The sequence below is a fragment of the Lolium rigidum genome, chromosome 2 (genome assembly GCF_022539505.1).
Source record: "Lolium rigidum isolate FL_2022 chromosome 2, APGP_CSIRO_Lrig_0.1, whole genome shotgun sequence".
NCBI lineage: Eukaryota > Viridiplantae > Streptophyta > Magnoliopsida > Poales > Poaceae > Lolium > Lolium rigidum.
The window spans coordinates 246,124,709-246,196,797 of NC_061509.1; the positions used below are offsets into that span (position 1 = coordinate 246,124,709).

Here is a 72,089-nt window from a genome sequence, read left to right on the forward strand (position 1 = left end):
TTTCATCTTTATTTTAAACTTTAGTTGTGTTTTAATTAGTAGAATGAATCGGAGGAGATGGTATGAAGCCATTATTGGTAGTAGGCATGGACCACCGATGACCGCTTGGTGACTGATTTCTTCATCAGGGAAGGTGTTGCCGGCGCCGGCGTAGCGCTTCCGATCGCTGATCTTGGCACAACGAACAGGTTCCACGCGAGCGAGGCGCTAGGGTTCGTCGTTGCCACCGTGGGAGAAGCTACGGCCAGCGGACCGGAGTTCGCGGCAGCGAAAGCCGGCGGGACAGGGAGCGGAGCAGCCTGCCATTGCTGGTGAATCGCGCGCACGGGAACGAGAGAAGGGTGAAATCAGGAGCGCGAAAGGGGAAGGGTCGAGCGGTTGCATTTCGCGCGCTTGCCTTTTTCTTTACCGCGCGCGGTGTCACGTGTGCCAAATATGCAGCGCCTTGGGCTGCAATTTTGTGCGCACTGGAAAAAAATAGCGCGCGGCACGTCTGCTGGAGCGACATTTTTTCGCACCGGCGGCTTTTATCATCGCGCAGCCGCATTTCAGCGTGTCTGTTAGAGATGCTCTTAGCGGCGACATCTTAAGGCGATAAGCCAAGATCACTATCTAACAAAGCGTGCTTATCATTCTACCTTTTACACAGAATCGATAGACTAATTAAGTGGGGCAGAAATCTTACACCAGTGGCAGCATCTGGAAACTCTGGCACTCGCCGTTGGATATTCCTGGCGTGCTCCTGATTTTTGTTCCGATCACATAGCATCGATCGGTCGTGTATCCATAGTCCAACAGCCACTTGTTGCAACCTTGCTTATAGATGATGGGTGAGTGAGATCGATGCTCTTACAATGTGAAATGTTTGGAGATGGCAATTTCACTTCTGCTACATATGGTGATCGGGTGATGTGGCATTCCTGTGGACGGATTGGTTGGGTTGTTCACTGTTCTTTTGCACGGCCTCATTCTGCCACGCAAATGTGCAGGTCACAATTTGACACACCAGCCACCCGTACATCGGTATACTTGCACTTGAATCATGAAAATTGCTCAGCTGAAAGCTCCATGCTAAAGCATCCGCCGGATCTGCTGGACAGGTGGTGGAGGATTTATTTGGTCCCAGAAGAAAAGGTGCAGTCAAACCGTCAAAGAAAAGAAGAAGAAGAAGAAGAATAAAAGAGAGAGCAAGAAAGCAAATAGCAAACACACACATGACTCGTCTCAAATTGCTTTGTAGTGGCGCAATCAGTACATACACTTGGGGTCTCTTTTCGGAAGCCGGCGAAGATGGCTTCAAGAAAAGAACTACACCTATGCGTGGCTGCTCGATCTAGAAACAGCTGCAATCTTGATGAGGGATCATCAGAATGAAGTATATATACCTCCTTGAGTGTTGGTTGGCCAATCAATAAAGCGCTCTTCTTTGTTTAGGGAAAGAAAACATCATTCGGTGGTCAGTGCAAAGGTTGCAAAGATATCTTCTTAGAAGCTGTTTGTATCCAGGAAGATCTCATGAAATAAAGTCACAAGGGAAGGGAGGATGCCCCTAGAAAGAACAAGAATGGAGCTGCAAAAACATGACTACCATGATAGTCTCCACTAGCCTACCCAAAAATGAGGCTACTACTACCAGTTTATTGTTAAAACAGATAAACATAACATAAACCACAGAGAATCTTGACATGGTGCAATTCACATATGGAAGTGGAGAAACAGGCACAAAATGAACCCGGATAGGATTTGCCGCGGTTTGCTCGTCAGAGGTGGTGCCTCTGAGACGCTTCCAGCGGGGCCATCTGCTGGAGACATTCTTGGGAGTGTGAAGGACCCTCCTTGCACCGACGAACTCGGCGGGGGTTCCGGCATGTCACCCCCTGCTTCTGCGGGTGCTGGTGCAGATAGCGGAGGGATAGACGTCGAGTACTCATGGTTTACGGTCGTCGGTGGGTCTGTGAGTAGAGGAACTTGGTGTGGTCCTGCGTGGAACGAGCTGTCAGAAAGAACACTTGCTAGGATGATCAAATGAGCTGAGCTATAGTCATAAGTAATCATAAAACATCAATGAATGTCCATTTTTTCATGTGTTTCGGTTTAAAGATCTTGTCAGGAGTGGTGTTGACTAATCTGAACATTGTTCGGAGTTGTGAGTTTTACTGATATTCAGTCAGAAAGTGTGATGTCGGTTGCTACAACAATGCATCTGCATGTAATCACAGTGAATGCGGTAGAAATTGTGAGCGTATGCTGATGCAACAGATATATTAAGGTGGTGCAGTTTGCGCATCGCAGTGCATGCCTGCATGCTTTCAGAGTTTTGTGTCAAATGCATGGGGTGTTCTGGTTCAGAGTGAAAAATGCCTAGTTTGTGGTGCAGAGTCTACAAGGACGGAACGGAATGCTGTCACAGCCCTGGGTCTGAACCTACAGAGGGAATATTACATCAACAGCAGTTACCTGGGCATTTCGGTTGAAGGCCAGTGTTTAGCCTGCAAAGGAAAAGTAAGATTTTAAAATCGTGATGCTAGAAAACTGGGATACACTGAAAAGCATTGGGAACATGGTGCTTACAAAGTTTTAATGGTTCCATTTACAAAACCTCCATAGCTGCAAGAAGAAACGTTGCAGCCTGCACTCGTGGCGTGGGTGCTCGCATTGCCAAGCAACACATTGCTGTTACTACACTGCGTGCTTGGGCATGATCCTGACAATGAAGCTGGTGCGCAATACAAGCTGGTGCAGAACAGAAGAGAGGAATTATGGTCCATAATATATTTTGAGCGGTAATGCTGCTTTGTGTAGCAGAGAAGGTATAAGCTGAATTTACTTGAGATTTCCTGGCCCACAACTACACTGCACACAGTTGCCAGCAGTAAGCGCATAGGTCCCATTTGCCACAAGCAATCCATGGTCTGAAGCAGACTTTGGAAATGAGGATGCACATGCTAGAAACAAAAATATACAGCAACCATCATCAGAAATATATTAGGCAAATGCTCATGTTCAGAAAAGAGCAAGCAGGTTTCAAATCTGCTATGGAGGCGGAGAATTAGCAATCAACAAAAGTAAAGCAGACAAAAACAGAGATCCACCATGATTAATTGAGTACTCTGCATGATAATTTGGTCTCAAAAGATGATTGGTAAGGAATAGGTGAACTCAGGGTGTTCAAATAATTGAGTACTCTGCATGATAATTTGTTACTACACTACATTTCACTCCAACACCAAGTACAAACATTCACATTTATGCCCCGTAGATCAGGCAATAGAGCATGGCAATCCAGTAACCAAGATCAGTAACGCCGTGACTCTTACTGTCTACGGACCATCCTTATAAAATGTGGCTAACAGATAGAAGAAAAGATCAGCAATTCGATAATACTTACCTGGCAATGGGATGGCGAGGATGTCTCCCGGCGCGGCTACGGGGCTGCCCATGGCGTTGACGTTCATGACATCCGTGACGGTGGTCTCGTAGCCTGCTGCGATGGCGGGCACGGTGTCCCCGACCTGCACGACGTAGGAGAGGTACACCGCGGGCAGGTTACTATCGGAGGAGTTGAAGCAGACGCATGGGAGCGGGACGACGAGCGGCTGGCCCGCGTCGAGCGGCGCGTCCGGGTCGGCGTCGGCGAGGCCATTGGCGCCGCGGATCTGGTCGGCGGAGGCGAGGCCCGCGAAGACGACGTCGGCGAGCGTGGCGAGCGTGTCGGCGGGGCGGGCCGCGTAGCGGACGGCGACGGACTTGCGGACGCCGTCGGCGCAGGCGCAGCGGGCGGGCACGCGGAGGAGGAGGCCCGCGGGCAGGATGCGGTGCGCGGCGCCCGGGGCGGCGAAGTCGAGCGCGTTGGCGGCGAGGAGGGACGGGGCGTCGGTGGCGAAGAGCGCGGCCACCTCGGAGACCTTCATGTCGGCGTAGAGCGTGTAGCCCAGGAGCGCCGGGCAGGAGTCGGAGCCCGAGCAGGGCTCGATCGTCGTCTTCGCGCCCGACGGCGACGGCGTCACGATCGCGGCGAGCATCACGGCCGCTGCTGCCACGAAGCCGGACAGCTCCATCGTTCCCGAGATGCTAGCTTGGTGCTTCGCCAGGCCGTGGAGGTCGAGAGTGAAGTGAAGTGTGCAGCGCGTAGTATGTGTAAGCTGTGAGCTGCGCAGGAGGGTGGAGTAATCGATGGGGGCAGGCCTAGTTGTCAGTGGGCGAAACGGGGCGCTGATGCGTCGGTGCTTGGGTCGGTAATGGCGGGAGAGCTTGTTTGCTTTTGGCAGCTCGTCATCGGAATCTGTGCCAAAACCATGGAGGAGGTAAAGGTCCCAGAGAGACGGCCGGAAGGGCTTTCCCGTGGCCACCACTCGGTTGCTTTGCGGTTTGGGTAAATGACCGGTGGGACTAGAATGTGTATCGGACCCACGTGTCGGTGACAGCCGACAGCTTTGGTTCCGTTCCTTCTTCTTTTCAAAAAGAGTAACGGGTAGAGACGACGGTGGCCTGCCGGCGGCAATAGTGCCATAGTTTATCGGCTATGGGCCTTCATTTCTGAGAAACGTAGTGTGCGACTGTGCCATGGGGACATCCAGTTCTCTCAAGAAAGGCCCCAACGGTGGTAATAATTGGCTAGTCTGACCTCACCAAAAGGCCTCTCTAACTCAAGTATGAGATGATTCTAAAAAAAACGCAAGTATGAGAAAGGCCCCATCATTTTCTTGTGTTTGATGTGGTTAGCTAATCGATGGTCAAGTCCTTTTGCCAGGTTATACTTGTGTTTTAGGTTTATTCAAAATTAAACTTTGTAAAGTTTAATCATGTATATATGAAAATATTAGTATCTATAGTATCAAGTGAATATAAATATGAAAATATACGTTGTGACGATTGTAATAATATTTTTAATATTAGAGATATGAATGTTTTTGTATGTATCTGATCAAACTTTAAAAAGTTTAACTGTCACTAAACTCAAAGCCAAGGTTAAGGAAGTACAGTATATTCAAGTGGAGACATAGACTATTCCAGAATTGATGATCAAAACACGTTCAGGCTTCTTTTATAATGGCACTAGCCACCCGTGACTAGTCAACACTTTTTCGACAGTCCCCAAACAATAACAAGGCAAGATTGTATTGCACAAAATACAGAACAGCAGGCTTGCTTATGTGACGAGTTGGTCATGGACTTCATGACCGGGAGGCAATTAGGGCTATCAAAAAAGTTCGGGCTCGACAAACTGTTTGAGTTCGGCTTGTTAAAATCTTGATTCGAGCTCGGCTCGATGTCTTACAAGCCAAACTCAAGCCTAATGTGTAGTTCGTGAGCCATTCGAGCTCGAGCTCGAATAGTTCGGCAATGCTCGGTTAAACACGTGCATGAAATCTGCCCATCCCTAAATTATGTTTTTGTTTTTATGAGCTGGGTCGTGCAGCTTATCTTTGGTGACTTTCCAAAGAAATAGGTCCATGTACTCAAGTAGTACAACTACAATTAAATAGCCCAGCTCATGAGAAGAAATAAAAAAAATGCTAAAAACGAATGTCTAGATCACAATTTGCCTCCTGCGGCTAGACTAAATGGCCCGTGAAACTATTTTGCGAGGCTAGTATGGCCCATCTGTATTACCTATGCAAAGAACACGCGCAATTATAAAAAGGGGACCGGTGAGTAGCTGGGTTGGGCCAGCGTGTGCAGTGGGAAGCGACGTGGGCCTTGAAGGAAAAAAATTGACGATTTTACTATGTTCGACAGGCTCGTGAGCCCTTGTCGAGCCGAGCCCAGGCCAAGCTATAGGCTCGCGAGCCGAGCTTTTGAGCTTCGAAACATAAAACGAGCTCCAGCCGAGCCAACCTGTATTCGCTCGAGCTAGGCTCATTGACAGCCCTAGAGGCAATGCACAGTCCTCCAAACAGTACGAACAACACTATTTTCCGTCACCGCTCATTCCCAATATTTTGCTCTAAACTAGCACATCTAGAATGTTGCTTTTGTTGCTTCTCTCGCTTTGGAAATTAACCAGAGAAACCCTTGCCCAGGTGTGATTTTCTAACCATATGTGAGATTGCAATGTGCATCTTACCAAGCTGTATCTACCCTTTTGAGGTTGTCATAGTTATATATAGGAGAAAAATAACCAAAAGAATAAAACATATGTTTTGAAGGGGGGGTAGGTGAGCATAATTGCATAATCTTCTCACAACAATAAATACGTGATTTCATGAGACACCCATGGTGTTAATCGAAGAAAAAGATGTTCTTTAATACTTTCATGGTACTATCATTATGTTATCAACTAGCATAGTGGCCCTCGCAAATGCGAGGGCGTTGCGTTCCAAGTGCTCGAGAAATATAAAATCAGGTTTCAAAGGTACTCATATGACATGATTGCAATTAATTATGTTTGATATGCACCAAATACATAAGTAAAATATTACTTGTCCTGTCAGTAAAAAGTTATCTCGTCCTCGATGCATTTATACTTACAAAGACCTGTGTGTTAAGTTCTGTTAAGGTACGGCTATGCGGGTTTTTGTATTGCGAAATATAACATTTGAATTTATAAAGATTTGTTTGTTTTATTAGTATGACACTACAAAACTTATTCTCCCATAAAAATAAGAAATTTTCACTCGAGCGGATCACTTTGATTGACAATATTATTGATTTTACGTTTTGCATTCTACTTTAGAGATATAGTTGTATTTTGAATTATAGAGTCTAGTGTTGATTAAAATTTGGCTTGTAGGAAAAACCGTCTGCAGTTTCTAGTTATTGAGATGAAAGATGAAACAACTTCTATGAAATAGGCTATGAGTGTGTTTCTCAAAAGGAACATAAGGATGCATGGAGAATAATGTATGTAAATAATTGAAAATATATACCACATGATTAATTGCATATGCACACATCATGCATTCTATACTCCCTAGTTGCAGACTACGGTCTACAGGTAGCACGCATGCACATATGTAAATACTAAATCAGAACTCTAGAAACCATCCAATTTCCATACTTATCCAAACGTCTAGACTGGATGCATCTAAAAATTAGATGCATTTTCAACAAAGAACTACGCAAAACACGACGTAAAAATTAGATGCATCTAAGAATATTTTTATTACAATATTATATTTTAAAAATAAGAGAAAAGAGAAAAAAATTAAAAGAAGAGGAAGATGGCCCAATCTCACCACATACATAGCTAGCACTCACGGATCGGTGCTGCTAAAAATACAATCGTTGATCGTTTTCCTTTATAGCCGAAGATTCCACTTTGCATCAGCTGGCGTGGAGATTTGCCTGCACCGCTGAAAACTACCGAACCGGGCGTTCCTCCAGGGCCTGGCCCGATACTGCTTTGAGAAGCGGTTCCTGCAACAACGCGGCTCGCCCAGGCAACCAAACGGGCCGAAAATTGTTGGCCCGATTCGAACCAAGGGGATGCGAGCAATCAAACACGCCCATTGTGTTGAGCGGAAAGCGACCTTGCGCTAGTTGTAGTGATGCAAGTTAGGCCAACTTACACAACCAAACACGCGTAAAGAACTATAATTTGGTTTAGTGCCTAGAAGACGGAAGAGGAGTGTCATGATGAATAGTTTTGTTGTGAAGCATGTTTATGATGTATGTGGCGGTAAGAAAGACTTCGTCCCAGAATTTTAAGGGGATCAGGTAGATGCACTACTTTGATACATCCCGTGTCCCTATCGTGTTGTATTTATAGATGGAAGATACAATCACGTGTACAACGTGTATTCCTAGTTCTATACATATAAGAGACATAACTGAATACTACGGTTAACAGCCAAAGTGTTATCGGAAGAAAGTTCAGAAAAAAGTTCAAACAGAAGATGCAAATAGGAGTATTACGGTATAGTTATACACTAATAAGAAATTGATATCTTATGTACAAAATGACTACGTTGCGAAAGGACACATCAAGATATGCAATGATTCACCATCAAAAAGATTTTCCTCAATAGGCACCAGATACGTCTCGCAAGTAGTAGAAGTTAGGCATGGACTACAAGAGGCCAAAAACATTAACTTAGTAGATATCTGTCAGAGAGACCAGTTCCTGATACCGCTCATTGGCTCATGTATTTCAAATCATCCTACATTGTTGGAAAGTTTATCTTCATTGGCTCTGAAAAATATTGGATTGGAAATTCTCCCACAATTATCTCTTTACATCCAAGTATGTATCGAGTTCGCACAAAGGAGGACATATTTATATTTGTGGGAAATAATGATCTACACATATGAGGTGTTATATTTGTAGCTGTACAAAAAGTACCTATGTTTGTTTTTAGCATGATCAACAATGTAGTAGTTGTGCTCTAATGTGATCTCATGATACAAGCAAGTAGGTGGGACATTACATCTTGTCCCTCAGATTTGACAGTAATAAAAAAAAAGCATTGGTTTCAAACCCGTTGAGAGGTTTTCTCCTAGGGTATTCAAGAAGGGTTGATTTTATATTTGCTCGAGACAAAGGACGTGGTTTCTTCACATCCCGGCGCTCTTATTCAATCTTGACATCCGCAAAGTTATTGACTCTGTTAGATGGGACACTACTAGGAAAACAACTAGCCGTAATATTGGAAGCAGTGACGCACCATGTTAGCAGTGGCGCATCACTATCACGTGCGCTACCGCTAGCCCATTACCAGTGGGGAACCTAGTGATGTAGTTCGCCACTACTATGTGTGACCAAGGTTTGACTCATCCCCCACACTTACCAATGGTGCACCACCTATAGGTACGCCAATGTTAGTTGAGGTAGCAGTGGCGCACTTATACGTGGTGAGTCATTGATAAGTGTGGAGCTGGGTTATAGATAGGGTCTAGGGTTACTAGTGGCGCACCACATATAAGTGCGCCACTGCTACACTTCTACCTCGAATAGCAGTGGCGCACCTATACGTGGTGCGTCACTGGTAAATGGTACCCCAAACCCATCCCCTCGGACATCCTTTCCAGCGTTAAACAAATTATATAAATTTCAAAAACTAAAACCACTGAGATGGCCATGTGTATTGTGTTTTACTTGTTAGGAAAATTACTGAACATGAATTTCGACTTTTTTTGCAAAATGGCACCATCTTTCGGTAAAACGATTTTTCTAGTTGCATATGACCTCCAATGAAAAAGTTTTTATATGAAATTGTATCTACCGAAAATTTTACATCTGATTTCGACAATCTTCTTTCGTTACCGATTTTTTAGATTCCTCAAAATAAAAAAAAAATAGGAATATTTGGAAGTGGCGCACGAGACGATCTACTTCTGTTTACCGATTTGTTAGATTCCTGTAAAAATCAGAAAGAATATACGAGTTTTTCAGCTTTTAGAAAAGAAGTCCGGAAAAGGGAAAAGTTAGCAGTGGTGCACCATGTCTTGGTAAATTATAAAAGTGTTGAAAGCAATGCTCGAACTCAAGATCTTTAGGTACACTTTGTAGTCACCTAACCATTTAGCTAGCATGACGCAACATCTTGCTAAATCTCTTAAAGAAAATCTTATCAGCACTATATTGAATGCCTCAAAATTTTGTAAAATACCTTTACAGAATCTAAATAATGTGACAAACTGTGTCTCTAGCTATAATGTAAGGTCACAAACTGCAAGCCTCTTGTCGCGAAGAAAAAGGCAATTCTTCTGACCTGATGGCACCAGGATTGTTTTAACAAAAATCGCCCATTTTGGATATATACCATCGGCTAGATAATAGCTTTTGTATATCGATGGCCATTGATCTCATAGTTGCATGGTGGAGCATGATCTTCCACTAGTGTGCTGAACACCGGAAACCGCTGCGACACGTTGATATCAGTGTATGATCCCGCCATGCCAAAGAAAGAATGCAAAATCCATAGGTCATAACCTGCCACAGCTTCAAGCACCACAGTGCAATATCTATGACGCCCTTTGTATATACCTTGCCAAGGAAACGGGCAGTTCTTCCATGACCAGTGCATACAATCGATGCTTCCAAGCATCCCAGGGAATCCTCTCACTGCATTTTAGGCCATGATCCTTGCAGTCTCTTCTTCATTTGGCCCTCTCAAATAGTATTTTTCAAACTTTCCCACCATAGCTCGGCAAAAATTGTACATGCACCCAATGGAAGTAGACTCACTCATTCGAAGGTAGTCGTCCTGTGTATCGGCAGGTGCTCCGTATGCAAGCATCATCCTATCGGCAGTGCACTTCTAAATCGACGAGAACCCGACAATGGCAACAACGTCGTGCTTCGGGTTGAAGTAGGGTTCGAACTCTCGAACGCCGTGGAGGATATTCAGGAACAAACCCTTGCTCATCATATACCGGCGCCGAAAATTGTCGGCATGTGTTGCTTCATCTACGAAGTAGTCGTTGCTTCGACTTCTTTCTTCCCGCCATTGAACCTCCACGGCGCGACCTCTTCCTCTTCTCCACGTCGGCATCAAGCATGTTTTGGAGGGACGCGATGATCGACAAATGCTCTCGAATGTCGTCGTCGAAGGCTTGCTCTTCCTCCATCATATGGATGATCATCTCGTCGTCGCTATCCTTGTCTGAAGCAAAATAAATGGTTAAAATTCATCCACGGCAGAGAAGGCAACGAACAGCGACCTGTCGCGCCTACTAGACAAGCCGCCGAACACCTTCTGTGCGCGGAGGAGAGGCGGACACATTGGCGAAGCGGCGGCAGCGGAAAGGGTGGCGAGGGAGCCAACCGTGAGGACGGTGTCTGACTCATGAGAGATTGTCCGTCAAGACGGCCGGCAAATCGAGCGGCGGCAGAGGGGTGGAAGGCGCGACGATAAATAAAAGGCGGAAACCAATCGTTCTAGATTTTGTCGCCGACTGATGGGCGTCCGCCTCGCTTCTCGCTCTGTCTGGTGCGCGGAGCGTCCCCTGTGGAGTGGGGACGGGCTTGAGGCGCCGGACACCGTATTAGGCTGCGCCAAATAGAATGAGGCTTTGGGACACGCGACTGAGGTCGAAAAAATGTCTGCCGTGCCCTATTTTTTTTTTAGAAAACGTTTTGGGGAACACGATTGAAGATGCACTTACCCTTCTTTAAAAATCTCGGGGTAAAGGAGTGTAAAATAGTCGTCTTCAACTACTCATGCTGCAAGGTGGTCGGCGGATGCCATGAGCACCCAGAGGCCAGAGTGCAGTAGGAAGATCGTTGAGGTGGACGAGTAGTGACCTGTTTTAATTGCCCAGAGGACGTTTCGGCGTCGCCATGCACCAGGGCTTGCACCCGGGAACGCAAAAAAGGCTTGAGACAACCATCACGCCCTCGCTGCACTTGAACAGGCTGGTCGTGATACTCGCACGGTCACGCTCCCAGATGTTTGACCCGTAGGCTAGCTTTTGGGGTGCATCGCATGGGTGCAGGCCTGCTAGAGCACGCATCCTCAGCGCCGATCCTACGGTTAAACCAGGTACGTACCGCGAGATGGCACAACCGCAGAGGGTATCCCAGATGCCTGGGCAACCAGTAGCTGTGGCGACAAGACTAGACGCGAGGTAGCGGCCGGGTCGCAGGGATTCGAGGACGTGACCTGAAATTATAACATTTTCTTGATAGACGCGTATTCAATTCACTATGGCAGCCGTACGTGCGGTGAGGATGACACGCCAACAAGGGTACGTAGTTGACTTGAGGTTGTCCGTACGTTGAAGGGATGCTCCACAGACCACATGCATGACATGGCCTTTGCTCGTACGCACGGCATGTTGATGTTCAGTCTCTCTGCATGCACCCGATGGAGACTAAATTACTCGAGTTGTGGAAGTGGAAACTATGTACTGTAACAAAGCTACTTCTATAGTTCCATGCACGTTTTTGGTTCGAGCCGTTAAATTAGATCAGGATGAAATAAGCCCAAATACGGTACCGCCGTTGATGGTTATAATGGCAGTGGTACTCCCAGCTCAATACAGATCAAACTTTAGATCTGGCACACTATTGTTTTGGAGAGGCGAAATATTTTTTTTAGTGGGAGGCGACATTTATGTCGATAGCGAGGCACTTGCGGTGATATTTTATTAATCTGAAGACTCGCTGTATCAATTTCTTGGATTCGGTCTTTCGGAGATGCCGGAGGTGCTCATAGAGGCACGATGTGATGCGTCCAGACGGTTAAGTATATGTACGTGTTTGTGAACGTTTATGTCTGTTTGTGTTTTGAAAAAAAAAATACCTACGTGGAGTGTTTTTTCTAGTGTTTCTAGCATGAGGGTATCACATCTCCCCTTGGCCACCGTCACCATCGCCACTGGTTCTTCTACCTGCTGTCGGCCACTACGGCAGCACGAAAGTAGTGGAACCACGGATTGGGTGTCCAGTCTCGTAGGGTCTACGAGTTTTTCGTCTCCGTTGAAGGGACATCAACGGCGATGAGAATAAAGGCATTTCTGCTCGCCCAAGATCGATGTTCAATCCGAGAGGAGCATCGACGCTCTGTAGTTTGGAATTGATCGACATACATTAGATCTAGCGTTATAAGTATTTATCTACGACGGCGATGTTCTATCCAGCTTCAGCGGGTAACTTGACAGTTTTATGCCCCATCTCTATCTGGCTGTTGGGATTATGTCCCGACCCACCTTGGTATTAGCTTCTGCAAGACGGTAGTCTCCCGAGATCGCGGTCTTTGACATCTTTTTGCCCCCGTCGATGAGTTGCCCGCCATTTTTCTAAAAACTACTAGTTTTTTCAATGCTTTCCCTGACACAAGTTTCTCTACGCCAGAGGCCGAGAGGCGGCATCGAGTCGAGGGATGCAGGGAGAAACAAGGTGCTGAACTTTTTAAACACTTGTGTCTTTTTTCCTTGTAAATATGTTTTTATAAGTGTTGGTATATGTGGCCATAGGCATTTATTTTTCCGCGAAAATAATTAGGCCCGGCTGACATGTTGGAAGGTCCTAGAAAGGCAAACAAATCTGCTGCCAGCTTAATGTCTTCTGCAAGGAAATGTCTCTGATCGTTTAAGCTGTTCAGTAATGGAAATTGTCGAACATCCTAGTTGAGAAAGTGCTTGATCAAAGCAACCTGTCGCTTCCTCCAATTGACAACACACTGCTGAACTGTTATTAAAAAAAAAGGCACACTGCTGCATTTTGTTTTGTTATTTCTTCTTCAGATTTGAACGGCGGTGTTGGAGGTTTGGACAGGCCGGGGGGACAAGCTAGGTATGGGGTGGCACGGGTGCATGCGCAGCTAGCGCTGCCTGCATGAGACGCGGGCGTGCGTCGCGTCGGAGCGGCAGAATGCCCATCAGATCATGCCGATTGACCCGACTCGTCTGCGTGCGTGCATGCAACGCGGGCGGGGCTAGGCCACTGTTCCGTGATGTGCATGCTACGAGTACGTTGTTTGGATGCCGGCCTCTTTGCTCGTGACTACTCCCATCCATACAGATATAAAGTATCCATCCTCCCAGCACTATAGTAGTCAGTGTACTGCACGCACAACCTCGAGACACCGAGCCTCAACCCCTGGATGCACCGGTCGGTGAAATATAACTGGCCATAGTAGCCGTGGAATATGCAACTATGCATAGCGGAAGAGACCGGTGTCGTCCATTTGCTTCAAACAAAAATAAACCTTCCAACTTATTTTTTTTTTCGAAACGGAGGCAAAAGCTTTGCCTCATTCTATTAATTAAGAAGAAAGTGCCCAATTTTTAGGAGAAAATCGGGCGAAAACCAACAACACACACTTAGCACCCCGGCCAACCTGGCTACCCACACAAAGCACAGACGCCATCGAGGAGAAAGACCATCGTTGAGGATGTCATCGAGCGTCATCGTCGTCACTCCTCCACGAGACAGCGATTCCGACTTCACCTTAGACAGCCGCCACCGAGACCCTCGCCGCAAACGACATCGGAACCCAAGTGAGCCTATGCCAAAAAGTCGACCCCCAAGCACGTCGAGGAGGAGGCAGCTCCGACTTCAACCGTGACCATCATAGGAGAAGTTGCATGCCTTGCACCGACGCAAGCACCAATCAAGTGGCATCGTTGCCACAAGTCGCCTCGCAGCTCCGACTTCACCATCACGGCAGGGGTGACAAAGGACATGCCGCAACTCCGATCCGCTCACCATTGTCATCGTCGCCACGCAACCCATGACGCCAACACCATCCAACTTCCACGGGTCCCTCCGACCTAAGCAACTCCAAATCGATGCCCTCAAGAGGGAAGACGACACAAGAGTGCCGCCATCGACCGATCACGGTGGATATAGGGATTTCCCCGGAGCATACCCAGACAGGAAGCCATAACGTCACCTCGGCGATGCCTTCAAGAAGGGAGCGGCGCCCAAAGCCGCCGCCATCGCCGGCCTTGGCCTGCTGCCGGCCGGCCAACAACCGAGACAAGACGTTAGCCCGGGACTTGTTGCGCCATCCTGCTTCGTGCCCAAGACCGGACCACCTTGCCCACCAACACCTCGCCGCTGCCCGGGGCCGCCGCCCCCGGAACTCCACCAGCACCAAGCCACTGCACCATTGCAGCACCACCACGGCCAGGCCTCCCGCGCCAGCCAGCCGCGACGCCCAGGCCACACACGCCCGGATCCGGCCCGCAGGGCCCAGATCGGGCCCGTCGGCGCCCCACCACCCCCAGCGCCGCCACCCCCGCACGGCCTCGCGCCACCACCTTCCCCAGCACCGGCCGCCAGCAGCCACGCAGCGCCCGCAACGTCCACTGCCCGACCGGCCCAGGCCAAGCCCAGATCGGGCCCGCCGAGCCGCCGCCAGCAGTCACGCACCAGGCCGCAGCAGACTCCCTCCGCAGCGACCATCAGCTCCTCCGGCCGGTGCGCCGCAACCTCCCGCCGCCAAGCCCCAAGCTGCATCCGGCCACCGCGGCTTCCCCAAACCGCGAGCGAGCCCCTCCGCCGGCCGGAGAAAACAGGTCCTGCCGCCTTCAAGCAATCTGAATCTTAAAACTTCACACTTCATGCAAGCCGAAAATCCTAGTGTTTTTATCGACACGTGGGTAGCTAAGTTTTTTTTTTATAAAATCCGTCCTCACATCGCAAGCCATCTTCCACCCCACCCCGCTTACCGTACCTCCCGGTTGTCTTCACAACATGAACAAGATGGAGCATTCTTTCTTGTGGGATGGCACTAGCAAGGTTATTGGAGACAAATGTAAGATAACTTGGTAGTCGGTTTCCAGCCTACCAACCTTGAGGGTCTTGGAACTCTTCACCTTGAGAAGTTTGGCGGCACAATAGGATTGAGTTGGCCTTAGTTCCAGTGGACATAACAAAAAATGCTTTGGATGGGGATGGGCAACCCTTGTGATGAGGTTGACATGTCGCTCCTTTATGCTTCCACTAGCATCACCCTTGGAAATGGCAATATTGTGCCTTTATGGACATCACCGTCCCTAAACGGGAGAATGCCCAAGGACATGCATAGCGCCGCTCATTTTCGAGGCTTGTACAAAAAAACAATGGAGCCTTTCCTGGGCCATTAGAGAGAATGCTTGGATCTCAAGATTAAGGTGGACGGAGACTTTAACTATCCCGCGTATCCATCGATACGTCTCGTTGCGAAACGATATAAGCAATGTGCATCTTCATGAGGATGAGGAAGACACAATAGTATGGAACCTAACATAAAACGGGGAATGCTCTCCATCCTCGTCGTACAAAACAAAATTATTTGGGTCAACTCTCACAAGCATGAACGAGTCGGTTTGCAAGCCTTTGGGCACATCCTAAAATAAAGTGGATTCGCTCACCTTTTTGTTCATTGCCGTTATTCCAAGAGAGCATGGGGGATGGTGAAGGAGTAAATTGGGCTCCCATTCATAGAGATGTCCAATTGGGCACCTCAGCTTTCCATCAAGGATTGGTTGATGGTTATGTCCAAAAGAACCATGCCCAAGCTTGAAGCCATATGCATTCTATCACCATGCTTATTTGTTAGATAATTTGAAACTAAGTGTAAAGCGAGAGTCTTCCGCAACAAATTCGTGCCGTTGACCATCCTTCTTTCATCTTTGAAGAGAGAAGCAAATCTTTGGATCACTGCGGGTGCTAAAAAAATGAGTGTTATAATTTTGGGAGAGTAATATCTTTTGTTGAACCTTTTATTTGTAGGTTTTGCTAATTCACATCGACTCAGACACCATTGGTTTCGCGCTAGCTGAGTTGCAACGCATGTTGCAATTAAGATTTTTTTTCGGCTGCACAAGAGGTTGCAACTGATATTTTACTACCTACACTATGGTTTGAAAGTGAGAAAAATAAATGAGATCGTTAAATTGCTTTAATATTCATGTAAGTTTGGAGTTGCAACAAGTTACAACTAAAATTTGAAGAACTAAATTAGTTCTCGGTCGACTTAGAATTAGTCAATTTCTTTATTTATCATGTAAAATAACTCTCTTCTCCTTATTTAATGAAACGAGGCCAATATTTTGCCCACCCTTCTAAAAAAAATCCTAGTGCTACATGTACCACCGGTGCAGTACAACTGAACGAGCTAGGTAGACCATGAGTGGTATGTAGCTGCCACTGCCATAGAATTAGTGAATTTAGCTAACGTACGTAGGAAGGCGCATTGCATTCAGCAATACGAGCATAGGCATTGCACAGCGTGTACTTGATCCAAAGTGCCCTTACGTACCATGCATCAGGGTTATCTCCAACGAAGCGACGTAAATAGACGCTGAGCGACCGTTTGTGTCCGCGCGTGTCGAAAATGCGCCTGGTACCGCTTCGGTGGTACGACGCATAATGACTGGGCCGTCCGCAGCGATGCAAAAAAGCGGCCAAAAACTGCGGCAGGTTTGCGTCTCTGCGGACACAGCGGTCGGCCGCCCGGTCCTCGCACGGGCCCGCATGGCGGAGGAACATATGCTTCGTCTTCCGCAACATAACTTACGGTCAGATTTTCAGGGCCGCGTTAATGGCTCCTCGGTTTCCGCGAGTGTACGCTGTGGAAGGATATTGAAGGCGAGATGACGTCTGAGCCTCTTAAAGTTTCGCTGTCGGCCCCCATTTCCCCGACCACACCATTGTCAGAGTCCACCCTATCCACCCGACCGACGCCATGGGGAAAAAATGTTGGCCGTTCTACAAGACCAAGAACGACCACGAGGCTAGCGGCTCGCGGTCCGGCAAGAAGCCGCGGGTCGAGCGGTACGTCCGCATCGAGTTCGCCGCCGCCTCTCGGAGGAAAACCGACCGGTGCCATGGCAGGACGCAAACCTGCCTAGAGGATGCTGGTACCTCAACTCCAGGCGTGCGCCAGCCCCCCCGTGCCACGCGAGGGCCGAGAGCGTCGTGACGAGGTGTGCCGCCGGAGCGATCTTGTCGGTCGATCTCCGACAAGATCTTTGTACGCGCTGAACTCCTACAACTGGATCTCGTTTGGGACGTGGGATTTCGACGCGCGCCGCCGAGCTGGATAACTCGGTGACCTCGACTACTTCGACCGCGAGATCGCCGCGGAAGAAGAGGAGAACGACGACGAGGACGAGGATGAGCACGAGGAGGTGGAGTGCACAGACAACGACCACGACGCCGGCGGGGCGGCGTGGGATCCCGTGACCCAGCCGCCAGACATTAGCGAGGACGAGGCCATTGCCATGGCACTGGCCAATAGCGAGCTCGATGAGCTCAATGAGCTCGCTATGTGGGACGGGCTCGCAATCCAACTCCGCGAGTCGGCGCTCGCGCAGGGGAGGCCGACGACTCCTCCGGCCACGCCGACGCGTACCAACGATCGCGCGGTGGCTGCTGCTCCGGCCTGGAATCCGTGGCCACCTTCACCACAGCTTCATGTGCCACCGACGGCCTGGCCGCAGATGCCGCAGCCTGCCCTTCCTCCTCCATCGCCGGCGTACTAGCTTCCATGGCCGATGCCGGAGTTCATCGACCTCGTCACCGACGAGGAGCAGTAGCCGTTAGCTAGGTTTTACGAGGCCTTTTTAAAGTCTTTTTATGTTTTTTTATTAATGTAAATTTATGGCTTTTATTAAAAGAGAAAAAAATAGGCATCGTGTCGCTGGAGCCACCTCCGACGCAAACGAACGCGCGTTCAATTTCGACTATTTCGGCGCCGTCCAAAATGTGTCGCCCCGCTAGAGATGACTTAGGGGAAGAAGGAAGTCGTACGGGTATTGAAATCAGTGACGCGAAGCACGGCCCATTGTACGTAGTACCTGCGGTAGTACTCAGAGACCTCGAAGGGAAACTTAGCACAAAGCTACCTAGCTAGCAATAATGTCCGTAATGTTGAAATATATAGCCTAGCTATTTTCATTTGTTAAATTTTATTTTCACTTGAGTTGGCTAGCGTATCCGTTTAATATGGTATGGACCTACTAGTAAGTTTCTAAATGTGGTCAAGATCTAGGTCAAGAATGTGTGTTTGGTGTCAACTCAAATAAAAATTTGAACTATTAAAAACGGTTAGGTTGTATATATATTTCAACAGCCCCCCTCACTTTGAGGATGGTAATACGATAGATCGTAGACGTGGGATTGATGAAACGCCACAAGCATTTTATATTAAATAGTGTGTTACGTGGTCGTGAACTTGAGACCAGGTAGTACAGTTGAAATTAACCAAGAGAGATGTATCTACAAGGTCCGAGACATAGCATGCTTGAACACGCAGTCAAACACAGGCACCCGTACTGGTGTCTGGTGTGAAACGCACCGACACACGTAACAGTGTCGCATTTTGTGGATCCCGTTCTTTCAGCCGGTCAAGCCGTCACACCACCAACACCAAGGTAAAACGTACAAGCAAATGTTTACTCCCGGCCATTCCGGAGATACTGCGAGATCCATATACAGTGAGTAATGTACTGCACCTAGCAGATGTACGTTAGTAATTGGCATGTGTACAGAACACCGTAGTACAGTACACGTACGTACGTACATCAATCGGTCAATGCATTGAAAGCAAGCGGAAATCAAGCAACATTACAGCAAAGACGATTTTGCCGTAACATATTGTTTTTCCCCCGAAGGGCCGAACGGAAAGATAGGAGGCGGAAAGGGGCGTCCGCGGGGAGCGATTCAAATTTTGAATCCTCCTCGCCGGAGCGCCCGGTGGTGAGGCCGGCGGCGAGCCCGACAAGGAGGATGGTCGCGACAAGGAGGCGGGCGACCGCGGCGGCGGTGACGGAGGCACCGGTGGGGGAAGCCCCTAGCAGGGCTGTCGCGTCGCCGGTGCGGCCCTTGGGGAAGGGTCCGGGGTCGGGATCTGGCGATTCCGATGGCGTCTCGCGGGCGTCCGCGGTGGAGGCTTCTGCGGCACAGGATGGGGAAGTCCGTCGTGGTGCAGAAGCGTGGCCGGTGCCGCCCCTAGGGAAGGGGTCGCGCCAGGAAGGGGTGTGGGACGTTGGTGCGCTTGACGCCGGCAACTTTGAGTCGGAGGACAGCGACGATTGGGAAACGGTGTCGGCTTCCTCGAGCGGAAAGGGCGAGGTGGTTTGCCAGGCGCGGCGGCCATCCTCGTCGGTAACCCTGGGAGGGTTTATTGCTCGGGCGGAGGAGCTGGGGGGCTCCCTTCGCCATCGTCGGCGTGCGGCTATTGCCCCTGGGGAAAAAGGTGCTGGCTTCAGTCGCGCCGTGCCTCGTTTCACTCGCCTGGGCGACGCGGGCTGGCAGGCTGCTAGCTCTACAAGGCAGAAGCGCGCTGGGAGTGCTCCGTCGGGGTGGGGGTGCTCGTCTTTCTCGACGCCGGTGGTGCAGACGGCGGCGTCGCAGGTCGCGCGGGAGGTGGCCGCTGGGGAAGACGGCAGCAACCCTAGGGAGACCCCGGGGAGGGGCGGCCTGGGCCTGGGGTGGGCCGCGTCGCCTGCTCTTGGGCCCCTGGTGAGTTTTCCGTCGGGTCTGGAGGGCCCGCCGCTTTGTCCAGATCTGGCTAGTGAGGGGACTCTTATCACTCCCGGGCCTGGCCCATGTAAGCGCTGGAGGTTTAGGTGGCTTTGGATGCCAGCCGGGTGCTCATCCCCATCTTTAGGGTTCCCTGCTCGTCACAGTGAGGTGAGACAGCGGTTGTGCGATCCCTCCGCGCCGCCACACAAGCTCCTCCGTCCAGTCCGAACCCCGCCACCGCTCGACCGCTCCTTTGCGGAGGTGCTCTTGGCCGGTGGGGATGATGGGCGGAAGTACCGCTTCGTTGCGGGAGGGCGCAAGGACGGGGGCTCCGGTGGCCGCTGGCAGGTGGGTGGCGACCGCCGGGAGGGTGCGGGCGCCTCCAACTGGCCGTCGAGGGGAAAGGGCTTCCACCTCCAGAAGATGGGCCATGCCATCACAGGTGGTGGGTTCTACAACATCGATGTCGAGCCGCTCAAGGGAGGTAAGCGGGCGGGGGAAGTGTTTGCTGCTGTCATCAAGTTCCTGTCTGCACCGCTCTCGGAGGAACAACTCGCTGCTGAGCTAAAGCACCTGGTTGATGACATGTGGGATTGGCAGGTGCGGAGGCTGTCGGAGTCAGAGTTCTCCGTCATCTTCCCCACACGTCAGACTCTTCGCTTGAGCACGGGGAGTGGCAAGCTTTTCTTACCTCTCAACAAGATAGATACGGAGATTAGGGAGGCTTTCAACGCTCCAAAGCCATACCTTGTTCTACCGTCGACTTGGGTTCGTCTTACCGGCGTCCCAGAGGACCTGATGGAACGGGAGAGACTTATGGTGGCCTTTGGGATGGTGGGCAGGGCAATTGACGTTGACGATCTATCTATCTTGAAGAGAGGGACTGAGCCGATTCGGATACGATTCCAGTGCCGGTACCCTGAGCGCATCAAGGGCTCGGTCCAAGTCTTTGTCAATGGTGAAGGCTTCACTGTTGGCGTGCAGGCGGAACGTGGCCCGTGGGATGGGATTGGGGGAGGGGCAGGGGACCCGCCACCACCACCAGCCCGCGATGACAACCAATATGGCTCCAATCTCGGAGTGGACATGGGGCCCCTCCCGATGATACTTGACAAGGCCGAACAAGGCAAGATGAAGGAGTTGGAGCTGCTCTCACTCAAAGCAGGGGCGATGGTGCCGGAGCTGAGGGCGGGAGCGCCGTCGGGGTCTGTGGACCCTATCTCGCAGGTCACTGACCCTCTACCCTCATGGGTGACTGACAGCCAAGTCGTGGACTTGCCACCGGCGTCGCTCGCCAATTCTGGTGTGTAGGAGGGGCAGTCGAGCGAGCTTGGGCTTATGGAGGACGAGTCTATCTCGGTGGACATCACCGTGGTGCAGCCAAGGGAGGACCTGCAGAAGGCGCTGAAGGAGACATCTCCGGTGGCCCAGGGCCGCCGCACAAAGACCATCGAGTACGCCAGGAGGAAGAAGAAGGCTGCGTCTATGATGCCAACCCGCAAGAGCGCAAGGTTCACCGGTGTGCAGGCAAGCACACCGATTCTGGAGAGGGCCATGAGGCGGGCGGAGGAGAAGGACATGGACGGCGTCTCCACCAGGAACGACGATGCGGTGACCCAGCATACCACTGCATGTTGTAGTATACAAGTCGTTGATATGATCTTTGCGAAGGGACTTCTTCACAATTTGCCATATCCCTCAGAGTGGTACAACAGAAACATTGCAGGTCATAACACTCCATACTTTATTACAAACATTGTCTTAACAAGTTGGTACTCTCATAGGTCCTATGAGAACACCCTAAGATACTACTTAAGTATGATTACAACTCATAACAATATAAAAGAGAGCTCAACAACTTATTTAGGTAAGTTCTACGTTGCTCGGCTCTATGATACTAAGGTATGTCACTACTCCTCCACCTCCGTGTCATCGGAGTCCGTAGACTATCCCATAGTCTACACCTTCCACTCCGCCGGTAAGATCGGAGTTCTTCGTATACCAGCTCGTAGCTTCCCTCCGGTGCTCCATCGTTGATGGCATCCACTTCCGGATCACGAGTCTAGCAAGGGTGTCGAAAGAAAGTGAGTACGGAGGTACTCAGCAAGTTCTAAAAGAATAAAAAGGTGTTTGATGCACTAGCTACGACCATTGATCGGAAATCGCAGGTCAATGCATGTTTTGAAAACATTTCTTCAAAAGGTTGCTTTTATTATGAAAACTATGCCCGTCGGTCTTCACGGAGTTGACCGAACTTCGTGGAGTTCCTTTCCTGCCGCGTTCGCAGTTCCCTTCCCGGAACAAGGAGTGACGACCACAATTTGATACACTCTGCAGAGGTGCGTTACTTTTCCCACAAGAGATCTTACCCTTTTTGCCATCCGCGAGGACTTGCCCCCGTTCACACTTCCTTTGGTGTGAGGCCGGGTATAAGGATCCAAGCCCACACCACCTTCTCCACGACCTCGCAGACCCACCCTTTTGTAAGTTTGTCCTCTCCTATATCTATGGGTAGACCGACACGGGCTCTGGTTCTCACCTTTACCAATAAGGTAGACCGTTCCGAACAATTATGATGCCCTGCCCTATACACCATAGATAGACCGATCCGGACAACCCTTACAATCCTTCATAGACCAATAATAAGTCTACCCTCTCCCGTATCTAATGGTAGACCGTGCGGGACCACATGTCCCCACCTTTACCAAAGATAGACCGATACGGGCAACCCCTATTACCAGGTCCGTTGGCATGCGAGAGGGAAAAGATATAGCTGGCTTCCCCAGAGCCATTATAGATCTTATGGTCAACGCGATATGTACGGCGCTAGAATCATCTGGACGGCATTGGTAATTTAATCCTAGGGTGATATAACCCATTGCAATGGAACCTCCACCATATCAACACATACCATGGTTCCATTGCCGGCCACATAGTCATATTCATAGTTGGAAAATAACATTTCATTTGCAATGCAGGAATGATAAGTATATAGCTTTGCATCAAAGTAGTAGAAAATAATCAAGTTGACATGAGCAAGGGTGAACTTGCCTGTGGACTGCGAGATAGTGCAGTTCAATGCAGTTGATGGAACCTGGACCTCGGGTTCTGTAAGAAGCATCATTGTCCGGTAAGGACAATGTTATAAAAATCCGAATAATGCAATCATGGATGTATTATTTTATGTTGAATCCCTTTACCCCATTGAATTATTACAATTTAGGGTTGTATTTAAGATTTATGTCTTTGACGGTAATTTACAATTGATTTAAAAGTATTAATCATTGTAATTCACACAAAGTACAACAATTCAAAGTAACATGAGTTTGCTTGGTAATTACCTTAGTCATTCCAAAATAATTTGAAATTATAGAGTTACCTCTATAGTTTTTGGAATAAAAGGGAATATAGTAGTTTTTCTGGAAAAATTCTCTGGTTCAAAAGAGATGACTTGGAATAATAGAATCTCATTTTGAAATGTTTGAAAATAAGTTTTTGAACTTATTTGAGATTTTTCCTTGAATTTTAAATACAAGGAAATAATAATTGAAAATTCTAATTGATTATTTAAATTCCGAAAATTCATGATTTTGAATTTGTTTCATAAATTCCATTTCATATTTTATTCTGGTTAAGATTTATTTTTCATTCATAAATCCAATTTTTATTGGATTTTTAGAGTTGTTTATGATTTATTAAAATTTGGTAAAGTTTTGATCTTTTATTAATTAGGAAAAGACCAAAATACCCCTTGGACTCATATTGGGCCCAGCCCAATAGACTAACCCAGGGACGGCCCAATAAGGCTGGCCCCCTTTTGGGTTCGGTGGCGCCGAAGCGGCCCACCTCACTCACTCTCACTCGGCCCTCTCACTCGCTCGTCTAACCCTAAGCTGTACGGCGACTCCCGTGGCGATGGCGTCGCCGCCATGGCCGCCGCCCTGCTCCGGCCATCGCCGGCCTTCTCCGCCGTAGCCACCACCCGATCCACGAACCGCCGTGAGCGGATCTATCGATCTGTCCGAGCGGTTTCTCCCTTCTCGTCCTCTTCGGCGAATCGCCTCCGATGCGGATCTCGTGGAGAATCGCCTCGACGAACTCCGGCGAGATCTCGCCCTCGCCGACGATGAGTACGTGCACGGGGTTGACTCGGCGCGGGTGCTGCTTGCGTATTCGTGCCGTCGCCTCGAGTGCTGCTACGGTGGTGCTTGGTTCGTGTCCGGGTTCGCCGGCGTAACGTCGGCGCCTACCCTGGATTTGCGGCTGTTAGGGCCGCGCGAGCACCTGCCTCGCCATGCCCTAGCCTCTGCTTCCGGGCGCAAGTAAGTGTTGTCTCACCTCTACCTCTTACGTGCGCCTCCCATGCTTCCGTTCTCCTTCCTCCTCCTGTTCTGCTGCCCTCCGGTGATCTCGTGATCACACGAGCCATGCTATTCCTATGCAATTTGCACTGTGCTTCGTTAGTTGTAAGTTCATGGCCCAATTACCATTTCTTGAGTACTTGGCACATGCTTGCTTTGCTTGCTTGTTCATGCTTGTGCTTGCTTCTCTGCTGTTCCTAGCATGTTCTACACTTGCTATACTCTACTGTGCTTGCTCAAGAGCTAACTATGCCATGCTATGCTTGTCTAGGTGTACTTGTGTTGCATACGTGACACTTGTGTGTGTGCTAGTGGTGTACGTGATATGCTTCGGTGCTACCTTTGCAAGCCAATGATCCATTGGATCATTCCTTGCTTGTTGGCTAACCTCCCTGTGTAACTTGGCTTGCTATAATTGCTCCATTCGATCAATTGGTCGACGGTGATTGTTTCTTGGCTAATACTGTGGCTCTACGAATCACTTGGTTGGTGATGTCGATGCTCAAGCATCACTGTGTCTGTTGCTTACTTGTCTTGTTGCTCATCTTAGCTATCTAGACTTGCTCTAGTGGCTATAAATTAAATTGTGTTGCTTAACGGTATGCTACTTGTCATGCTTAGCATGAATGCGTGATAAATTCATGCTTGAATTACTTAAATTCGATGAAGCTGCTTATGCGGTGATGATTTAAATGACTTGCTTGTATATGAATTTGTTGTTCATGATTCTTTTACAAGCAATTAGAGTCCGAATCCATTTACGGATAGTGATGTGATCTATTTGACTTGCTCTTATTTGGTGCTAAGTGTGATGTGACCTCGGTAGCCTTGCTGCGGCGGTTGCTCACCTGGTTGGTTGGATCTTGTTGGCTACTCAACTTTGCTTGCATATTAGGGGATCATAGTAAGTATGAATGCCAATATGCTTGCACTGTGAAGAAATCTAGGGTTTACGATGGTTATGTGCCTAGGATTTTACGTGTAGTCTATACTAGTTGCTATTCATTGCAATACATCTACTGGTGCTATACGTGCATCGGATCTTGCTTACGTGCACAAGATGCGTATCTGGATGGTTTCTATTTTGGTAGCTTTTTAGACTAGCGGTGATCCTTGGTGAAAACCAAGTGATGATCTACCCATATGAGCATCTGCTCATTCCCCGCTTATTTCATGCATATATGATGGATCAAATCCATTGGATACTGTCCGGGAACTTGGTATACCTTGTTCCGGCTCCTAGTATGAAATATTTGGTTGATGTAGACTTGGGGTTTACGTTCACGGCCCTTCACCTCCAGTTACGGTTGATCTTCTCGGGTCACCATGATTCCTGGTGGCTAAGTTGGTTGTGTTGGTTTCTGTTCTTGGTTATGAACTGGATGAACTGTGCTTGTTCTTGCTTCACCCTTACCTGGTGATCTTATCTGATCGACTGTGCACTGGTTCTAGGGTTTGTGTGCTATTTATATGGTCTCTACTTCTTCCCTGGCCATGACACACAAGGCCTGGTTACTTTGTGACTCATCCCTTGCATTGCCTTGCTGTTGCTTGGTTAGCAGCAGCCTTCATATGTGGAAACTTGAGCCCCTTGTGGCACTGCTCGGTGTTGAGTACTGCCTATTCCTATCTTGTCGCTGTCCGGGCTTTGGACAAGCACAAGTGTCTTGTATGACAGTTTCATCGTCCAAAGCTGAACTTTGTGATATTTACGCTAGCTTGTCTAAGCTGAATCTTGCTAACACTTGTATTCTTGCTAGTACCTGTTATTTGATTTGCAGGTTTGAAGGTGAATATGACCGAGAAGATCATCCTCAAGATACTTAGTTTAGGTTTAGTTTAGAATTAAACTTGTAATTTTCCTTTTCTTTTATTACGTTCATTATATCTCAATTCTTGTATCAAGAATATTGTAAAGACTTTGTAATTGTGTTGTACATCAATAAAGCTCAAGTTTTTGGTTTATGAGCTTTTGTATTATGTAATGTGTATATTCTTGATTAAATATTGTATTTGATATTTACTTTGAAATTCAAAATGATTTGAATTTGTATCTTGTGTTTGAATTTTAAATTCATTGTTTATATTGTGTGATGTTTATATTTAAATGTTTAACACTTAGCAAATGCAAACATTCCCCAAAGTAACTAGTTACAAAAGAGATCATGTCGAAATTTCCCTAACTCACATTGCCTAACCCTAGATGCAAAATGAGAGAGAACCTCGATCCCTCTTAGGTTTAGTTGCAATAAGGCGCGAAAATTTCCCCGTTTTGCGATGAAATGCACATCCCATTTCTAAATCTACCCTTCGTTGTTCCTATGTTCGGGTTATTACAGCCTCTCCCCTTAACGAAACTTCGTCCCGAAGTTAAGATTGAGTACTCGAACATCTCGGGGTAAGACTTCCGAGTTCTTCTTCTGTCTCCCAAGTAGCTTCTCGCTCGGGATGATGTTGCCATTGCACTTTACAGTATTTGATTGCCCTTGTTTCTTAACTTCTTCCATTGAACTTCTAAGATCTTTTCGAGGCCTTTCCACATAAGTTAGGTCAGATTGCAATTCTATTTCTTCATATGTGATAGGATCATCCGGTGCCTTCAAACATTTTCTGAGTTGGGATACATGAAATACGTTATGAACTTGACTTAATTGTGCCGGTAACTCCAACTCAAATGCTGTTCCTCGATTCTGACTGAGTATCTTAAATGGTCCTATATATCGAGGGCTTAACTTTCCTTTCACTCCGAACCTCTTAAGTCCTTTCATTGGGCTAACCTTCAGATAAACCATGTCTCCCACTTTCGGTTCCCAATCTCTTCTCTTTAAGTCGGCGTAACTCTTCGACGACTACGAGCTATTTTGAGTCTATCCCCGATTACCTCGATGACGTCTTGTCTCTCCTTGATGTAATCCGGTGTAAACTCCTTGTTTTCTCCGGTTTCAAACCAACAAATTGGTGATCTACACTTCCTTCCGTACAATGCCTCGTACGGTGCCATCTGAATACTACTCTGATAACTATTGTTATATGAGAACTCCGCTAAAGGTAAATGATCCTCCCACGAACCTCCAAAGTTCAGAGCACAAGCTCTAAGCATGTCCTCAAGTATCTGATTGGTTCTTTCGGTTTGTCCTCCGGTTTGTGGATGATATGCTGTCTCGAAATCCAGCTTGGATCCCAAAGATTCTTGTAGTTGTTTCCAGAATGCTGATGTGAAAATTGAACCTCTATCTGAGACTATCTTCTTTGGTACTCCATGCTTACTCACAATCTCCTTTACATATATATCCACAAGCTTTTCTGCAGTATCCTTTGTGTTTACGGCTATGAAGTGAGCGCTCTTGGTAAGTCTATCCACTATTACCCATATCATATCCTTCCTCTTATTAGTCATTGGTAAACCAGTGACAAAATCCATTCCGATTTCATCCCATTTCCATTCCGGTATCTCTAGTGGTTTGAGTAATCCCGCAGGACTCCGATGTTCTGCCTTCACTGCGTTGACATGTATGACATTCCGAGACATATTGTGCTATTTCTCTTTTCATGTTGTTCCACCAGAACATCTCCTTCAAATCCATATACATCTTGGTACTTCCTGGATGTATTGAATAAGGGGTTTCATGTGCTTCCTTTAATATGATTGATTTCACTTCTGGATCATCTGGTACACAGATCCTTTTCTGGAAATATAATGAATCAAACTCCCCTAGATGGAATTCCGATGGTTTTCCTTCGCCAATCCTCTTGATTTCCTCTTGAATGAACAAATCATCCGCTTGCTTTCGGATAATCTCATATTTCAAGTCTGAGTACATCTCATCCATAATCCTCATGGTTGCTATACTTCCTTTGATATCACCTTGAATAAACAAGATCGGAGCATCTTCTAACTCCTTCCGAAGTTCCTTTGGAATCTCCCATTCCGTAGGTTGATTCTCCGTACTTTTCCTACTTAGGGCATCTGCTACTACATTAGCCTTGCACGGTGTATAGTTGATCTTAAGGTCGTAATCCTTAATCAACTCCAACCATCTCTTCTGTCTCATGTTTAATTCTTTACGGGTGAAGAAATACTTCAAACTTTTGTGATCAGTGTATAACTCACACTTGGATCCATATAGAAATTGTCTCCAACTCTTCAAAGCATACACAACTGCCGCTAACTCGAGATCATGTCCTGGGTAGTTGTGTTCATGTGGTTTCAACTGTCTTGATCCATAAGCTATTACCTTCCGATCTTGCATAAGAACACATTCAAGTCCATTCTTGGAAGCATCACAATACACCGTGTAATCCTTTCCAGGTTCAGGAACTGCTAACACCGGTGCTGTGGTTAACTTATCTTTGAGTGTTTGGAAGCCGGCTTCACACTCATCTGTCCACACAAATGGAGTATTTTTCTTGAGTAACTTGGTCATTGGTCCTGCAATCTTCGAAAATCCCTCTATGAATCTCCGATAGTAGCCTGCCATACCAAGAAATCCTCGTATCTCCTTAGCATTTTTAGGTGATTTCCATTCCAATACGGACTGAACCTTGCTTGGATTCACCGCTATGCCTTCTTTGGTTATGACATGTCCAAGAAATTCAACACTATCTAACCAAAATTTGCACTTGCTTGAACTTTGCATATAGCTGATGTTCCCTCAAAGTTTGCGGAACTATCTTCAAATGCTTGGCATGTTCTTCTTTATCTTTGGAATAGATTAAAATATCATCTATGAACACTATCACAAACTTGTCCAAGTACTTCATGAATATCTTGTTCATCAAATTCATGAAAATTGCTGGTGCATTTGTTAGTCCAAATGGTACAACCAAATATTCATGGTGTCCGTACCTTGATACGAATGCTTGTTTTTGGTACATCCTCCTTCTTGATCTTGATTTGATGGTATCCTCGACCTTAAATCTATCTTCGAGAAGACTCCTGCTCCTTGAACTTGATCAAAAAGGTCTTGGATTCTAGGTAAAGGATACTTGTTCTTGATAGTTACATTGTTCAAATTTACGTAATCTCCACACATTCTCTTTCCTCCATCTCTTTTATCCACAAAAATAACTGGTGTACCCCAAGGTGACACACTTTCTTGAATGAATCCCTTCTGTTCCAGTTCATCTATCTGAGCTTTCAGTTCCACTAACTCCTTTGGCCCCATCTTATATGGTGGTTGTGCTATTGGTGCTGGTGCCTGGAATCGGATCGATTGTGAATTCTATCTCTCTATCGGGTGGCATCCCCGGTAGTTCCTTAGGAAATACATCCTTAAACTCATTCACTACGAGAATATCTTCAATTCTCACCTCCTTCAGACTATTGAGTTCCAATCCAATCTCTAACTCACTGTACTTATCTCCTTGGAACACTATTCGACCTCCGATGGAGTTGCGAAGTGATACTGTTTTGTCTCCACAGTTAATCACCGCTCCATTTTCTGTCAACCAATCCATCCCTAGGATGACAGATATGTCCTTCATGGGTATGATGAATAGGTCCGCGAAATACACACAGTCACATATGGTTAGGACTTGTGCTTCTTTCACGTGGGTTACTAAGATCGTTCCCCCCGCGGATAGAACAGTTATAGGGGTTTCTAACTTAGAACATCTAAGCCCGAATTTTTCCACAAATTCCAATGCAAGAAATGATGTGGTTGCTCCGGTATCAAATAGTACTTTGCCGGGATGAGTAAGAATGCTTAGCGTACCTAAGACTGTTTGATCCGACTCTTCCGCTTGCTCCAAAGTTGTGCAATTCAGCTTTCCATATGGCTTGCCCCTCTTGTTGTTGTTGTTGTTGTAGTTGCGGTTGTTGTTGTTATCTTTGCCACCTCCTCCTCGTCCTTCGGAGTTTTGTCCACCCCATGAAGCCTTATTAGGACAATCAGGCTTCATGTGTCCATCCTGTCCACAACCATAACAGATGATCCTGGGTTTCCGACATTCCCTTCGGATGTGTCCCCTCTGCCCACAGTTGCTACAGATGATCTGTGACTTGGGGTTCTGATTCTGACCTCCCCGGTTGTACTGATTACCAGTAGGTCGGAATCGGGGTTTGAAACTTCGATCTGGGGTTGGTTTACTGACTGGGTACTTCCTTGGCTCGATACGAGCCCTCTTCCTTCTATCCTCTTGGACCTGCCTGTAATCATCCTCGAAAGTGATTGCCGAATCAATCAGTTCCTGGAATTCTGCAGTCCGTGCCAACCTCAGTTGCATCTTCATGTATGGATTCATGCCTTTCATGAACCGCTTCTTCCGCTTCTCCTCTGTATCCACATCCTCAGGTGCATATCTGGATAACCTATTGAAATCCCGAACATACTGCATGATTGGTGCAGTATTCTGTCTCAGTTCTTCAAACTCCCTCTTCTTCAGCTCCACCACGCTGTCCGGAACATGAGCATCTCGAAACTTCTTCTTGAACTCCTCCCATGTAAATACCTTATCTGGAGGGTGTACTGCTACAAGGTTCTCCCACCATGATGCTGCTGGTCCTGACAACAGATAAGTGGTATATCTAATCTTCTCCTCATCGTTGCAACCAACGGTCTTCAACTTCCGCTCCGTATCCATGAGCCAATCTTCAGCGTCCATTGGTTCCGGAGCTGATGTAAATGGTAGTGGTCTTGCATTTTGGAAGTCCGATAGGGTTACTCCCTTGCCTTCATTACCCCTATCATTGATGACATGGGTAAAGAAATCTTGCATGTTCTTGTTCTGGCTTTCCTGGTAACGCCTCCTATCTTCCTCCATTGACCTCATATACTGTTGGAAGTCTGGGTGCAACATTGGGTGTGGTGGTGGTGGTGCGTTCTCTGCTCTAGCTGCTGCATCTGCCTCCTCTTTCTCTCTTTCTTCCCGCTCTCTGCGAGCCTCTTCGGTTTCTACTAACGCCATTTCCCCCTAGTCCTGTAACAAAGAGCGATTACTCATAATTACACCATGCAAATGTTTTACGAGCTCAACTCATTGCCCGAGTACTAGTCACATAATGAAATCAAGAAGCAAATCCAAAACAAACATTTATTATGTATATACACCGTATAATACATAACACACTCACAAACTTATATTACATGTGGTACATATAAACCACTTATTTGGCTCCAAGCCCAAGCCAACGGGAATTTAAAATACGTTCTATTACAATACCACCTAGATTACTTTATTCTTCCTTGGAGCTCTACTCCTCATCGTCTTCATTCGCCTCCGCGTACATCCTCGGGGTCCAACCAGTACGGCGACTAGTCTTCCGAACACCGTCCGGAACAAAGGTCCTTCCGGTAGGTATGTAATCTGAATCGGACGAAGTGCCGAGACAGAGATCTGTCATTCCAAAGTAACTAGATAAAGACTCATACATATCCCCGATGGAATACGAGTGCCTCTTCTCCGATCATCCATGGAGGATTCCTATTCACTTGACCCCTCATCTTCTTCTTCTTCTTTTTCTTTGTTCCAGAACTCTCACCTACTTCGTACTGCGATGGTTTAGATATACCCATCTCCAAATCTAAAGAAATGGAATCAGTACCTTTCTCTTCCTGCTCGTAGTGTTGGTTAACATTTGGGTTAACCGCATCACTCTCATCTCCTGTATCACATGGAATTGGCTCCTCCTCATCACCGAAAGGTTCCCGAAACGCCAACCCGTCGAGTTTTCAATCGGTGACTCCGAGCAATTTATGTTCCATGAGTGGTCTCCCCCATATCCCGTATCATATGATGCTGACACATGTGGATAGTGCGGAACAAAGTTAGGTGTAAGTGGGTCTCTTGTAGGTAGATTTCTCTTGAACCACTGGTCACTCAAATCTACATCACTGTCTGGGTTAAAGAAGGGTGTAGTATGTTGTGGTTGTGCCCTCAAGTCATGCATCCGAGTTTGGACTTTATCGAGGTCCGTGAACTCAGCTAGCATGTGGTCAATCTCACCTCTCATCCTCATGTGTAAAAGATACATCGTGGTCAATAAAGACTTACAGACTATCCATGTGCTGTGTCTTGCAGCTTCAGGACTTCGTGGGCTAACACCAAATGATTAAGAGTGGGATCCTCATCTTCCTCGGCATGAGGTATATGAGAAAACTGCGAACATAGGAGTTCTATCGACTTGTGCTGCCTTATCTCAAGGATTGCCTTGAATAGGCCCATATGGTAGGCTGTGGTGATAGTTTTGGCTTCTCCGTATGGCATTATACGACTCATCGGCAGTTTTTCCGGTAGTTGGACCGATACTCCGCACTTGGCTAGGATTTCCCCATCATAGTAAGTATACTTGATAACAGGTATCCGTGGATCGCAATGAAGTTCCTTCGGCATCCCACACAGGAGAGCTGTTATTGGTCCATCATAATCACCAAGCCAACCCTCAACTTTCCTCAAAGTCCTCTTGGGAAAAGTGTTCGCCATTATGGCTGTATACAAAAACAGAATATTAGTAGTGATAATGCATCATAATAGCTATAATAAAGAATTATCGCACTAAAATATATGGTTTTGCTATTCTCAAGTGAATAATCACCATACTTCTAGAGAATCCTTTACTATTTCTACTAGACTCCTACAGGTTTCTTCCCTATACTAGGTTTTTCCAACCTAAGGTCGCAACATTTGCTGCGATACCAGCTGCGGTGACCCAGCATACCATTGCATGTTGTAGTATACAAGTCGTTGATATGATCTTTGCGAAGGGACTTCTTCACAATTTGCCATATCCCTCAGAGTGGTACAACAGAAACATTGCAGGTCATAACACTCCATACTTTATTACAAACATTGTCTTAACAAGTTGGTACTCTCATAGGTCCTATGAGAACACCCTAAGATACTACTTAAGTATGATTACAACTCATAATAATATAAAAGAGAGCTCAACAACTTATTTAGGTAAGTTCTACGTTGCTCGGCTCTATGATACTAAGGTATGTCACTACTCCTCCACCTCCGTGTCATCAGGTCCGTAGACTATCCCATAGTCTACACCTTCCACTCCGCCGGTAAGATCGGGTTCTTCGTATACCGGCTCGTAGCTTCCCTCCGGTGCTCCATCGTTGATGGCATCCACTTCCGGATCACGATCTAGCAAGGGTGTCGAAAGAAAGTGAGTACGAGAGGTACTCAGCAAGTTCTAAAAGAATAAAAAGGTGTTTGATGCACTAGCTACGACCATTGATCGGAAATCGCAGGTCAATGCATGTTTTGAAAACATTTCTTCAAAAGGTTGCTTTTATTATGAAAACTATGCCCGTCGGTCTTCACGAGTTGACCAGAACTTCGTGGAGTTCCTTTCCTGCCGCGTTCGCAGTTCCCTTCCCGGAACAAGGAGTGACAGCCACAATTTGATACACTCTGCAGAGGTGCGTTACTTTTCCCACAAGAGATCTTACCCTTTTTGCCATCCGCAGGGACTTGCCCCCGTTCACACTTCCTTTGGTGTGAGGCCGGGTATAAGGATCCAAGCCCACACCACCTTCTCCACGACCTCGCGGACCCACCCTTTTGTAAGTTTGTCCTCTCCTATATCTATGGGTAGACCGACACAGGGCTCTGGTTCTCACCTTTACCAATAAGGTAGACCGTTCCGAACAATTATGATGCCCTGCCCTATACACCATAGATAGACCGATCCGGACAACCCTTACAATCCTTCATAGACCAATAATAAGTCTACCCTCTCCTGTATCTAATGGTAGACCGTGCAGGACCACATGTCCCCACCTTTACCAAAGATAGACCGATACGGGCAACCCCTATTACCGATCCGTTGGCATGCGAGAGGGAAAAGATATAGCTGGCTTCCCAGAGCCATTATAGATCTTATGGTCAACGCGATATGTACGGCGCTAGAATCATCTGGACGGCATTGGTAATTTAATCCTAGGGTGATATAACCCATTGCAATGGAACCTCCACCATATCAACACATACCATGGTTCCATTGCCAGCCACATAGTCATATTCATAGTTGGAAAATAACATTTCATTTGCAATGCAGGAATGATAAGTATATAGCTTTGCATCAAAGTAGTAGAAAATAATCAAGTTGACATGAGCAAGGGTGAACTTGCTCGTGGATTCGCGAGATAGTGCGGTTCAATGCGGTTGATGGAACCTGGACCTCGGGTTCTCGTAAGAAGCATCATTGTCCGGTAAGGACAATGTTATAAAAATCCGAATAATGCAATCATGGATGTATTATTTTATGTTGAATCCCTTTACCCCATTGAATTATTACAATTTAGGGTTGTATTTAAGATTTATGTCTTTGACGGTAATTTACAATTGATTTAAAAGTATTAATCATTGTAATTCACACAAAGTACAACAATTCAAAGTAACATGAGTTTGCTTGGTAATTACCTTAGTCATTCCAAAATAATTTGAAATTATAGAGTTACCTCTATAGTTTTTGGAATAAAAGGGAATATAGTAGTTTTCTACGGAAAAATTCTCTGGTTCAAAAGAGATGACTTGGAATAATAGAATCTCATTTTGAAATGTTTGAAAATAAGTTTTTGAACTTATTTGAGATTTTTCCTTGAATTTTAAATACAAGGAAATAATAATTGAAAATTCTAATTGATTATTTAAATTCTGAAAATTCATGATTTTGAATTTGTTTCATAAATTCCATTTCATATTTTATTCTGGTTAAGATTTATTTTTCATTCATAAATCCAATTTTTATTGGATTTTTAGAGTTGTTTATGATTTATTAAAATTTGGTAAAGTTTTGATCTTTTATTAATTAGGAAAAGACCAAAATACCCCTTGGACTCATATTGGGCCCAGCCCAATAGACTAACCCAGGGACGGCCCAATAAGGCTGGCCCCCTTTTGGGTTCGGTGGCGCCGAGCGGCCCACCTCACTCACTCTCACTCGGCCCTCTCACTCGCTCGTCTAACCCTAACCGTCTGGCGACTCCCGTGGCGATGGCGTCGCCGCCATGGCCGCCGCCCTGCTCCGGCCATCGCCGGCCTTCTCCGCCGTAGCCACCACCCGATCCTGAACCGCCGTGAGCAGATCTATCGATCTGTCCGAGCAGTTTCTCCCTTCTCGTCCTCTTCTGGCGAATCGCCTCCGATCTGGATCTCGTGGAGAATCGCCTCGACGAACTCCGGCGAGATCTCGCCCTCGCCGACGATGAGTACGTGCCTGGGGTTGACCTGGCGCGGGTGCTGCTTGCAGTATTCGTGCCGTCGCCTCAGGTGCTGCTACGGTGGTGCTGGTTCGTGTCTGGGTTCGCCGGCGTAACGTCGGCGCCTACCCTGGATTTGCAGCTGTGTAGGGCCGCGCGAGCACTGCCTCGCCATGCCCTAGCCTCTGCTTCCGGGCGCAAGTAAGTGTTGTCTCACCTCTACCTCTTCCGTGCGCCTCCCATGCTTCGTTCTTCTTCCTCCTCATGTTCTGTCGCCCTCCGGTGATCCCGTGATCACACGAGCCATGCTATTCCTATGCAATTTGCCCGTGCTTCGTTAGTTGTAAGTTCATGGCCCAATTACCATTTACTCGGTACTCGGCACATGCTGCTTTGCTTGCTTGTTCATGCTCGTGCTTGCTTCTCTGCTTGTTCCTAGCATGTTCTACACTTGCTATACTCTACTGTGCTTGCTCAAGAGCTAACTATGCCATGCTATGCTTGTCTAGGTGTACTTGTGTTGCATCTGTGACACTTGTGTGTGTGCTAGTGGTGTCCGTGATATGCTTCAGTGCTACCTTTGCAAGCCAATGATCCATTGGATCATTCCTTGCTTGTTGGCTAACCTCCCTGTGTAACTTGGCTTGCTATAATTGCTCCATTCGATCAATTGACTGACGGTGATTGTTTACGGCTAATACCGTGGCTCTACGAATCACTTGGTCGGTGATGCCGATGCTCAAGCATCACCGTGCTCGTTGCTTACTTGTGCTGTTGCTCATCTTAGCTATCTAGACTTGCTCTAGTGGCTATAAATTAAATTGTGTTGCTTAACAGTATGCTACTGTCATGCTTAGCATGAATCTGTGATAAATTCATGCTTGAATTACTTAAATTCTGATGAACTGCTTATGCAGTGATGATTTAAATGACTTGCTTGTATATGAATTTGTTGTTCATGATTCTTTTACAAGCAATTAGAGTCCGAATCCATTTCTGGATAGTGATGTGATCTATTTGACTTGCTCTTATTTGGTGCTAAGTGTGATGTGACCTCGGTAGCCTTGCTACTTGATCGGTTGCTCACCTGGTTGGTTGGATCTTGTTGGCTACTCAACTTTGCTTGCATATTAGGGGATCATAGTAAGTATGAATGCCAATATGCTTGCCTGTGAAGAAATCTAGGGTTTCTGATGGTTATGTGCCTAGGATTTTCTGTGTAGTCTATACTAGCTGCTATTCATTGCAATACATCTACTGGTGCTATCTGTGCATCAGATCTTGCTTCTGTGCACAAGATCTGTATCCGGATGGTTTCTATTTTGGTAGCTTTTTAGACTAGCGAGTGATCCTTGGTGAAAACCAAGTGATGATCTACCCATATGAGCATCTGCTCATTCCCCTGCTTATTTCATGCATATATGATGGATCAAATCCATTGGATCTGTCCAGGAACTTGGTATACCTTGTTCCAGCTCCTAGTATGAAATATTTGGTTGATGTAGACTTGGGGTTTTGTTCACAGCCCTTCACCTCCAGATTCTGGTTGATCTTCTCGGGTCACCATGATTCCTGGTGGCTAAGTTGGTTGTGTTGGTTACTTGTTCTTGGTTATGAACTCGGATGAAGCTGTGCTTGTTCTTGCTTCACCCTTACCCGGTGATCTTATCCGATCGACCGTGCACCGGTTCTAGGGTTTGTGTGCTATTTATATGGTCTCTACTTCTTCCCTGGCCATGACACACAAGGCCCGGTTACTTTGTGACTCATCCCTTGCATTGCCTTGCTGTTGCTTGGTTAGCAGCAGCCTTCATATGTGGAAACTTGAGCCCCTTGTGGCCTGCTCAGTGTTGGTCTGCCTATTCCTATCCTGTGCTGTCCAGGCTTTGGACAAGCACAAGTGTGCTGTGACAGTTTCACTGTCCAAACTGAACTTTGTGATATTTCTGCTAACTGTCTAAACTGAATCTTGCTAACACTTGTATTCTTGCTAGTACCTGTTATTTGATTTGCAGGTTTGAAGGTGAATATGACCAGAAGATCATCCTCAAGATACTTAGTTTAGGTTTAGTTTAGAATTAAACTTGTAATTTTTCCTTTTCTTTTATTACTGTTCATTATATCTCAATTCTTGTATCAAGAATATTGTAAAGACTTTGTAATTGTGTTGTACATCAATAAAGCTCAAGTTTTTGGTTTATGAGCTTTTGTATTATGTAATGTGTATATTCTTGATTAAATATTGTATTTGATATTTACTTTGAAATTCAAAATGATTTGAATTTGTATCTTGTGTTTGAATTTTAAATTCATTGTTTATATTGTGTGATGTTTATATTTAAATGTTTAACACTTAGCAAATGCAAACATTCCCCAAAGTAACTAGTTACAAAAGAGATCATGTCGAAATTTCCCTAACTCACATTGCCTAACCCTAGATGCAAAATGAGAGAGAACCTCGATCCCTCTTAGGTTTAGTTGCAATAAGGCGCGAAAATTTCCCCCGTTTTGCGATGAAATGCACATCCCATTTCTAAATCTACCCTTCGTTGTTCCTATGTTCTGGGTTATTACAGACGAGCAAGAGTTGGAGGGCACGGGAGGGGAAGGGACCTGCTGGACGTGCCGCTGGCCGAGGGTAGGAGCTTGCTCGCGAGGATGAGGACTTGACGGGGCTGGACGTGGCGCTGGTGTGGATGACACTGTTATCGGTCTTGCGTTGTATCGCTGAATCTCTGTTGTAGGTACCAGTCTTGGGGTAGTAGGTTTCAGTCTTGCAGCTGGCTAAGTGTTGTGTGGCGTTTGGGTGTCAGGTCTCAGACTCGAATGTATGGTTATCTGCCATTGTGGCTTTATTAATTTAAAGCTGGGCTTAGGCCTTATGTTTAAAATATTGTTTTCCCCCATCTACCAGGCTGAAGTGCCATGCATCTTGCATTCATCGATATCTGATCGAGGACTGAACCATGAGTCCATGAATTGTGAATTGAAGGTGGAATTGAAGAGTCAAATGTACGTACGTACGTGGTGCAGCATCCGTATTCAGTAGTGTGCACTACACTGCACCATGCAGGGGTCTGACATACAGGGGCCCATGATGTGCTCCATCACTGCCACAGGTGGCCCGCCCCGTGCTAAACCATTAGTTAATGCTACGCAGGAGTAGTACCTTTCTTCTGAACATCTTCTTCCATCACCGGATGAAATTGCAATTTCCACCAGTTCGTTCTCCTTGCATTGCATAAACCACCATATGGATAGAATCTATCTTGTTTCCACCGATGTTGGTTTAATGAATTGCACTTTTCACTACTTCATCATCCAATCAACTATTAGGCCTTGTTGACAACAAGACCTAAGAAAAACACGTGACACACTGAACTGAACAGATCGTAGGAAAATAATTGTATGTACAAAAAATATGATTTTTGTTATTGTTTTTGTATATACTTTATAGGGTATTTTTTAACATGAACTGTCCAGTCATAAGTTTATTTAAAGAAAAAATCAAATAAGAATGAGTTCATTAGTTGTATATTTTGTTAAGTATATCAATTCTATAATTAATGTTCACATGCAGGTTTTTTTTTATACCTTATAAGGAATCGCCAAAAAATCACTCTGATTCATTCAGTCTATCACGAATATTTAATATGTAAAACTATATAGACTAAAAAAATGAGTAACCATTGATGCTTCATATAAAATTTGTCCATCACATCCTAGTGTATCCACAAAAAACTCGTAATCTTTGTATGAACACTCATTTTTATGATCTCTAAAAGTTCTATATATTTTGACATCAGTTGAAACATTGGCATGCAGGGCTAGCTATCAACTTTGCTTTCGACGGGGCTAATTAGTTGATTAGACGATCAAGTGGTGGAAACTGAAACAAATTAAACTACCAGTTCGTGGAAACCAAATACCCGTGCAAACAGTGTTTTGTGCAACACATGGACAAGAAAGTGGTGGAAGCTGCAATTTCTTCCCCCGACCGCTACCTCTCTCTATTGTTACCTAAAATCTGAATAAAAAACCATGCCTCCGTTTCGATGAATATAGTGCACACCCATTTCTAAGATGAATTTTGACCGGAAAAATTGAGCAACAAAATCTTAATTATAGTGTACGTAATCAGTCCCGTTGGATTGTGATTGAAAATCACTTTCTAAAGTGCTAATTTTATACCAACAATTTTTATACATTGGGGCGATTCTTGGTGAAAGAAAAAAACACGAAAAACGAGAGTGCGTTATTCAATTGATTAGAGGGAGTACTAGTTTGGTACTGGCTAGTGCACACACACAGCTACAGTTGTGCAGACAAAAGCTCCCGCACGACCGGAGAAAGCTGAGGGTGCACCGCAGCACACGGTCCGTTGCGCTAGGTACCATGTAACGGAAAAGTTGAGGTAGGAGCGAGAGGGGATATTCCGCAACTAGTTGCGCCCGCACCCCATTTTTTGTTGTGACACTTCTCAGTTTCCAAAAAATGCAAACTAAAATTCTAGACATACATTGTGTTGTGTCTTGTGCATCTGTGAAGTTTCATCCAAAAATATGTCAAAATGTGACCTGTGTAAAAAAGAGAAGACGTACGTAAATAGTGTCACGTACTATTTACACATCATTTGTTCTTTTTGTGTAGGCCACATTTTGACATATTTTTGGATGAAACTTCACAGATGCACAAGACACAACACAATGTATGTCTAGAATTTTAGTTTGCATTTTTTGGAAACTTGAAAATGTCAGAACAAAAATGGGGTGCGGGCGCAACTAGTTGCGGAATATCCCCTCTCGCTCCTACCGGGAAACTCTCATTTGCAACTAGTTGCGCCCGCACCCCATTTTTTGTTGTGACACTTCTCAGTTTCCAAAAAATGCAAACTAAAATTCTAGACATACATTGTGTTGTGTCTTGTGCATCTGTGAAGTTTCATCCAAAAATATGTCAAAATGTGGCCTACACAAAAAGAACAAATGATGTGTAAATAGTACGTGACACTATTTACGTACGTCTTCTCTTTTACACAGGTCACATTTTGACATATTTTTGGATGAAACTTCACAGATGCACAAGACACAACACAATGTATGTCTAGAATTTTAGTTTGCATTTTTGGAAACTGAGAAGTGTCATAACAAAAATGAGATGCTAGCTATCAGTGCAAATGAGAGTTTCCCGGTAGGAGCGGGCGACACGCGCGCGTGAATCAACACACAAAGGCTACACGCGCGAGGGAGAGGGGAGGCTATGGCGCGCCTGCATGAACCGACGAACACAGTGCGAGCTAGTTATCGCATTTAAGGAGGTCTGGGAGGGCCTCTCGTCTTTTATCTGCTGTCACACTCCAACAAGGACCTGTCCTGGATGAGCAGCAGGGCACTGCTGTTGGAAAAGACACGGAGAAAGACGCAGAAATTTGTCACAACGTACGTGATGCCGAGGCTGCAATGCCCACCTTGCCCGGGCGGGCAGCAATTATGGCCGCATCATTCCACGCCTATCTAGCCGCTCCATATGATTGCCTAATCATGCCTAATGCCAACGTTGTGAGAAGCCGCTCCTCGCGAGAACTTCTGCTTCTCCTCGATACATCGCCGGCGAAACTCACGAAACCTAATTTAGGTAGAGTACGTACTCCAATTCCATAGATATACACCCTTCAAAGAAAGCAATTCTAACAAGTAACTACGTACTTGGAGGATGTGAATCCTTTACAGTGCATATATAGTTCCGACGTGCTGTATTGTCCTTGTATATAAACCTCGGTCCAACAAAATTAAAATGTATACTGCATATATACGAGTCATCTCTGCAGGTAAAAGGTGAAGAATGCACGTAGAGCACGAGCAAATAAGGAGAAGTAATGGCACAACTATGAACACTATTTTAACTAATTAACCCAGAGTTGATGCGGGCCTGAAGGCAAGAGCGTCTACGCTTTCTTAACCCGTGGCAAGAGCGTGTACTGCATCGCCGTCCAGGCCTTGGACAGTACACGCTCGCAGGCGATGCCAAGAACCACTGAATGCCGCACGGTTTAAGGGAGTCAAATCCGGACCGAGAGCCCAGGTCGATCAACGTTTCTTCATATCCGCACGAGGGAAGACATGGCTGAAGAAATCGATCTCTGAGCTCTCGACCGGCCAGGGGACTCTATCGATCCAGCCAACAATCCCCAAGCTAAACCTAATCCGACAAGCATGCGTGAGCGCGCAGGGGCGCCACCGCCGGGTGGTCTAGTCTATTAAATGCCGCAAGGTTAAAGGGAATGAAGCCTGGTCCGACGGCCCCGATCAACGGACGTCTCCCGGCGAGGGGAGAGCCTTGGAGATCGAGCGGGGGCACCGAGCCAGACAACATACCCCTTAACCTAATCCAGGCATGACAGCAGCTCTCGCCGCATGATTCCACAATCTAACCTAGCAAGACAGCAACATATTTAGAAACCATGGATGCTTCGGTTTGCGAGGGATGAAGCCTGGTCCGACGCACGCCTCCACCCGCCGGCGACCGGACCGGCGAGAATGCGTGCATCGAGCCAGCCAACATACCCCACAAACCACCGTGGCCGGTGACTAGCCCTAGAAACACTATGACATGGAGGAAGAGAGGCTACCTATATAGAATAAGGGCATAGGCTTGCAAGGCATGCGAAGAAGAAGAGGAGGTAGAAGAAGGAGGGTAGTAGTGTTTTCTTGAAGAGGGCAAGGAAGGGGGTGGGGATGGCGAGGAGGACGACGGGGGCACTGGTGCCAATTTATGGAGGAATGCCCCAGTCTGACCGGATGCCGAGTATTAACTGCGCTGCTAGCTAGCTAGTAGTACGTCCCCGGCCGGCCGGGCCGGCCTTGCTTTATGGTTCTCATCCGCTCCGGCCAGTTGGGCTTCTATTGCGTGTACTGCTCTCTGCTGGCATCCCATCTCTCAATTTCGTGGCTCAGAGGCGCTGAGCCGGGGCGGAAAGGTGGCAGAGTCCGGTCCAGGGACAGTGCTTCAGTGACTTTGCCACCTCCCTCGTGAGCACTTACAGTGGGGGGCAGTGGACTTAAGAAGGGCCACAGTCGGTCGGCAAGTCACCCTGACAAAGTTACCCAAGCTCAATCCCCGGTCCAGGGCTTTGAATCCTCACAGGATGCATCGTCGACTGCGCTCACCACCCTCCGGCATATGTTCTTGCTCTATCCCCAGGGTGTGGAATGTCTTTGAGAGCGAATTGGAGAGATCGTTTTAATCCTTCGTAATATTGTAGCTCCAAAATGTGTGTCCATCTCTTGTGGTGTTTTCATACAGATGGTTAAGATAGCTGGGTAATGGATGAGGCAAAACTTTTGTCTCCGTTTCAAAAAAAAAGCTAGCTGGGTAATCACATGGTTTTCTTTCGCATTGTAGCATGTCCTACTACCCATGTTTTGTAGTGTAGATATAATCCTGAGCTTTGGGTTAGCAACGTGAGGATGTAATCAGTTGCATATGTTTCTTGTGATGAAGTAGTATTGAATTAGGAGTAAGTTTAGGCTAAACGAACGAAAGACAATAAGAATATATGTGCAGGGCATGTAGCTATAATATGCTAAGCTCATGCTCTTCAACACGTTGAGCACACTAAAGGAGTATTTGGCTTATCTTCTCTCTCTCGCCGAATTCGAATGTATGATTTTCTATGCATTTTTGAAGTGTGACGGCTTAAGAATTATTCACGGAAAGCATCTAAGCAAAGATGCTGCATAATTCATCATATATGGGGTGTTCGATAGCATGGGCTTTTTTACGCTCCCACAGGCAGGCTCTGGGGTCATAGCCCGTCCAAAACAAGCGTCGGGCCATGTTATCCACTTCTTTTAGTGGCCCGGGTTGAATCACTAGGTTCATTGGATTAGGTGATGCAACGTTGGATGTTTGTTGGTACAATGCAGGGAACAATTGCAGACATCTGATCTTCTCTCTACTAGTGACCTTACCATACTACACCACCGTCACACACAAGCAAGCTAGCAGTTCATCAGTTTTTTTAACAAGGGACCAGCCTCGAAAGGCGAGAGCTATCCATTTGTAAAGAGCAGTGGCATTACATTTTACATAAAGGTCCTTGAAAAAACTAGAAACTAAAGTCAAGCCCATACAAATTGCAAAAAGGACCTTCAATAGAAAAGTTAAATAGCAACCAGGTCCAGCTCCATGACCACCATTGTGGAGCTCGATGCTACCAACCTCTACGTCGTCGGGGATGCTACCACTGGCGAGAGCCAACAACGTCGTCGCTAGAGGGCCTTTGATGTGGCTTGAAAGCCTGGAGGTTGATGTCCTTCAGGCATTGGCCGGACCAAACTATAGCTAGCGCACGAGGTGGGAGCGGTTGCCTTTCAGCTCTTTAGAGCGACTGAGAGGGCGCCATCATGATGACTCTACGAAGAGAAGCGTAGCTCTTCCTCCCTTGCCGCCAGCAACCAAATTCTTGGATGCCCTGCCCTTTCTAGCCACCATGAAGAGAAAGAAGAAGGGAATTACAAACTTGGATGTTGACCTCATATATGCAACGAACCCGACCCGAGCTTATTTTCGGAGATATCAGAGAAGCTTCAGCTGGAAGCAACCAGCACCACACCGTCACCACTAGGAGGAGCACCGCCGTAGGCCAGTAGACGTAGCTCGCATACGTTGAATTCTTACTCCAAGACCTTGTCATAAAGATAAACCAAGACATAACGCCAGACCCTAATCCTAAGGTACTACTAGTACTATCTACAGGGGCTGGCTTCCATCCGTCCACCCTCTTCGGTCGGCGAGGTCACCGAACAAGAGATGGGGAGGAGATGGAGGTTGTGAGATTATCAACGGGCCTGAGCTAGAGGAGGAGGAGGGGGAAATGAGAGCGAGGTGGTTTAGCAGTTCATGAGTTCATCCATAGATATTTATAAGTCCCTAGCTAATACGAATGATAGTTCATTAATTTATTCCCTATATATTTTCGAATGTCGGTTTATCATTACAAACCTGTCATAATCAAAGGGGTAGTTCACCGTGGAGGGATCTAAGGGGGGAGTTGTTCCTCTCCTTATTCTTGTTGTATGATGGTGGCTTTACCTATGTCAGCCCACATTGCGTTTTTCCACTACAAACCTCGTGTTCTTCGAGTCATCATTGTTGCTTTGCTCCATGCCATGGCGGCTCTCAACTTCATTAGGCACAACAGATTCTGTAAACATGTCATATTTGCCCCAACCTAAGATCCAGTTGTGAAGAATGCATCAAGCAAGAACCAGCTTGACTTGTGCATCGTAAGTGTGGAATGGTTTCTGGTGAAGGACATTAAACCTATTGTTCTAAGGAGCAAATTCTCTCTCTATGGTGACTCTGAGGCTAGAGTGTTTGAAAGTTAACAATTATTTGGCATTTCGTGCTATATTTTTTGAACTGAACTCGTCGAGATGGTACATGGTTTTCTTAAAGGGTGGTAGAATCTTAGGTCGACATGCACATCTATCATCTCCTAGGTAGAACTTACTATAATGGATTTTTAACCCATCCGTCGTAGACAAGCTGTCAGCAAGAATGTTTGTATCATGAGCAGACCCTTTCAAACCACCTAGCACATATCTGAACTTCATATCAAAATCCGCAGCAGGTAACACCTCATGGCTAGTGTAGTGCTTCCCTCCCTTGAATGATGAAGAACGATCTTTCGGCACCCTGGTTATCACATGAGTATCATCAGCGTGGAGTAAAATTTATCCTTCGCCACCAGCTGAATCGTGTACATGCATTCGTAAATAGTTCTAGATTCTCCGGACCTTGAAGAAAGGCTACAGACAGAGTAGGTGCATGTAAATGACATGCAAAGGAGATGTAGCATCAAAAATATATCATTTCTACATAGCCAGCGACCATATTACGACAACCGTTTCCACCCTAATGAGGATTTTGTACTTGTGATCTAGCTATGTTAGAAATAGAGCAACTCATGTGATGAATCTATACTCATAACTTATTAATATTTCCTTGAACATCATCACGTATATCTCATGTACGTAACTTTATTGTGGGACAATGTATTGATGATAGTTCTAATGCTCCCTAGTCGACAATGTTATGGAAACACATATCTAAAAAGCTTACAATTCCATTGATGACTATATATCACAAGTCATGTGCATAGTTATGCTGACTCGATAACATTTGAGAAAACTGGAAGGGTACCCCAGCGGGTCGCTCCCTAGGGCGACTCCGGGGGCGATCTCGTCGAGCCGCCGCCAAGTCCCCCGCCGCGCCCTTCTCTCGCCGCCACTGCCGCCGGCCTGACCGCGGTGGCGGCGGACCCAGCCGCTGAATGGTGGTTGGGGGCGGAGGTTGCTAGGGATACTCGCCATGGCTACTAGGGCGGGTCTGGTCGGGTCATGGCCGTACAGCGTCCAGGGCGGTGCCCCTGGTCGGGGTGGAGGCAGAGATCTCTTCCCGGCGGTGCCATGGATGGAGTGAAGATGCTAGGGCGGCGGGTGGCGGTGGTGGTGATCCCAGATCTCGATCTGGATGTCTCCTAGGTTTCCCCCCCCCCCCCCCCGATAACGATCTTCGCTGCGCCTTGGGCCGGTTTTGGTGGAGGATCGAGCCTGCACTGTCGTCTCCTTTCCCCTATTGTCCTTGCCCTCTGGGTCGCTGGTAGGGTTTGAGCGGCGGCTTGCAGGTTTCCGGTGGGTCGCGTGGGGGCTGCTCGATCGGCACGAATAAAGGTGATGGTCCTCGGATCTCTCTCATGCCAAGACCAAGATCTTCCTTATGCATGTCCGTCTGGATTTGGCTGGATGTCGAGTTCTGAAAGGCTCCGATGGCAAATGTAACAATGCTCGTGCTTGGAGTTTGCTGGTTTGGGAGGTATTCGATCGTGCGCACCCCATGCTTTTATTCTGACCGTTTAGTTCTGGAGGAGCGACGCGAAGCTCTGTTATGTGTTGTCAGCAGATGACATTCTGGTCCATGGTGTATCATAGAAGGATAATTTATTGAAGGCCGGATTGGAGGACTACCTGCGGCGGATCGAGTCGTGGTGTTTGTTGAGGGATTTGCTTGGTATTCTAGGTCTCTTAACAACAGTATGCAAGTGAGGGCAGCAACCCAGGTGAAGTTGAAAGGGTGAAAATCCAAGGTCTGGTCTTAACTGGTTGTGCCTGGCAATGATCTTATTGAAGGCATTGTTTTGAGAGCGAGGACTATCTCCGGGGTGAAAACCTAAAATCTTTTAATCGGGTGACAATGGCGCTTGTGCACTGTTCACTTCTTGGAGGCGTCACTTGTGGAGAGCCTAGATTTCAGATGATGTCTTGGTGTTGGTTGTACTATTGTTGCTAGTACCGGAGTACCGTAGCGGGCTTCTTTTTCTTAGTTTTTTATTTTATTTTTTTGGTTGTGTGCATCCATACTACCATTAGGGTATTGCGTTGTTGCAGAGGCTGGGTGTAATTGATATCTATCGATATTAATATATTCTCTTTATCGAAAAACATTGACTCGGGATGGATATCACCGAGCCAAACATACCGACTTCGAGATGCAACAATATCTTTGTCATATGTTAGTCTCACGTACACTATATGCCATATCCTAGACCCGAGGCCTTCACATGTTCCCGATTTATGTACCGACTTACTTAGGGCCTATCATCGGATAATTTGTAACTAGGTAGTTAACGGTTGTTTTCAGATTAGTTAGAAAGACAACTGCGAGGTGTGGTCCAATAAAATTATATTTTACCCTTCAACTCGGAGATATACTGTTTGTACCCTCTTTGTTGATCATATTCGAAAATCATGCCCCTATGACTTGGGTTAAGGTTAACCCGAATTCAGGAATCTGTATCCCAAGACCGAGAAGAGAGGTTAACCTATCAAGAAGATGACAAGCACTAGCCTTGTACTCGACAACGTATATCATGAGGCAACATGAGTGATACTTATGTCATGTTGTTAAGGTTTGTCAGATTGAGTTTACGTCACTCGGGAGTTGGTATATTTTGCTAGGAGCTGCTGTAAATTATTGATTCAAGAGAGCAGTGTACTCACAAAGTTAAGTCGTCTTAAAGTGGTCACACACTTAACGATTGGACCCGAGTGGTAATTGGAAATGGATTTCTACTTGGGTACGTATGATCCAAATAGAGCTGAGAGTCCTATGAGTACGCAAGTGTCGCAGGCCCGAGGAGATGTCTATTTAAGGTGGAGGAACCTATGACTGAAAGGTAATGTTTGACGATGATTATTTCCAAGTTTTGGAGACCCTGCCCACTGTTATCCTAGAGTTGTGACATGATCTAGCAATTCATATCCCGGTGTTCCTCTCCAAACGTGTGGATATAGTCTTTGCACATGCAATGCTGGAACAGTTTCATCTCGGGATGCATGAGAAGTTGTTCGACGGGTCAAAAGGAGGATGACTGCATTGTCCCGATGCGCTACATAATTTCTCACATGAGCGTCCGGTGGTAATTACATGACCTACTACCTCAACATTGTTCCTAATGTTGTGCGGTAGGATTTTATACTTTGTTATTATATAGCATGCCTTTTGACCCAAAAATCTATGCCTGCAATCAATCAGTTGCAAAAAAAAATCAACACTACAAGGTCAATACAAGTAACAAGCCAACTGAATAACTTACCATATATAGTGGGCAAAGTTGCAATGTAGGACCAGATTTTTATGCTCACATCATGATGAGAAAAGAAACACTATAAACTTACTTGCCAATTGCGCATTGGGAGATTATCCTTAGTGAGGATGACACCTTAGCTAAGATACCACATAATATTTATTTATTTATTTATTTTAAGAGGTAGCTTCATTTTCTATATTTCTTTGCTATTGGCACATGCAAGTAGACATATGCTTTATACGTAGAATCCACTGAAAATTTGCATGCTTATGTAGAGACTCTAGTGAAATCATCATTCCCTTGAGACAACTGGACCATTGCCATCCGCTCTTGAAAAAACATCGCATGGCACGTGATCTTTTCATAGTATGTAGTACTTACACATGTTCTGTGGCGTAGAGTTAATTCTGAAGTTCAGGTAAACATCATGAAGATGGAACCAATTCAATCTTTTGTGTAATAAAGTAGTATTACTGACTAAAGCTACTCCCCTTGCATAGCTTATCATGCCGCAAAACTGAATGTCTTGTACACATACTTGTACCGGTGCACAAAAAAGATAAAAATGCAGATTTATAATGGATATACTACTTTCTTAAAAAGGATATTTTTTACATATTATATGTCCATATGTCGCACAACGCTGAAATTGTTCATTAGTGATAATTTATAGAAATATAATGGACATCCGCATGCTTGTATGTATGAGCTTTTAATATGAAATTTTCAAATGTGAATTTATTTTGAACTTTTGAAATTTCAGGGCATCATGGAGGAGGGGAGCCAAAATACCGCACATGTCTCACATACTTCTTAGTACTTGCACAACACACGACTTAAAGACAAAGGGTGAAGTTCATAAACCCGGGGTGAGTTTACCATATGTCTATATAAAGTACGGAGTACTATATTTACCTCTATCAGCAAACGGGCCACACTTGGCTATCACACCAGAGCCGGCTGCTTTAATTTCCTCTGTTAGCACAATTGGAGAAACCAAAACTTTAGATTCAAATGTATGATAGGTCAGGCACCTTGGAAATGAGTAGCATCATGAAAGTGATTTCTTGACATGTGCCAGTAGTATTTAGAAACAGCAAACCTCAATGGGGTCTACTCCAATGCTAGCATGCAAGTATTGCTCTTTTTCATAATTTGATCATTTGGTGCTACTTATATCCAAAATTACTTGTCTAAATTAGAGAAGGAAAGTTTGACTTCACATATTGTAGGACTTCATGTACTTTCACTATGTACTACTCCAGTAATACGTATCCATGCTTTCCAGTGTAGAGCTTTTGACCATGGATAAACATCTCCAAGATGAAATCAATCACACGTCATGATGTATGAACTATGACTAGGAGTAAAGAAACGAAATCCAAATGTGTCTGTATATTTTTTTTATCGTTTGGGCACATTCAAGAGAATGTTTAATTGATATTGTTTCTCTGTCTTCAACATTAATCAGATTTCAGTCCATTTTGCCTCGTGAAGTGCGCCAACTCAGTGCAATTAAGTGCTGTGTGGACTGCAGGATATCTGTGTAAACATGTTACCCGAGCGACCTCGTAATTACATCACCAAATATACAGCTCAGCCCATCTCTCTGAATCTCTTGTCGACAGCTAGTGTTTACTGCAGCTGCACCTGCATACTCTGCCTGAAACTACATGTCTTGTACACATACTTCTACCAGTACGTACTACTCCTAGTAGCTAGCTCAAACTTCCATAGAACGTTTCAGTCTCGATCGAAAAGAACGGAGAATAGGAATGGGACTTCCCTGACTTGACACAAGCTGTAGCTACGAGAATCAGAGTGTCCCTAGAGATGGCAAGCTAGCTAGCTTGGCAGCAAAAGCGATGCGTAACTGCATTACCGAAATGTCAAGCACTTTTGAAAAGGAGTTCACCAAAGGGTCTTCCGCTTCGGAAAAATCTCACCAAGGGTCTTTATAGTGGTGTTTGCCTTCAATTGTGTGTGCCTTTGGAACCTCATGTCCTGTCAGCTGTTTTATTTGTAGGCTTTACCACCACAGTCCAGAAACATGCACATGACGCTACGGCCGATAGAGGAATGGGTGTAAGTATAGCTCACGCACAGACCTGCTTACGTGCTACTGTCCTCGAGAATTCAAAAAAATCAAAATCTTGTGCTTAGAGCATCTCCGCTCGTTGGCGCTCCCTAGGCCAAAATTCAGCACTATTAAGCGTCGGATGGATAAAACTTTCAGCCTGGGAAGGCCCTGTTTCCCGGCGGCGAGCCTAGAGCAACCAAGCGAAAGCGGCGATATATTTGAAAGTTAACCTTCCCGCTATAAAAATAGACTAGAAGTTTGCTGATCATCGCCCACAAGCTTGGCGATTGTCGCCCACAAAAAGAGGTAAAAGTTTAGCGATCATATTACAGACAGGGCGATTAAATAGCAGTCGCCTCGGCCTTCTCCAGCGGGAAGACGGGGTCCTCATCGATGGCGGTGATCTCTTCGGCGTTTGCCACGGTGGGCTCATCGTCGGCGATGACGATGACGGGCACCTCCTCCGGTGGCGATGGCGTTGCGGCAGTGCTTGGTGTGGAGGTATCCAGGGTGGAGATCGGCGTCAACATGGGCGAGGAGGCAGCGGCGGCTGGTTCGCCCTCTGCGAACTGGTTGAGGATGATGTCGCGATGCGCCGCATACCACGTCTGGACCTTCTTGTCCATGAACTCCGGGTTCGCCACCATGAGGAACGCCTAGTTCGTGTTCCTCTTCTTTGCCGTGGTGGTGGCCTTTAGTATGTCGAGCCGCACGGTCTGGTTCTTCAACATCGTCTTCCAACTCGCGTCGAACTTCTCGGCTCCCGCTACGGCATGCGTCCTGGCGTCGGTCATGCACTTCTCCATGGAAGCCTAAAGACGCTCGGTCGGCGGGCCCATGAGCTTCGCCGCCTTGGCAGCCTTTTGGCCGAGTTCCGGATGGCCTTCCGCCGCGCCGGGCACCGGCTCCATTGGGTTGTACACGCCGCCCTTGGCAAGCGCCACGCGCGTGTCGGCCCACTTCTTGCAGGTATCGATGCGAGCGAAGACATGTAGGAACTTGAACTCGGTGTTCTTGTTGTCGTCCCGGTACATCTGGTACGCTCGAACCATCTGCAAAAACAGGGCAAAACTCGTCGCAGAAAAATTTGGCAACAAGATCTTCGGGCCGAACTAGTCGAGGCGAACGACGTACCTTCCGATCATTGCTAGCGCCACTCTCCGGACGGTGTTCGATCTCGTCTTGTATTTCATGACACTTGCTGCAAGCGGCCTGAACGACGCCCCAATGGTTGTCCATGGCCTTGGAGCAAAGGTCCATGTGTATTGGCCAAAAGTAGGGGTATGAACTTCCGCTCGTCGAACGTTGTCTTCACCCGCGACCAGTAGATCTCCGAGCACTGGTTGGCGCCGGTCACGGCATCGATGTTGATCTCCTTCCACGCCCCGGCCAAGCACTCATCCTCCTTGGTTGTCCATTTGACACGTACCTTGGTAGGCGTCGAGGGAGCCGCCTTGTTCTTCCGTTTACCCTTGGCCTTGCTCGCGATCGGCGCCTCCGCCGGATTGACCTCCTCAACCGCATGAAAGATTTTCGACCAAACTTGGGAACGAGAAGCATCATGAAATATTTTCGGCCTTTCGAGTTTTGATCGTGGATTTGGTGATTAGGGGGAGCACGCCCTAGCCACTGTTGGTTCAACGTTGAGATTCAATTTCTGGCTCACGGCGACCATATAGCGTGAATACCTTTTTAGCTGCTTCCCATGCTTCCCCCACATCGCCTCCCAGCCCCTGATCCTCCATGAATGGCGCTGGATGGCGCAGCCTAGGTAGGCACCCAGTAGCTAATCATGGGAACAAAAATGTTGGACTGCACCGGCTTGGAGCCCCATCGCGTCGAGCCTCCGGTCACCGCGGCCCACTCCCCGTCGGCCAAGCTTCAGAGCGCCGCCGCCCTGGCCCGTGCGCTGCTGGGTCTCTAGATGCGTCGCCCAACCGTTGTCGCCGGTCACGGCGAGCCGAACGCCGCTGCCCCAACAACTCCTCTGATCCCTGCCCTTGAACGCCGCCTCCGCTGCATCACAGGAGGCGCCCCCTACCGCTAAACTCCACCGCCCCCGCCCCCACTGCCCAGGACCCACCCCACCTCTTGCGCAGCTCAGGTCGCCCCGCCCAGGGCACCTCCTCTCGATTCAACCTTGCTGCTGATTTGGCCTCCTCCCATATCCGATTTGGAGAAACAAGAAGCAGAGGAAGATGGGGTCCCCCTCGAGCTCCCGCAGAATCAATTTTGGCTACCACTGGGCCCCCCTCGAGCTCCTGCGCCACCGCACTTGCCGCTCGGGTTCGAGGGCCGCATCTGAGCGAGCATTTGACGGCGGCGCTGGAGTTCAAGCGCGGAGAGCCTATTCGGGGCGCCTCCAGGTCAAGCAGCGACAGCGATGTTTAACGACCAGGGGCGGCGGCGTTTAGCGCCCAGTGGTGGTGAAGCTCGGAAGCCACCCGTGCCGCCCTTCCGCTGCCCCTATCGGGACGCCGCAGCCTCCTCTCGAGTGCACGGCCGGCGTTGTGGTCATCTAGGCGAGAGTAACGTGTTTTGCGCAGCGGTTCGTGTGTCTATCCCTGCTCGCTGCGGCCAGTAGAGACTAACGCGTTATTTAACGTTGTTAGACACGTGTTGCACAAAGAAGGGGTGCTCACGTATACACATGATTACCATGGTTCTTCCCGTTGGAGTTTTACGTGGGCAACATGGGAAAACCGACTTGATACAATCTTTTTATCATGATTGCAGCATTGATGAACCATAAAAAAATCCGGGATTGCTAATTCTTAGATAGTTGGGAGCTAACTTAGCCCTCAGTCAAGTTCAAAACCTACAGATTTGCATTGTGATTTGTGCGTCATATGAGTTATAAGTGGAGTCGCAAGTCGCAACGTACTGGATTTTTTCGATTGCATGTGAGGTTATAAATAAGATATTTTCAGTTGCAAGTAGGGTACGCATAAATACTCACACACCTTTTAACTCCGAAGGTGATGATAGAGGCAGGAGAAAGTAGTTTATCGGTTCCAATGGTGGCCACCACCATCTTGAGCTCACTAGTGTTGGATGGATAAATCTGTGGTGATCTTTAATATATTTTTTCGGCGGTGGATCGGAATGAAGTAAATTCTCGAGAAACTTAATTTCTATCTTAAATTTTCTATAAAGTTCCCTTGATTTGTGATGTCCATGAATGCCTTATTTATTGGTACAACTGTGTCCTTATGTAAAGAAGAAGAAACAAAATCCCTTGTAAAAGTGCATACCCTGGCTTAGCTAATAACTTGAATGTGTCGATGCTAGTAGAGTTGTGGGAAAGTAATGGATACTACCACTTCTTGGATATACTCCGCCGGCGCTGTGGTCAGTTAGCTTTTTACTTGGATGAAGACGCAGTTTGTGTGCTCCCGTCCGGCAACGTAGCAACGTCATGGTGCACACCTTGATCTTGCGATGGCAGAATGCCGTACTGAACTAATCATCTTCGCAATCTCTCTGAATAAATGGAGAAAGAGAGCATGAAAGCAGCACAACTTTACACTGCACAAAACCATTGTCTCCTTGTTCTTCGGTTTTCGTCATGTCTAGAAACTACATATGACAATTCGATGTGTGTGCTCTTGAGGAACACTCTGCGGCCACCGAAAAAATACTATATAGGCAACCTCAACCTCTTTAAGAATTTCGAAACCGTTCCCCTTTCTCTCGTTCTCTCCAGAAGGCGACAGCAAGGGCGAAGCCGTCTCCCCCCCCCCCTCCCCCGTTTCCCCAGCGCCGCCGCGGATTCCCCCTCCCTTCTCCGTCCGCTCCGGCGGCGGAAGGGTGGGGGAATCCCGGATCTGTGTACGGGCTGTAAATAGGATGTGGGTGTGTGTGGTCGACGGTGGCGTGGGTGTGGGAGTGACGCCGCCGTATACGACCTTCTGGTCTTCTCGATCCGTGCTCCCTCTCGCCGGAGTTCCTTGATGCGGCGACGGATCTGTAGAAGTTCCTCCACGTGGTCGTCGATTCGACGCAGATGACCGCGTTTCGTGGGGATTTCGTCCTTGGAGCCTGCCGTTGTCGTACCGTCGTCTTCTCCAGCGCCGGTGCGGGCTTTCTAAGGTATGTTGGAGGAGCTCTGTATATCCTTCTCTCTGGCCGTTTGGCGAGGGAGATGAAGACCTCCTTCCGGTGGTGCTGGGCTGCTCTTCTTCTTCGTCGTCGTGCGGGTACGCTGAGACCGAGATCGGCGACTTCCCGTCTGCATCAATACTGCATGTTGAACAAGGCTTCTCGCCGGCTCTGCGTGGGAGCGGCGGTGGCGGTGCGGCGGCGCATCTCCGGTCCGCGTCTGAAGAGGAGTGGATAAGGGACCTGGTTGTAATTTTTGTTTTCTTTGAGGTCCCCTGTACTACTGTGGAAGGTTAATATATCTGGGGTTGTAATCGCAAAAAAAAAAAAAACTCAACCTCAACCCGCATCTGGAAGCAGCTCCAAATCTCCTACACTCAATACGAATATATAGACGTGTACACACACGTGTACTATTGCATTAGAACAAAGATATCTCAGTGGGGTACTCGGTATCCTACGAGTAAATCAATGTGGCGTTCAAAGCTTTCCACTTGATATTTTTCTTCAAAGTTACATTTGAGTGCACATACAATGAAACTACTTTGGCATTTTAATTTGTTCCTTTCATAATCATCATATTTGGGAGCATGGGAGATACAAATTATGCTAGAAGATAAACACGTAAAATAAACTCCAGTTTTGACATTTTATTAGAAAACATGCAAACTATATTGAAACACGAGTTGGATTTTCAGAGTCGGCGGACTCATAACTTGAGCTACTTATTTTGCAAATACAGGCTTCTAGTCAGGATCTGGTGGTATTCTGCCGCGCGCACCCATACTTTTATTCCGACCGTTTGGTTCTGGAGGGAGCGGCGTGAAGCTATGTTTTATGTTGACATCAAGAGGACTTTTGATCCATGGTGAAGTCAGAAGCAGAGAATATCATAAAGGCGGGATTGGGGGATTAGCTAAAGAAGGTTCAAGTCTTCGTGATGTTGAGGAGCTTGCTTGGTGTTCCGGAATTCGCAGCAGTGGTATCAAAGTGGGGGCGACAGCACAGGTGAAGTTCAGAGTCCCACCTTTCAGGGTGAAAACCCAATGTCTGGCCTTAACTGGTTTTGCCTGGCAATGACCTTGTTGGAGGCATTGTTTTGAGAGCGAGGACTATCTTCAGGGTGAAAACCTAAGATCTTTGATCGGGCGACGACGGCGCTGGTGCACTATTCCCTTCTTGGAGGCGTCGCTTTTGGAGAGTCTGTATTTCAGGTGTTGTTTTGGTGGTGGATGTACTACTGTTGCTAGGTCTGGCATACTGTGGTGGGACTTTTATTTCTTAGTTTTCTTTTCTATTTTTTGGATGTGTGCATCCGTACTGCCATTAGGGTGGTGCGTTGTTGCAGAACCTAGGTGTAATTGGTATCTTTTGATATTAATATATCACCTTTATCGAAAAAGTCGTTAGATTGAAACTTTTGCCTTGCAGCTCATCTCTTGAAATGTTACAAGAGGTTCTTGCTTTGTCAACGAAAGAGAAGATCCTTGCAATTTCGCTTCTATGGAACTGGTGGTCTGAGAGAAACAAAAGGAACCATGGAGAGCCAAGTCAAAGCATTGAACATTTTCAGTTTAATGTGCGTAGGCATGTGGATGATTGGGAGAAATTTCTGCATAAAAAAGCCCAACCCAAAGTGAACGTCCCCACGAATTGGGTAACTCCGATGCAAGAAACAGTTAAAATCAATATCGATGCTGCTTTTAGGGAGTTGACAGGGAGTGGAGGATGGGGTGCCATTTGCAGAGATGGCGACAAGGATGTCTGCTTCGCTGCTGCTGGCCCTCTAGAGCATATGAGAGATGCGTTCCATGCTGAAGCGACTGCCCTATCGCATGCCATAGAGGTTGCAGAAAGTCTGGGTGTTGGACGAGTCATTTTTGAATCGGACTGCCTCAACCTGGTGACTGCTGTGACGACGAGTGACTACAGTCTATCTCCTATTGGTGTTTTGTTAAATGATTTGAGGTATCAGCTCCGTATGAGCTTTATTGATGCTAATGTGGTGTATGCACCCCGATCTTGTAATAAGCCTGCACATGAGCTTGCGGCTTTAGGTGTAGGTGTAGCTGAACAAACCTTGTGGCTGTCAGACTACCCTACTTCTGTAACCCGTTTGGTGACCGGCGATATAGCCGTGTCTTAATGGAATACGAGTGTTCCATATCAAAAAAAAAAGTCGCTTGATGTGGTGAGTAGTGACTTACTCCTTTGTCCCAAATTATGTTGTGTTTAATTTTCAGTTAAAGCCAAGTTCTTCAAAGTTTGCTTAAAATATATGAAAATTATCATCATTTACAATATTAAACTCAATTACAAGAACTACCAAGAAAACTATTACAACAAATTATTACTCTATTTTCACTTGGAACAAGCCTTTAACAGTTTAACGCAATGTCAGCAAAATGGTATCCGGACATACTAATTTTGGTTTTTTTGTATGTGTATTTGTTATATTTTGATCCAAATTCATATATACTAAAGGGAGGCTAACTTCTGACGAGCGGAGCGAGGCCCGTCATCGGTAGGCTTGGGCAGAGATATACATCTTGTAAGCCGATGGCTAGGGTTTATCAGATTATAAGATAACCCACGACGTTTGTAAACACTCCCTGATATAGGGAAGTTTTGCTGGCTGGCGCCCGTGGTTTTTTTCCCTTCTGTGTTGGAAGGGGTTTTCCACGTTAAATCTTGTGTCCCCTGCGTGTGTTCTTGTTTCGTTCTTTGTTATTTGCTTCTCACATTTATAACAAGTGGTATCAGAGTCCGTGTTTCAATCTAGGGTTTTGCGACATGTTTTCCTTAAAGTTTGATCTACCGTTATTATACCACGAGATTTTCTCTGTGGCAAGTGAAGATGAGGGCGATCCTTACCCAATCTTCTGATCTGGATGAAGCTCTTAATGGATTTGGAAAGAAAGATTCCAAGACCTGGACCGACGATGAAAAGAGGAAAGACCGTAAGGTTTTTTCTTTAATTCAGGTTCATTTATCCAACAATATTTTGCAGGAAGTGCTGGCTGAGAAATCCGCAGCAGCGCTGTGGTTGAAACTGGAATCGATCTGCATATCCAAAGATCTAACCAGTAACATGCACGTGAAGATGAAGTTGTTCTCGCACAAGCTGCAAGAAGGTGCGTCAATGATGAATCACCTATCAATCTTTAGAGAGAACGTTTCTGATTTGCTATCCATGGAAGTAAGTTATGAGGATGAGGATCTCGCTCTTATACTGTAAGTCTCATTGCCTAATTCTTTTGCGAATCTTTGAGACACTTTGTTATACAGTCGTGATGAACTAACCCTTGCCGAAGTTTATGAGGCCCTCCAGCAGAGGGAAAAAATAAAATCTATGGTGCAGGCAGAGGGTTCGTCACCTAAGACAGAAGCACTGCAAGTCCAAGGCAGGACCGAGAACAGAAACAACAACTAAAACAAATATAACAGAGATAAGAGCAAGACCGATAGAAGTCGCTTAAAGTCCAAGGGACGAGATGGTAAGTTCTGCAAGTATTGTAAGAAAACTAACCACAATATTGATGATTGCTGGAAGTTGCAGAACAAAGAGAAAAGAAATGGTACTTACCAACCGAAAAACAAATTTGATGGTGATGGTAAGGCTGCTGTTGTTTCCAGTGATAATTTTGATGGTGATTGCCTAGTTATGTTTGCTGGTTGTGTTTCTGGTAATGATGAGTGGATCCTTGATTCTGCATGTTCGTTTCATATTTGTTGTAACAAAGACTGGTTCAGTTCTTATGAGTTTGTGCAGAGTGGAGATCTTGTGCGTATGGGAGATAACAACCCACGTGAGATCGTGGGAATTGGTTCCGTTCAGATCAAGATGCATGATGGCATGACACGCACTCTGACAGATGTGCGACACATACCTAGCATGGCCAGAAATCTGATCTCTCTCAGTACCCTTGATGTTTATGGGTACAAACACTCCGGTTCTCATGGAGTTCTGAAGGTATCAAAAGGTTCGCTCGTTCACATGATTGGTGATATGAATTCTACAAAATTATATGTTCTTAGAGGTAGCACTTTGTCTGGTATTGCTGCTGCTTTTATTTCTGATGAACCTGGTAAAACTAATCTGTGGCATATGCGTCTTGGACATATGAATGAACATGGCATGGCAGAATGGCACAGGAGAGACCTGCTAGATGGCTGCAATTTGAGTAAGTTTGAGTTCTGTGAGTACTGCATTTTTGGTAAGCATAAAAGAGTTAAATTTAATGCTTCCGTTCATACCACTAAAGGGATTCTAGATTGTGTGCATGGTGATGTGTGGGGACCTTCCCGCAAGACTTCTCTTGGTGGTGGAAATTAGATGCTTACTATCATAGATGATTACTCCAGAAAAGTGTGGCCTTTCTTTCTGAAACATAAATCTGATGTGTTTGATGCTTTTAGAAAGTGGAAAGTTATGGTAGAGAAGCAAACAGAAAAGATAATTAAATTGCTTCGTACTGACAATGGCATGGAGTTTTGTTCTACTGTTTTCAATGATTACTGCAGCGACGAAGGCATTATCATACACCACACCATCCCATATACTCCTCAGCAGAATGGTGTGGCGGAGAGGATGAACAGAACCATCATCTCCAAGGCTCGCTGCATATTGTCCAATGCTGGTATGCATAGACGTTTTTGGGCTGAAGCAACCTCCACTGCTTGTTACTTCATAAACAGGTCACCTTGTATTCCGCTTGATAAGAAAACTCCTATTGAGATATGGTCTGGTTCACCTGCCGATTATTCACAATTGAGAGTTTTCGGTTGCACTGCTTATGATCATGTTGATAATGGAAAGCTAGAGCTTAGGGCTGTTAAGTGTGTGTTTCTTGGTTATGGTTCAGGAGTTAAGGCATATAAGTTATGGAATCCTGAAACTAAAGTTTTGCATAACAGGAATGTTGTCTTTAATGAGGTTGTTATATTTTATAAGAGTTCATCTACAGATGTTACTGATGCTGTTGATTTTTCTGACAATTCTGATGATGAACAACAGAGGATTAGCGTGCAGGTGGAGCACGTGGAGGAGAAAGAAAATGATGTTGCTGAAAATGAGAACACTGTTGTTCAGCACTCACCACCTATTTTGCAGCAAACAAATAGTTCCATTGCTGCTGATAGACCGAGGCGTAACAAAGATCCACGTCCTCGTTTAATTGAAGAGTGTAATGTTGTTCATCATGCTTTGAGTTGTGTTGAACAGGTGGAGCATGATACTGAACCTGCTACATATGCTGAGGCTGTTGCATCTGTTGACCGCTTGAAGTAGTGGATTTCCGCTATGCAAAAGGAGATGCAATCGCTTGACAAGAATGACACATGGGATGTTGTGCGCTTGCCTAAACAAAAGAAGGTTGTCCGCTGTAAGTGGATATTTAAAAGAAAGAAATGTTTGTGTCCTAATAAGCCTTCGAGGTTTAAGGCAAGGTTAGTAGCAAAAGGTTTCAGCCAAATTCCAGATATTGATTATAATGATGTATTCTCTCTGGTTGTGAAGCATAGTTCCATTCGTGCATTCTTTGGTATTGTGGCTATGCATGATCTTGAGCTTGAGTAGCTAGATGTAAAGACTGCTTTTCTCCATGGTGAGCTTGAGGAGGAGATATACATGGACCAACCTGAAGGTTTTGTTGTGCCTGGTAAGGAGGATCTTGTTTGCAAGTTGAAGAGGTCCCTTTATGGTTTGAAACAGTCTCCAAGACAGTGGTATAAAAGGTTTGATTCGCTTGCGCATGAGTTTAAGAGATCTCAGTATGATAGTTGTGTTTATATCAAGTTTGTTAATGGATCACTAATATAGTTGTTGTTATATGTTGATGATATGTTGATTGCTGCCAAGAGAAAGAAAGATATCACTACTTTAAATTCACCATTACGTAGTGAGTTTGAGATGAATGATATATCTTGGTTCTGCTAAGAAAATACTAGGTATGGAAATTACAAGAGACAGAAAATCTAGTGTGTTATTTCTTAGTCAGCAAAATTACATTCAGAAAGTTCTTCATCGTTTTAATATGCATGATGCAAAGTCTATTAGTACACCAATTGCTCCTCATTTCAAATTATCAGCATTGCAATGTCCTAGTACTGATGAAGATATTGAGTACATGTCTCGAGTTCCATATTCTAGTGATGTTGGTTCCTTGATGTATGTCATGGTTCGTTCTCGCCCTGATTTGTCATATGCTATGATTTTGGTCAATCGATACATGACTAATCCTGATAAAGAACATTGGAAAGTTGTTCAGTGGATTTTCATGTACCTTCGTGGCACATCCAAAACTTGCTTGAAGTTTGGCAAGACCGGTGAGGGACTCGCAGGCTACGTGGATTCAGATTTTGTTGCCGATTTGGATAAGAGAAGATCCCTCACAGGTTATGTGTTCACTGCTGGTGGATGTGATGTGAGTTGGAAGGCAACGTTACAACCTATTGTTGCCCAATCTGTGACCGAAGAAGAATATATGGTAATTGATGAAGCTTGCAAAGAGTCTGTTTGGTTGAAAGGTTTGTATGCTGAGCTTTGTGAAGATGATTCTTGCATTAACTTGTTTTCTGACAGTTAAAGTGCAATATACCTTACTAAAGATCAAATGTTGCATGAGAGGACAAAGCACATTGATATCAAGTACCATTATGTCCGCGACATTGTTGCTCAAGGTAAACTAAAGGTTTGCAAGATAAGTACTCATGATAATTCTGCTGATATGATGCCAAAGCTAGTTCCTGTTTCCAAGTTTAAGTTTTGCTCGAGCTTGGTTGGTGTAACTATTTAGCCCAAGTGGTTGTTGGTGCCAACAAGTGTTTTTCTTTGTTGTTCAGGAGATTGTTGAAGTTCATGCTACAAGATGGAATTTGTCTCAAGGTGGAGTTTGTTATATTGTGATCCAAATTCATATACTAAAGGGAGGCTAACTTCTGACGAGCGGAGCGAGGCCCGTCGCCGGTAGGCTTGGACCGTCGCTGTACGGATTGTCGCCACCGCCTATATATACATCTTGTAAGCCGCCTGCTAGGGTTTATCAGATTATAAAATAACTCACGGCGTTTGTAAACCTTCCTGGTATAGTGAAGTTTTGCTAGCTGGCGCCCGTGGTTTTTCCCCTTTTGTGTTAGAAGAGGTTTTCCACGTTAAATCTTATGCCCATGCGTGTATTCTTGTTTCATTTTTCGTTATTTTTTTATCGCGTTTATAACAGTATTATTGGTATCTAGATGCCAAGGTTTGGTAGTCAACGACTCATATTGAAGAGCGAGTGTTCTAGCTACCATATACTGCTACAAGTTACTGTGGATATTTGCAATGGATGAATAATGTAATTTAAGCACACTTGTTCACCATTGCCGAAACGATGTTGGTCGATAACTTCTCAGGGTGCCTCGCCGGCTCGTCCTGCGAGCATTGTTGAAAAGCTCCTGGTCTGATTGCAGCAGGCCACGCTGCGTGACTACTAGATACTGGTAGTAGGCGTTGTGGAACCTGTCCTGCCGAATGGTGCGAGGCTCCTTTCACCGACCGACAGGGGTCTCTTCCACAGGATCGTTAGATTAATTATGGTGATAATTTACAAGCCATTCAAGAAATATTTTTCAGAATACTCACTTGATAGCTTGATGAGTGAGAGTTGGTGACTGGTCCGAAGTTGTTCTTATCGTGTTTCTAGCTTATTACACCGGGGTATGGACCCCTCAACCTAGTAAAAGTATAGTTGACGAGGGTAGCGTCTAGGAGGGCTTCATGGTTTTTCTTCTGTAGCCAAGTGAGCAGTTAACCGATATTCATAGAGAAGCTAGCTATGCCTCAAAGATGAAATCGATGACACTCATATGCAGATGCAGATGTAATTAGCTGATGTGGTATTGCTCCCAACCCTAACCTCTCGCCCCCGCGCGGGAGCGCCGCGCCAGGGCGACCGCCGGCGCTTCTTCCTCTCGCCCCCGTGCGCCTTCCTCGCCCGCCGCCACTGCCCTAGGCGCTGCCAGGCAAAGCCTTGGTGGTGTGGCGGTGGCGGCGGATTCTCCTCGGCTGCGGATCGGTGGGCACGGCGGCGGCGGCGGATCGGTCTGGCCTTCTCGGATGCGGCGGTGCGGGGAGGCGGCGGTCATTGCGCCGATCTGCAGGCGTCCTACGTCGGCGGTGAGGCGCTACTGAGCTTCTCTTGCGTCATGAGGAGTCCTAGGGAAGCAGCCCTAGGCATGGTGATGGTGACCATTTTCTCCGTCGAAGGTGGTCGGCTGGATTGGGGCTGGTGTGGCGATCTCCTGATCTCACATCTAGTCCTAGCAACGAGTTGGCGGCTGCCGGTGAAAACCGTGATCCGACCTTGGTCGTGGGGGGCGATGGCGACGCCACGCGTCGTAACCTTCTTGAAGGCATCGTTGTCGCAGTCTGCGGCTACTCACTCGTGCAGCTCCGGGGGAAACCCTAGATCCGGGTCTCCCGGATCGGATGATGAAGGTGCTTCCTGCGTCGTTCTACCTCTTGAGGCATCATTTTTGGAGCAACTACTGGATGGAGGTGGATCTTGGTGGAGTGGTGTTCATCTACCATGTTGACGTCGATGATTCTCGGCGGCGTGGAGCTGCACGGTATCGAAGACGGGCGCGGACAGTTGGACGCGTGCAGGATGGTGGAGCAGTCTGGCGTCATGGTGACATCGACGGCAGGTCTGGCAAGATTAATGCGGTGATCCCTCTTGAAGATGGGTGCGAGAAAGACGGCGGTAGCGATTTTGTGGCGTGTGTACTGGCGTGTGCTCAGGGTCCGCTTGACTGGTTGTGCTTCTCACCCGCCAATGGGCGGCTTGGGAAGGCATTCAGTTTTAGATGATGTGTGTTGGTGTATTGTCAGGGTAATGGCCCTGTTCATGGTCAACCCCTTCATCGCTCTTGCAGGCATAGCGAGTTGTCGCTGGAAAGGTGGCTTCGAGTTGATCTTTGTATCTCCCTTGTAAGGCTTTGTGAATAATTTAATAAAGAAAAGATGAGTGCATCCTTTAGATGCAGAGGCTGGTGTGATGCTCCCATTTCAAAAAAAAAAGACATTCGGATCTGGCATGTTTCTTCACCCATTGTCAGATATGTAGGTGTTAAGTGATGGCTTTGGATTCTGTGATGCGTGCTTTTTGGCAGATCTTTGTTAAATAAAATCTAAATGGAGACCGTATGCATCATTGATGTCCATTTCGGAAAAAAGATGCATATGTATGGGTGTGTCATGTTTAAGGAAAATATTAGCGGAATTTTTGCGAGCAACATGTCCAATTTAAGCCAAAAATGCTAGTGTCGATTACATGGTATGGTAACCATGCGAGCATGTTGCGGATGCGTTATTTTCTATCTTTTATAAGTTAGTCCCTCAGTGCCACAATATAAGGCATATTGTTTCTCATGATTTTTGATGCACAAATTTGAGCACTAATATAAATATATATGTGATTTTAGAATGTATATATAAATGGTATCCGCGCATTTTTCGTGTAATCATCTTTCATTTCCTATACATTTATCCAAATTTTGTGACCATATTATAAATACAAATATTAGTCAAAATTACAACTTATTGACTAACAAAATTTAAGTACCTCTTATATTTTAAGACTGATGCAGTAATTGTTTTTCTGTTCCGCGGCAACGCCGTGAGTATGCTGCTAATTATCTGTTGATTTGGCCAGGCCCCGTCCGTAGCCAGTCTCTTGCGCTTGCCACATGAGAGCTATAATAACTAGGTAACAAAAGGTAAACACGCGAATTTGGATGTATTTTCCGGTAACAAAACCTCTACCTAGCTAGGTACCATCTGGTCACCTTTTTGCCTGATGAAACGCCTCTTTAAATATGAACTAGACTAGAAACACCTACGCATGTAACGCATGTGCAAGCATAAATTGATCGTAGTGTCTCACTTGCTCGTAGTACTCAGAAGGTTATATTTAGGCGCACAGGCCGGCTTACACTTCAGTCGAAGCAAAAGTAACAAAAGCAATTGACAGACGTTCTTCACCATCGCAAATGATTTCTGCTCACATATAAAATGTAGTATTTGGCTCCGTCCAAAAAGAGAGAACATTTAGATTATCGCAATCGATTCAGAAATTTCTTCTGCTCGTGGAGGAAATTAGAAGTGTCGTCGCGGGATATATGGTTTAGACTAGGGCTAACTTTGGAATGAGTGGCCTCAGGAAATAGTTTGTTTCTCGCTGTTCATTCGCCTGGGCAAATGAGTAGATTTGTGCGACATCATCTTTTCGGGAGTGTAGCACCCATCGTGACAATGCGTGTTTTGGATAGCTGAATTACTGGGACCTCCATCAACATGCGGCACATAGGTGGTTGTTCATGGCGAGGAGGAGGCAGCAGGAAACGCGCCAGTTGCATAGCTGCGGGTGATGCGAGGGAAATGCTGAAAATTCACACCATACAGTTAGATGCGCACATATCACGTCGGCCTAATCTGCATGACCAAAATTAAGGAATTCGACGCTCACCTCCATCTGCGTAAGTGGAGTGGAAGTCCGGTCACGGTCACCAGTTTTAGATCTCTTGAAAATACGCTTATTTCTTTCTTTTACAACTCCCGAAAGTACCCTTCGGTGGGCAGGAGTATAGCACTTCGGTGGGAAAATACTAGTAATCTGCTCGACTAGTATGAGTCAATTTAAGTGCTCGGATCTGGGCTGTTGGATAGCAGACGTTCATTTGTCCCTACCGTAAAATGACCCAAACTGAATTACATGCTAGACGACTGAGAACACCAGGAAAAAAATCAACTACTCAGATGTAACCAATCAACTATTGACCCTCTCGGTTCTTGATTATACTTACAACTCTTTATTTACAATTTGTATACAATGATATTAAAATCAAATTGTTTTGGTAAAAAGATGTGCTAAACAATTGTCTATCTGTAGCAACGCACGGCTATCGGGCTAGTATAATGTGTAGTACATTGTACAATGCCGTTGGATCTGATTAATACTACACCCAAAATGTGTAGTACAATCTACCGTAAAATCTCCATATTATTAGTAGTTTATCACAACTGCGTTTGTTAGGCAGGAAAGGTGGAAGACACTTAGATTAATGTTTCACCGAACTTGCTCCCATGATATAGCTGATAGTACAAGATCATGTTGTTGCTCACATACTCCATTCTTCAGACAAAGAGGGGCCCAAGTTAAATGTGTTCTCATATGTGCACATTTCCTCTTATCAATATATAGGTTTGTGACTTCCATCACTGGATACTTGGGTGCAGACAAAGCATGGCGCAAGCATACATAGTTACACAATCAACCTCCGCAAACACTTCTCTTGTGTTTGCATGGCAGTGAAACTACAAGGCATGTTGGGAATGAGAGAAACAGGAAAATAACCTCTTTGCATTTTTACGAACTTTCGGGCAACTTATTAAAATAACTCTAGTGAAGCCCTCGCTAGCGAGGCAAGGCTCAGATGAGCAGTGGGCTATGGGTAGGCGGAGACCTGCTTCCCACATATGTAGCTCCCAACAGTCTCCAGCAAAGCCACGTCCTGCAAGTTCTATGGCACCACTAGTCTATCAGCCTCCTTGAACACCAGAATCTCACGCCCTGACAAGACAGGATATGGTGCCATCAAACCTTCCACACCAACATATGAATGACGTAAAAAAGGATTTAGGACCTGTTTGGTTCCCAGCCATACTTTGCCAAGCCTAACTTTGGCGAGTGTGGTAGCCACAAAAGTGTGGCTAGGATTTTGGAAGCCACAAAGTGTGGCAAAAGTTAGCAAAAAATACACTCTATGACAGGTGGATCATGTAGATAGTAAAGTGTGGCAGCTCTAAAGTGTGGCAAGAACCAAACATATGCAAAATTGCCAAACTTTAGCTTGGCAAAATGTGGCTGCGAACCAAACACCCTCTTAGTGGTACAATGGCACGACACGCCAACAGCAGTGCAATCCAAGCCGATGGTCTTGCCGAAGCGAGCTGCATAGAAGGGTTGTTTTTCGGATGCATGTTTGCGTAAATGTCATTAGCATGAGCATCATCATCCTTGTCTTGGTTACTCTCATATCATTATCAATTTATCATCATCATGATGTTACCAAATAATGTTCACAAAGTCATCATTTTCCAAGGAAAACTAAACAACTAAAGCTCAAAGTCTTTGGACTTCAACATTAAATCAAACTTAAAGATATGAGCTGATTCGTGGAGATAAACATCCAAGGTCAATATGTATACATATAAATCTGTGCGGGGACAATGTTGCGCCTCTTTGCATGCAAAGAAAAGCCGCATCTTGGCGGAAATATGTAGTGGATCCTAGGTACTCCATACTCGTGAACCCGAGATACTGTACGGCCTCAATATTCGTATTTTTTGCGCTCCAAAAATTCTGAAAATGATATCACCGTTTGGCGTTTCGCCTCAAGGTTTACCGGATTAATACATGGTTTATATATGATATGAAATCACGATGAAAAGCATGCGATTGCCAAGACAAATCTAGTGATACCAACATCATGTTAACAGGGAAATCATTGGTTAAAGACTTGTCTTAACAAAACGTAATACATGTTAGTATTTACTATTTAGAGGTAATTAGAGGTTTCCTTGCGCTTCTGACAACTCAATGGGCTTCTGACAGTTATCCTTCTTGTCTGGACCAAAAATCCATACGGCAGCGAGAGTGGGAAATACAAGGTTTAAAATAGCGTGCTAAATAAAATAGCGTCGGTCTCCTTCAAACGCTATGGGCGCTATATCGTGCTAATTGCGTGCTATATTTCAAATAGCGTTTTGAAAAAACATCAAATATAGTCTAAAAATAAAGGATTTCGCTAAAAATGTTGGATATTTAGTCCAAAAAATGACTGAATCATACATACATAGTCACATACAATAAATAGATCTCGAATTTTTCATAAGGCTAACATCAGTATTCCACAAGGCAACAACATAGTATCAATTATTTATTAAGAATCATCAGCATTAGCGATATTAAGTTCTAATCTAGAAGAGGAACCAACATATTGCACTTCATCACCACGAAAAAGTGAAAGTAACTTTGCTTGAAAAAATAGCGCGCTAACGCTATGAAGTTGTAGCACGATATATCATGCTATTTCACAAATAGCGCCATAGCGAGCAAAATTGCTAAAATTTAGCGTAGACCCTTCAAATATGCTATTGCGTGGTATTAGCGGAGAAATAACGCGCTATTTTAAACCTTGGGGAAATATGATAAACGATAGCACCGTTTGGCGTTTCGCCTGTTGTTGCTCCAAACTGCAGGTTGAAAAGAACACATATTCATTATTTAAAAAAATGCAATTTTAGATGACAGAAAATGCTCGAAACTGCAGATTGAAAAGAGCACAAATTTTATTGAGAAAAAAAGGTAACAAATGAATTACTCGCTTACCGTTTCCCCCGTTCTACCATATTTTGAGCTTCAACATGTAACTTATGCAACTTACGCAAGGTATTATCACCAAACTCTTCAAATGCGCCGTATTTTGAGGAAGAATGCTGTAGACAAATGGAAGTATTAAAACTTTCATATATACTAGTACTATAACATATGCATATATCTCACAAGCTTGCCATCCTTTGTAAAGACTAGATTGTTAGAAATAGAGGTACTCTGTATTAAGAAATATATTTATAATAATCTACTTCCTCCGTTCCATATTAATTTCACGGTGAACTAATTTCGCGGAACAATGAAACCCTAGAGGAGAGGAGAGGAGAGGGGGAAGGTCAATTAATTTCGCGGATCAATGAAACCCTAGAGGAAGTGAGTAGAGGGGATATAAATTAGGAGTAAGGTAAGAGGGGTTTACCTTGGATTGCATCCTCCCAACACCATCAGAGAAGAACCGAACTGAGCTCCAACTGAAGGAGCCTTGCGGCATCGATCGCCGAAGAAGGCGACCTGTGGCGGACCTGACAAACAAGGAAGCCATCCTTTTTTTTTTTACAGCGAAGAGGATGCAGACTATACCTGGGCATGGGAAGCCCGGCCCGAACGGCCCGACCCGACCCAGCCCGAAAATCCCGGGCCGGGCCGGGCTTTTTCTCTCTATCGGGCCGGGCTCGGGCCATCATTCTTCAGCCCGTAATTATATCGGGCCGGGCTCGGGCCACAGAAAAAAGGAAATTACCATTAGATCGGGCCGGGCCGTCGGGCCAGCCAGGAAAAAATCGGGCTTTTTCGGGCCGCGGGCTGGGCTCGGGCCAAAATTTGCTGAAAGTTGGTCGGGCCGGGCCGGGCTCGGGCCAAGGATTTCCCGTCGGGCTTTTTTCGGGCCAGCCCGAAGCCCGGCCCGGCCCGAGAAATGCCCAGGAAGAATGCAGACCCTGTGCTGTGATTTGTGTGGACGAAGGGAACCGCCGAACCGGCGTCTGGTGTATAAAAATAAGCGGTTTCCGTAGAGCGGAAGCCGATCTAGAGTCCAGTCCGACACTGTATCAGGTACGTACTTTACTAGGCTAATAATAGGCCGGATTTATGCACGCGCAGCCCGCGATCGTCTAAATTAAGATGTGCAGCCCACATGCCGTACTGCTGCGCCAGACAAAAAAAAAATGTTACTAGAACATTCCTAGGGAAAACTAGTGCATGGCTCCTACTCGTCGCATTCACGAGGAAGTCCACATTGATGTCATTGAGTCAAAAGCCTCTAAACTGAGCAAAACTGAATAATAACTACCGATTTAGAGATTCAGTTCAGAAAATGGTGCAGATAATAACCGTAAACACGTTAGGACCGAATTTTTTTTTACAGGTCACACCCGAAAATCCAACTCGACGTATATTTATACGGGCTCAAAGAGCGAACTGAACACGAACCTCTACTCGTGGCACGCTAAAATTTCTGATCGATCTAACTGCTTTCGCCAGTACAGTCATAGGAATCCAACTAAATTCGCCGGAATCCAACCAAATTCCGGCGACCTCGCGACGGCATGGGGCAGCGTGGGGCGGGGCGAGCTCGCTGCAGCGCGGGGCGGGGCGAGCTCGTGGGCAGCGTGAGCTCGCGCACTGCGGCGTGAGCTCGCTGTGGGGCGGAGCGAGCGTGGCCGGGAGGGGCGGCACAGATAGGGCTGGGGCCGAGGCGGGGCAGAGCCGGGGCGGGGCGGCGCGGGCGGGGCCGGGGTAGGGCGGGGTGGGGCGGAGCCGGAGCAAGGCGGCCGACGTGGACCTCGTCCGGAGCTGGACGGCCGGATGGAGCAAGAAAGAAGAAGAAGAAGAAGGAAAGGAAAAAACAAAAGCTCTGACATGTGGGTCTAGTGGCCGGATTTAGAAATATGTTTTTTTTTACAGTTTTTGTTTATGGGTTCTGATGTGCACCGGTACTTTTTCGACCCGTAAACACGAGTTCGGTGAACTGAACTCCGGGTTTTCAGTTCGCGTTTTTCCGGCTCTGCTAGAGATGCTCTTAGGCCTGATGGTTTCCCCCCTCAAATTTTATCAATTTTCTGGGAGGATATAAAAAGTACCTCGAAAAAGGTTTTTGATGATTTTAGTTATGTAAAAGCTTGATATAGGTGGATTACGTTTTGAAAGTAACATTGATCCCAACATGTGAGGATGCAATGAATACCGGTTCAAAAATGACCACCAAAGGGATGGAGATATAAGGCTGAGATGGAGAGCAGACTCGCTCATGTGGCCGGGGAGATAATGGATAAATCTCAATCATCTTTTATGAAAAATAGATTGATAAAGAAAGATGTATCCATGTCGAGTGTGGATTTTGTACACCCACGCATGAGTGTGGGTGTATTCTGTACCACTTGTTCATTCATCAAGATTCGCGCTAGTGCATGTCAGGTGGACACTGTTTCTCCCGTCCCGCAATTTATCTGTCTCATCATTCTCTCCTTTTCTCGTGGCTTTTCTGCATGCGACCCAGGGCAGGAGGTTAGGCTTTGTCCATGTCAGAAGGTAGCCTTAGACTGGTGCCAATGCATTACCCCACTATAGTCTCGCCACGTTAGCTTTTTCCTCACTCTCACCCCACTCTCACCTCACTCTCACCCCACGGTGCCAGTGCACGGGCTATAGTGTCAGCTCTCACTTCTCTCTCCTCCCTACCGCCTCCCTACCGCCTCCCTACAGCCCCCACTAGCACCGCTATCGCCTTCCTCTCGCCCCGCTCTCACCTCCAACGCGGGCTATAGGCGGGCGGTACCGCGCCCTAACGCCGGGCGCCCGCGCCACCGCCCGACGCCACCGTCTCGCCCCGCTCTCGCCTCGCTATCGCCCCGTCGCGGGCGGTAGCGCCCCTCCTAGCGCCCGCGTTGGCACCAGCCTTAGGTAGAGATGCAACTTGCAGTTCCTGTCGGGGCAGTTCTTCTTTTCCCGTTCTCTTCCAAAACAACTCGTAGTTTTTGTAGGAAAGTGGATGGAGGGGGCACGGATCTCACCGCCGATGTACTTGAGGGCGCCGTCGGTCTGGCGGGGCATGATGCGGTCGCCGAAGCTGCAGAGTATCTTGAAGCGGATGCTTCCGCCACCACCACCGAGCTAGGGGGCGGTCCGGCATGCAGCCATGCAGGTCGTTCGAGCATTCACGCCTTTGAAACATCGGCGTCGCACAGCCGTGTGCGAGGCTCCTCCCTGCTCTGCAGAGCATGCCCGTGCGAGGCTCCTACCTGCCCTCGCGAGCATGCGGGTGCTCCAGCTGCATGCCAACCAAGGCCGGCTGTTGCGCCGGTGCGAAGTAGTGCCTTGCTCGGCTCATGCGTCGCCCTGCCCGCGGACGCGCGGATGCCGGCAAGTTCTGCAGCTCGTCAACGCGCGCATGTCGGCCAAGCAAGCCGGCGGATGGATGCGCGGCGAGCTAGCTAGCAGTTTTGCTAGCAAGCAAACCTGTAGATGGATACGGCTGAAAAAAAAAGCGGTTCATTTGATTTGGGTGCCGGTGGAGGCCATCCCCAAATTTTCGAAACAAGAAATGCTGGTGTCCCTAAAAGCAGTGCACCGGCGCCATTGCATCAATGGCGACGGATGGTATACATACAACTGAAGAGAGAGAGAGAGAGAAAGACAGAGAGAGAGAACCAAGCATCAATGGTGAGCCGTTGCTCCAATAAGGACAGCAAGCGAATCCTGAACCTCTGAATTCCGGAGTAGAGTACGTACTACTCCGACATTACAAGGGAAATTTTGCGCCCAATTCAACAAGTATGATATAATCGTTTGTACTAAACTATTCGCTTGTATGAAAATATTCTCTGTAGCATCCTCCCACAATCCTGATAAAACACCCACGCCTAAAACAATGCGATTCCTTCCCCATCCAGTACACCAAAGGGCAAAAAATAGGAAAACAAATCTGAACCCGAAATGCAGTGTAATGAAAGCAGCACCCATCGGCGTCGGCGACGAAGCTGCAATTATTTCCCGAGTATATGCTGAAGTTGTACTTGGATCCTCTCCTCAGACGATGTGGAGGAGTCAACGGTTGAGCAACTCACTGATACCTTGTCCTGCGCGATGGCCTTGCCGCAGAACGGCTCCAGGAGGTCGAGCTCGACATCTTGGCACCCAGCACTGTGATATTGTTAGACTATGTATAGCTTCTGTATATTGTACGTATGTACTCTTGTATGACACACCCATATATATATGTGATAGGCCACCCCTTTGAGGGTTGAGCCGGTTCCCCCCAATTACATTGTATTACATGGTATCAGACTTGGTACGTTCCACGCTTCCGCCCAAACCCTTGCCGCCGCTCGCGCCGCTTTCGTAGCCGCCGTCACCCGCGCAGCCGCCGTCGCCGCCATGTCGAGCGCCGCCACCTCCGGGTCCTCCAACGCCGGCTACCTTCCCGCGTCGCTTGCGGCCCTCCTCTCTCGTCCGATCGACCATGCGGC

The 72,089-nt window shown here is 46.4% G+C and overlaps 1 protein-coding gene across 1 annotated transcript; it reads right to left on the reverse strand.

Annotated features, from left to right (window-relative positions):
- Positions 1-1,606: 1,606 nt before the first annotated feature.
- On the reverse strand, positions 1,607-17,869 carry LOC124690732 (lysM domain-containing GPI-anchored protein LYP6-like). Its single transcript, XM_047224081.1, has 8 exons — positions 17,737-17,869; positions 11,313-11,546; positions 10,398-10,547; positions 3,389-4,282; positions 2,828-2,945; positions 2,572-2,733; positions 2,458-2,489; positions 1,607-1,979 (listed from the first exon to the last, which is right to left on the reverse strand). Exons 1-8 carry the CDS (start codon positions 17,867-17,869, stop codon positions 1,696-1,698), a joined length of 2,007 nt encoding a protein of 668 aa, XP_047080037.1. The 3' UTR covers positions 1,607-1,695.
- Positions 17,870-72,089: the final 54,220 nt, after the last annotated feature.

What these genes read in the sequence shown, in the direction of transcription:
- LOC124690732 (XM_047224081.1), bottom strand. Translation starts at nt 17,869, where the DNA reads ATGGAAGCTAGTACGCCGGCGATGGAGGAGGAAGGGCAGGCTGCGGCA. An exon ending in CTGGGAGCGTGACCGTGCGA is followed by an intron (nt 10,548 to 11,312) that starts GTATCACGACCA and finishes ATTTTGCTTCAG; the next exon opens with ACAAGGATAGCGACGACGAG. An exon ending in AATGGAACCATTAAAACTTT is followed by an intron (nt 2,490 to 2,571) that starts GTAAGCACCATG and finishes TTTCCTTTGCAG; the next exon opens with GCTAAACACTGGCCTTCAAC.